Below are 56659 nucleotides of genomic sequence, written 5' to 3'. Positions count from 1 at the left end.
AACAAACTCTCTGTACACTCATTTAGAATATGAAAATTTTAAAACATCCGCTACTAATGAATTGTCTACTAATGTCCACTAAAAATATATTCGATCATTGAATTAATGAATTATGTGTTAGTAATGTTTAACTTTGTCGTAATACTAAAAATACTCTATATATTATATAAAATATTTTATTATTAATGATGTATTGTTAATTTGTTATGGTAATGTTTGGAATTATAATTATACCATGTTGCTATGTATATAATGTATTTATATATACATTTAATTTTTCATATAACAATTATTAATATTTATATATATTATCATTATTTAAAAATTAAAACACATTAATTGACTATAGAGCATGGTGTTTCGCGCAAAGTGCGAGCCCACGACTAGTGTATATATATATATATATATATATATATATATATATATATATATATATATATATATCAAATACTGTCAGTCAGCCGATTCATTCTGCCATTAGCCCATTTAATGTTTTGACCTAATCCAAAAGGCAGAAGCCCAATACAAAACAAAAAACACACAAAATAGAGTATCCCAGACGACGCGCGAACATATCTCCACGGTCCTCTGCGCCTCACGCCCTCCTCCGGCCTCCATCCTCGGCGGCTGGCGACACTCCGGTCAGGCGGTCACTCCACACGCCCTGCGCCCTGCCCTGTCTCTTCAGTCCTCACATCTTCAGCCTCGCCCCTCAGCCACTCAGCCAGTAAGGTGTCAGCCCTCTGCGGCTCTGCTTCACATAGTCGCTATAACTCCAACTCTCAAGGTAAAGTTGTTTTTTTTTTTTTTTTTTCATATTAAAATTTGAAGGAATTTCGTACATTATACGCTGCATTGCTAAGGCTCTCGGATTTCATACATTAAATTTTTACATATTTCATACAATGGACTCTGTTGTTACTTGAACACTTGTTAGTATTTGAAAATTAATTCTGGAGTTTGGCGCTTTGGCAGTGTGTTTGTATTGTGTGTTTACTGTTTAGACTTGGCATTGACAATTTGACATTTGGAAAATTAGTATCTTTGTATCTTTGGAGACTTTATTTTGGACTTGTGAGATTATTATATTTTATATTTAGACTTTTTCAAGTGTAATTTTCTATTTATTTTTTGATTTGGAATTATGTAGTATTGCACATTACTACATTAGAATTTTTAACTATTAATTGTGGAATAACTTGTTCCTTAAACCCTAAACCCACATTACCCTCTGTTCTCATAATATCGTCACTTCATCCAAATTCCCAATCCTGGATGCTTATGTAGATCTTGGATTTTATTTTTTTCCTTTTTGAAATTTGATGAATGTGTTATGCATATTGACACTTTGGCAGTGTTGGAATTTGGAAGTATGAATTATGAACTTGGCAGTGATGAATGATTAGTGTTTATTGTTTAAGTCTTATTCTCAAAATTCAAAAATATGTTTATATACATTTTACAGTGAAACTAAGGGCTAAGGCACGGTTTTTCCGTTACCGCAATAACCGACCGAAACCGCAATAATCGGTTTCAGTCGGTTATAGGCATATGGTCGGTCGGTTACGGTCGGTTATGAAGAGTTAAAAAGTATAATCGGTTATTCGGTTATCGGTCGGTTATTGACCGTAACCGACCGATGCTCACCCCTACACATTACTACATTAGAATTTTTAACTATTAATTTTGGAATAACTTGTTCCTTAAACCCTAAACCCACATTACCCTCTGTTCTCATAATATCGTCACTTCATCCAAATTCCCAATCCTGGACAGCTGAAATCTCAGAATCTCTACCACGATGGTGAAGTCTAAAGCTCAATCAAAGAAGCAGCAAAAGCGCGGCGTTGATTTCAAAGTATTTCTTTCAATTTGCTCGCTCAATTTAGAAGTTTGGGATTTCAAGCATATTGCTGATTGGTCAGTTGTTTATACGCAAATGCAACATTTTCTTTTGATTTTGGTTTTTCAGAAAATAAGAAGAAAAGTTGGTCGAAAATTGCCCCCGCCCAAGAACTCTACTAACACGGAAATCAAATCCAAAGGTAACATATATATATATATATATATATATATATATATATATATATATATATATGTATGTATATATATATTAAAGAGAAAGCTTATTATGTGTTTACAAGTAGTATTTGCTGCCAAAAATGTTAAATTATGTTGAGCTCGTTGGACTAGCATAATAAGTGGCAATGGCTACTGAAGTAGTTGATGAAACTGTTATTGTGTGTTCCAACTCCATGAACAGCGATTGTTCTTCCCGAGCAGAGTGTAGCTTTTGAGAAGGCAGGTTTAGCTGTGAGTAAGAAAGGGTTAACCCTGAAGGAGCTTCTTCAGCAAACAAGTCATCACAATGCTAGAGTCCGTAAAGGTACTCCCATATGACATTTTAACTTGTGAGGAGACTTCATCTTGAAAAACAATTGATCATAAGACTAAGCTAAATGCATCTTGGATGAGTGTTTTTCGACCTCGTTTATGAGTTCAGTAGAAGTTTACATAATTATGTGTTTTCATCTCAGATGCATTGGTTGGAATCAAGGATATATTTCTTAAATACCCAGTTGAACTGAAGCTGCACAAACTTGCTGTTATAGAGAAACTGCGTGAACGGATTAGTGATGATGATAAGTTGGTTCGTGAAACACTATATCAACTCTTCAAGTCAGTTATTTTTCCTGGATGTGTAGAGGTATTCTCGAATGTGCTTTTGTAGTTCCCTAGTTAATTCAGGAGTAGTATTCATTATGATAATCACTGAACATATAGTGTGGTTGCTATGATTTAAGTGAGTGCTGTGCGCAAGAATGTATTCAATTTATTTCATATAGTTTATCTCATTATATTTTGAATAAATCAACAGCAGCTATACATTTTCTTCTCTTGTTCCAGGATGGCAAGGGGCCATTTATATCCTTGATAATGGTGTACATATTCAGCGCAATGACAAATTTAGCAATTGAAGTGCGATTAATGGCTTTCAAATTTCTTGACCTTGTCATCCAGAATTATCCATCTACATTTTCCATGTACGCAGAAAAGGTTGATGAACCTTCTCTTTAAGTGAATGGATTTGCTCATACATTTTTAATTGCTACTGGCGAATTCGTTGATGCATTTCCTTGTCTACTGCATGTACGAGTATAGTTCAAATACATTAAGGTGCCTTACCTTCAATTTTAATTTAGACTTGCAAACTATAGTCAATAAAGTAATCTTGCCTGATTTAGTTGTTGAAACATAATACATACATCTTTGTTTGTTTATGCTTTATTGTTCATTTTTGGGGGCTCCTGTATCGGACTTACTGTTGCTTTTCGGTTGTTACCAATACATAATGTTATTACACAGTCTTTTAGGGTTGCTTCGTTTTCTTGGTTCTTACTGATGATTGTGTTCAACCTTATATTCTTCTCCATATGTTTATTGTTCTCATCTTTCTGACCTTTTTTTCTTTTCAACTGTAAATTTATAGATTCTCCAAAATTACGGAGATATTTTGCAGAAAAACAAATTTTTCCTGCAAGACAAGGGAAAGATAAAGACTGGTCTTTCTGGGTTGGTTCGTTGTTTATCACTGTTACCATTCAAAAATAGGAGTGCTGGTGACTTGTCAGATAAGAAGGTATGTGCTATGAAGTATGAACCCTTTCTAGTTTAATTATTACTCCGTATTTTTTAACGTTTGGTACTAAAGCATTAATTTAATGAGGATTGTTTATGTTTATTTAAATATTCAAAATGAATTAAAGAGACTTGTGCAAAATTGTTTAGGTTTTTTTTTTTTTATTTTTATTTTATAAATATAATTTTGTGATGAGGTGGATTGGTTTTGTTAGTTATTTGAGTGTTTCTGGTTTCCCTCTAGCTATTGTTATTGCCATTCTCTATGTTGTGAGTTAAGACTGGAGCAATATGCTATGTCTGTAGGGATTTGTGTCAATTTTAATATTTGATATGCATTAAGGATTAAACTGCAGTTGTTATTGATAGGCTGATAGGCCTTGAGCTATTGTCATTGCCAATCTCTGTTGCGACAGTATCAATATGTTCTATTTTAGTCTTTAAAATGCATTAAATAAGATTATTTTATTGGGTTTGCTATTCTTTATTCTGTGTGAAAATTTGGGGGAGTTATGCTAGTTCTATTGTTTTTATTGATCATATCCCTTGGGCTTGTTACTTCCATTCTGATACACACCCAAGGGAATGGGTGGTTTACTCACGCAAAAAAAAAGGAATCAACACAGGATTAGGAAATTAGGAAATCTGGACAGCAAATCAGGCAAATCAAAACAATCAACACACTGATCAAGGGACAAGCTTAAATCATGGAACCTAACAGAGATAAATCAGCTTCTCAATTCTCTCCCTTTACTATATTTATTTTCTGCATTGCAGTATAAATTGTAACCTCCTCAAGAGAGGAGGGCATCGAATAATCTTCCTAAGTTCTAGCATAGCTATAGCTGGACAAGAGCCTAATACTCTTGTTGGAGGTGTCTTAGAGACAACCTTATATCCCTTCCCCGTCCAATAAACCAATTTATCTCTCTGTTATCTTTTTTCCTGTTCTTTACTCTAACACATTCTCTATGCTGTTGTGACTGGAGCAAGATGCTCTGTTCAAAGGTTGTTATATGTTAAAGTTGGCCAAAGTTGTGCTCATTGGTAATTTATTTATTCTTCTGTCTTCCAAATGGTCAAATTAAACTTTTGCATGATATTCCTGTTCAAGTGACATTGCACGCTTTTGTTCCTGACATTTCAAGTGATTCCTCTGGTCAGTAAAAAATACCTTTGCTACTATTTTTATTTACAATCTCTGCAAATTAAAAATTATTGTACCATGACAATCTTACCAGTTTCTTGACTTTCTTCCCTATGTTTGGTTCCCCACTTCTCTCTTTCTCCCTCCCCCCTCTTCTCTTATATGCATTCCCTCATCTTCCTATTTTTGTGAATGAGGGAGGGAGACTGGTGCTCTGATCTGAAATTTTATGTTTGTTAATTGGATTGCCCCTTTATCTCATCCCGTTCCCTTGTTGTTTCATATCAAACAAATAGGGTTTTAAGTGTTCGTTGTGGATAAGAATTCTGAAGTACTTAACCTTTCTCATATTCTCTGTAGGGCTTTCTAGTTCTGGTGTTGTGGAGAAATTGAAGAATCTCTTACCTGCTCTCGTTAGTTGTTTCCAGGACTTCAGTCCCCTGGTTCATAACATGCCCCAAATGGACACACAGTCCTATGATTGTATGCTACTTATACTTCAAAACATCGATCTTCTAGTCAGATTCTTTATTCTTGAATCTCCTTACCATCACACACATGTTAACATATCTGATCAAAGAATTTCACTGCTGGCACTCAAAAAGCTTTGGGATGAGTTTCCTTTCAATCCAACTCATGACCTCTCAAAGAAGGTATGATTTCCTATTCAAAACGAGAATAGTTTCTGTTTGTATTTTATGCTAGAAAAAGGAGATAATACAACAAGAAAATTTTTTGTTAGAGAGTTAGAGATGTTGGCAACTAATTTGTTTGAGAAGCAGGTACTAGCAAGTTACTAATAAGTAATTAATTAAAAATTTTAAAAAGAAATAAAAAAATTGTTTAAAAAAAATATGGGGTCTATGACCAGTTGGAGACCACTACTCCATGAAAAAATATACCCGCACCTCAACCCATACATACATACATACATGCATGCATGCATGCATGCATACATGCATACATACATACATACATACATACATACATACATACATACAGCATACATACATACATACATACATACATGCATACATACATACATACATACATACAGCATACATACATACATACATACAGCATACATACATGCATGCATGCATGCATGCATGCATGCATACATACATACATACATGCATGCATGCATGCATGCATGCATGCATGCATACATGCATGCATGCATGCATGCATACATACATACATACATGCATGCATGCATGCATGTATGCATTCATGCATGCATACATACATACATACATACATACATAATCGGTTCGGTCGGTTATAGGCATATGGTCAGTCGGTTACGGTCGGTTATGAAGAGTTAAAAAGTATAATCGGTTATTCGGTTATCGGTCGGTTATTGACCGTAACCGATCGATGCTCACCCCTACACATTACTAAATTAGAATTTTTAACTATTAATTGTGGAATAACTTGTTCCTTAAACCCTAAACCCACATTACCCTCTGTTCTCATAATATCGTCACTTCATCCAAATTCCCAATCCTGGACAGCTGAAATCTCAGAATCTCTACCACGATGGTGAAGTCTAAAGCTCAACCAAAGAAGCAGCAAAAGCGCGGCGTTGATTTCAAAGTATTTCTTTCAATTTGCTCGCTCAATTTAGAAGTTTGGGATTTCAAGCATATTGCTGATTGGTCAGTTGTTTATACGCAAATGCAACATTTTCTTTTGATTTTGGTTTTTCAGAAAATAAGAAGAAAAGTTGGTCGAAAATTGCCCCCGCCAAAGAACTCTACTAACACGGAAATCAAATCCAAAGGTAACATATATATATATATATATATATATATATATATATATATATATATATATATATATATATATATATATTAAAGAGAAAGCTTATTATGTGTTTACAAGTAGTATTTGCTGCCAAAAATGTTAAATTATGTTGAGCTCGTTGGACTAGCATAATAAGTGGCAATGGCTACTGAAGTAGTTGATGAAACTGTTATTGTGTGTTCCAACTCCATGAACAGCGATTGTTCTTCCCGAGCAGAGTGTAGCTTTTGAGAAGGCAGGTTTAGCTGTGAGTAAGAAAGGGTTAACCCTGAAGGAGCTTCTTCAGCAAACAAGTCATCACAATGCTAGAGTCCGTAAAGGTACTCCCATATGACATTTTAACTTGTGAGGAGACTTCAACTTGAAAAACAATTGATCATAAGACTAAGCTAAATGCATCTTGGATGAGTGTTTTTCGACCTCGTTTATGAGTTCAGTAGAAGTTTACATAATTATGTGTTTTCATCTCAGATGCATTGGTTGGAATCAAGGATATATTTCTTAAATACCCAGTTGAACTGAAGCTGCACAAACTTGCTGTTATAGAGAAACTGCGTGAACGGATTAGTGATGATGATAAGTTGGTTCGTGAAACACTATATCAACTCTTCAAGTCAGTTATTTTTCCTGGATGTGTAGAGGTATTCTCGAATGTGCTTTTGTAGTTCCCTAGTTAATTCAGGAGTAGTATTCATTATGATAATCACTGAACATATAGTGTGGTTGCTATGATTTAAGTGAGTGTTGTGCGCAAGAATGTATTCAATTTATTTCATATAGTTTATCTCATTATATTTTGAATAAATCAACAGCAGCTATACATTTTCTTCTCTTGTTCCAGGATGGCAAGAGGCCATTTATATCCTTGATAATGGTGTACATATTCAGCGCAATGACAAATTTAGCAATTGAAGTGCGATTAATGGCTTTCAAATTTCTTGACCTTGTCATCCAGAATTATCCATCTACATTTTCCATGTACGCAGAAAAGGTTGATGAACCTTCTCTTTAAGTGAATGGATTTGCTCATACATTTTTAATTGCTACTGGCGAATTCGTTGATGCATTTCCTTGTCTACTGCATGTACGAGTATAGTTCAAATACATTAAGGTGCCTTACCTTCAATTTTAATTTAGACTTGCAAACTATAGTCAATAAAGTAATCTTGCCTGATTTAGTTGTTGAAACATAATACATACATCTTTGTTTGTTTATGCTTTATTGTTCATTTTTGGGGGCTCCTGTATCGGACTTACTGTTGCTTTTCGGTTGTTACCAATACATAATGTTATTACACTGTCTTTTCGCGCACGGGTTGAAGAAATGAAAGATGATATTTTGAAGAAAAAAAAAAATCTTTGGTGAAGTTGCAGCCTACACATGTGATTGAGTTTCAAAAGTGAGACCTTCCTCATGCTCATTTTTTACTAATTCTACGTGGGAGCCATACAATTACTTCACCAAATCAGTGTGATAAGATTGTCAGTGCTGAAATACCAGATAAAAGAGTTTATCCTTATTTGCATAGTTTAGTTGCAAGGCATATGATTCATGGTCCATGTGGGTCTTTAAAACCTACATTTTCTTGGATGGTCCAAAAAAGAGAAGGGAAGAACAAGTGCTGTAAAAGTAAATACCCTAAATCCTTTTCTAATGAAACAGTGTTAGGCAATGATTCCTACCCAATATATCGTAGGAGACCTACTTGTAAAACTGTTTTTGTTAGGGGACATGAGTTGGATAACCGGTGGGTTGTTCCTTATAGATATTTGTTGGAGAAGTTTGATTGCCATGTTAACCTTGAAATATGTGTTGTAATTAAGTGTGTTAAATATATTTATAAGTATATCTATAAAGGACATGATAGAGTTAGCATTTGGTTGTGTGGGAATAATGTTGTTGAGGAATATGATGAAATTAAAGAATTTTAGAATGCAAGATGGGTGTCACCACCTGAGGCAGCATGGCGGATTTTAAGCTTTAATCTTGCTGAAATGAAATCTTCTGTTATGCATTTGCAAGTTCATTTACCAAACTATCAGTATATCAAATTCAATAAATATGAGAAGTTGGTTAGCATTGTTGATGAAAAGAATGGAGAACAAGATTACCGGTCTTGCACAATGTTGACTCAATTTTTCTACATGAACAAAGTAGATGAACTTGCAAAACAAATTAACCTATTATATCTTGAGTTTCCAGAATTCTTTGTTTGGTCATTGAATGATAAATGTTGGCATCAAAGGAAACAAAGAGAGGTAATTAGAAGACTTGTATCAGTTATGCCATCAGAAGGTGAGCGTTATTATTTAAGAGTATTGCTAATGAATGTAAGGGCTCCGACTTCATTTTGCAGTTCGAAAATAATAAAAGGACAAAGGGTAGAGACCTTTAGAGAGGTTGCTGAAAAATTGGGGTTGTTATCCAGTGATTCTAGCATAGAGAGTTGTATTGAGGAAGCTATTTTGTCTCAAATGCCAACAAGTTTGAGACAGTTATTTGCAACTCTATTAGTCTTCTGTGATTTACCTGATCCAGTAAGGTTTTGGAATAAATGTAAGGAATTCTTTTGTCAAGATTTATTCACTCAGCTAAATATATTGAGTCTGAAGCTGAAATCAAGGTACTTCAACTTGTGAAGAACTTACTAGAAAAAAATGGCAGAAAAATTACTGATTTTAACTTAGTTGATCCTGATATTTATCTCTCTGATTCCCAAAGACAATATAAAGAAATTGAGGCAAAAAGAAACTTGGGAGTCAACGAGCATGACTTGCATTGTATTGACAAATTAAACAATATGCAACGATTAGGGGTGTTAGCGAACAGAGCTTTCGGCAAACTACTCGTGTTCGTGTTCGGTAAGCATTCGTTTGTTAAGGTAAACGAACATTAACAAACAAAATTTAGAGCTCGGTTAATAAACGAACAGAGCTTGAACATTTTTAAGCTTGTTTGTTAAGAGATCGTGAACAAGCTCGTTTGTGTTCGTTTAATAATGTTCGTGAACATGTTCACAAACATATATATTATATTATATTATATTAGTTTTGTAGTTGTGTTGTTTGTTTGATTATTGTTCGTGAACGTAAATTATTTATTGTTCACGAACGAATTGTGATCATGAACATGTGCATGTGTTTGTTTATTAAGTGTTCATGAACGTAAATGAATATGTTCGTGAACGCGCTTCTTACTGAACATGTTTGTGAATGTGTTTGTTAACGTTAACGAACACGTTTGCGAACATGTTCATGAACGTTACACAAACACATTCGCGAACATGTTCGTTAACGTTAATGAACACATTCGTGAACGTGTTCGAGAACGTTAACGAACACTAACAAACGCTTAACAAACGAACACGAACAGGATTTTCAAAAACCTTAACAAACGAACACGAACACTCCAAATTCCTTAACAAACGAACACGAACAACCTCCGTTCGTTTATGTTCGGTTCGTTAACAGACCTAACAACGATTGAATTTTGATAAAATTATGACTGCTGTACATTCAGATTTTGGTGGAGTTTTTTTTTTCTTGATGGCCCTGGTAGAACAGGAAAAACTTTTAAAGAAAAACTTTTCTTTATAGATGTTTATTGGCAAAGGTTCGGTCAAAAGGATGGATTGCACTTGCCACAGCGAGTTCAGGTATTGCAGCTCCAATTTTACCGGGTGGTAGAACGACTCATTCTCGGTTTAAGATTCCTATTGATGGGGATAATAGATATGTGTGTAATGTTAGCAAATAGAGTGCAGGGGCTGAATTGCTAAGGCATAGCAAGTTGATTTTGTGGGATGAAGTTTCCATGGCCTATCGTAGGTGTGTTGAGAGCCTTGAAGTAACACTCCGATATCTAATGAATTCAGATGACACTTTCGGACGAAAGGTTGTAGTTTTTGGAGGTGACTTTCGTCAAACATTGCCAGTTATTAGGGGTGGGGAGAGAGAAGACTTCATTGAAGCAAGTTTGGTAAAATCACCATCAATATGACAAAAAATTCAACATTTGAAATTAGATGAAAACATGCGTGCCAGATCAGACCCAGGATTTTCAGATTATTTGATGCGCATTGGAAATGGAACTGAGCAGACTCTAGTTGATAACAAGATTAAAATTCCAAATTCTTTCCTCCTCCAATGTCAACAACAAAAATCTTCACTTGATGTTTTGTTTAAAGCAGTCTATCCAGACTTAAACAACTTTTTCAATGATCCATATTCATTGATGACTAGAGCACCACTAATATAACATATAGCATTGTGTATCCTGAAATTTTACAGTGCATTCAGACCGGGATTGATAAAAAGTTCACACAAATGAGTTTCCCTATATATGAACTACATGATTTTTTTTGGCTCAAGTGTCAAATCGCACCATGAACCAATTGCAATATGTCATGCCGCACCCTGATCTTTCATAAGTGATGATTCGATGCATAAACTAAAAAATTTTGCCCGTCTAGCCTTTTTTACAGGTAACCTTCAAGTTATAGGTAATAACTTAGTGATATGGAGGTGATTTGGCAGTGACGTGTTTTGTTTTGTAGATGTGGCAGCCATTTTAGTACTTTAATTGAATAATCCAAAATATAAGTTTCCAGCCATTCATTCGACGAGTGAAGAGGAAGGCCGGAAGAAAGGTCCAGCCACGCCACTGTTGAGTTCTGCCACCGTCGAAAGTTGCCAGCCTGCTCTGCTTCCAGCTGTCGCCCTCGACGAGGAGAGGAACCATGAAGTCGAGCACCCCGCCATCGCCTACGATCTGCTCTGCTTGTCGCCACCGCTACCGGTCGCCGCTGCTACTTTCCACCCAGACTGCCGACCTGCTACTTCTTCTACGCCTGCTACGCTGGAGTGTTGGGGGAAAGGACATCAGAATCTTGAAGCTAGAACAATAAAATAATATTCTGAATTTTCTTCTTATTCTTCTTTCTTTAAAATTTAAAAAAAAAAATGCAGCAGTGGTGATCTGATATGATCCGGCAAGCAAATCAGTAAACTGGGAAAGAGGAGCCAATGCTGCCATGGCTGCGAACAACCGGGGTACAGATCAGGGTCGCCCCGCCAAGATACGGGCTCGGTCCATCTCAATCGCAAACAAACAAGTTACTTCCTTAATTTCCCAGTAATCACAGAAATTTTAAAGCATAATATCCAAGAAAAATACAAAGAATTCAGAACCAAGCATGAATTAAGATACGAAAGAACTACTTTTCATGCTCTTCTGGTCTCTTGCATTTTCCCCAATTTGGGAGAAGGATGAAAGGGATGTTGATTCCTTTTTGGCAAAAATTGAGAAATCATTGGCAAATCAAAGAGTGGCAACCACCCTTTCAAGAAATCTCATCTCTCTGTTAACCTCATTATTCCTTTCTATACTTAGCTTAGGTTTGAACTAAGGTTTGGGTGGTGGAAAGAATTGCCCAGCTCAGTGGTCGTACTGAACCCCCCAAGATAGCTTGTCTTTGGCACAGTTTGTTGGTCGCGATGTTGAAGCTGAAGCTCTGGTAAGCCGACGGCAAGGATGGATAGAAGACAGCTAATCAGTTTATTTGACCAAAGACTAACTAAAAAGAAAAATAAGTCCACATCAGCGGTTACCGGTGCCATGTCATCAAGACAACATGGAAACTTGTAAAAAAGGCTAGATGGATAAAAAATTTTAGTTCATGGATCGAATCATCACTTATGAAAGATCAGGGTGCGGCATGACATATCGCAATTGGTTCATGGTGCAATTTGACACTTGAGCCTTTTTTTTTTTTTTTTTGTTGTGTTAGTACGTACTCTCCAATATTTGTTTTATGTTTTTTTTTTCTTTAATATCTTATTTTAAATAATGGCTAACAATTAATAAATTCTTATGTATGTATTACCAGAATGGTGAGAAGATTGTTGATATCTGATGTATCCCCTGGAAAACAAGATTGTTCTTGTAAGGTATGTGTTGTAAACAAATTGGATGCCCAAGACTCCAAAACCACGCCGGGTAATAAGTACAGACCAATTATTCTTCAAGATGAAGCAGTGAGTAATTCTATTACATTTAATTTATTTATTTTGTTTATAGTATGACTATTATGTTGCAAACTACATGTATTGAGTCTATTGATTTATTTATTTTTTAAAAAAAATTGTTTTACGTTCTTTTAAGGGCTACAAAGTTCAGGCAATGACGTATGCAAATGAAATTGACATCTTTGATAATAAGTTAAGTTTGAATGCAACATATATTATCACAGATGCAATTGTATCAATTCCTAGAGGAAAGCTTGTGCTTCCGGATGAAAGATACAACTACCTCTGGACTTTAACTAGAAAATGTACTGTAGCTGTTGTTCCTGATGATGATGGACTCCAAAGTTATGCAAGAACTAGAAATAGATGAGATTTCATTTTATCATTTTCACAAGTACATTAATACAGAGCAAAAAATCAGTATGTTTTACACTTTTTTGTAACAAACTTTATTCTTCGTAATGCAATTGCAGAACTCTCATTTTATTTTAACTATTACTTTAATAAAATTTAGGTGTTATGGCTGTTGTTATACACAAGTTGCCAAGGAAGCATATTGATTCGAAAAAACAGAAAAATTGATGCTGCAAATATCGTGTTGGTTGATGAACAATGAGTTTTTGTAATATTTTACTACTTTTAATTACTAACAAATCATAATCGATGCTTTAATTGATACTATATATGAAATTCATACATATAATTAGTTTTGGTTAATGGTCATGGTCAAGGCGAAACCAGTGATTTTTACTCTTTGGGGAAAATATGCAAAAGGACAAGGAATAGAGTTAGAGAAACAACTTGCAGCAGTCAATTTTCCTGTAATTTTCGCAAAGAAGATTGAGGTGACAAACTACAATGGTGTGTATACAATACTCTATTTCATTTTGAAAGTTATTTTTACACTTAGTCATTTTTGAAAAATAATTTGAAGTACTCTTATTAGTTCTCTCCTTGACAACCCGATATGGTTCTGTAATTGACTTTGATATTGCAACACCTAAAGCAGAACAACTTGGTCAATGATACTATAATTTTTTTCTTTAAAATAAAGTATGCATCCTTATTCCACATAATATTGAGCTATCTATTCAATAAACAGGGCATTATCAAATTCTGTCACGTTGCATTCACTTATTTTGACCAATGCATTCAATGATGCATATCTAAAGCTTCCCGATTTGTTAAAGGAACAATTTATCACCATTTCAAATGTTAAGAGTTCAAGTATCGAGGTTAACTATTTTTCTTTATATTTATGCTTTTAAATATATATTCCAACATATATTATAACTAGCATTTTGTACATGCAATGTGCAAAAACCTATGCCCAATATTAAAATATTGTTAAGTAACAAAATTTTAAAAATTAATTAAAATTATTGTTTGCAATTCCTTAAAGTGATGATACTTTTGAATTATCATATATTTGGATAATATAGTGATCAAAACAAAAAAAAATAAAATATTTTTATATAATAATAATTTACAAATAATACTAAGCTAACACGCGCACACACAATATATATATATATATATATATATATATATATATATATATATATATATATATATATATATATATATATATATATATATATATATATAGCATTGTGTACGCGCGATGCGCGAAAATTCATGCCCAATATTAAAACATTGATAAATTCAGATAATTAAAAATTATAAATTGAATGATATATATACAAATAATATATGTATTTTGTACACACACATATATAATTTATCATTCATAGAAATTTAATTAAAATATAATTAAGTATTAAATTAATATATAATGATTTTAATAAAATGATAATTAAAAATAGGAAAAAGATATGATAGATTTAGGTGTATGGTAATAATGATGTGTTATTAAAGTTAGAATTAAAAACTAATGGTGTTATAATGGTGTTATAACGGTGTAAGGATAGTTTTGTCTAATTAAATTGGAATGTACAACATTTAAAGTAAAATGTACACATTTATTTGCATACAAAAAGAGGGACATAAATCAAGGATATAACTTTCATTGAGGCTTATTATGTTTTTAGATATATATATATATATATATATATATATATATATATATATATATATATATATATATATATATATATATATATATATATATATATAATTTAACATTCATATAAATATTTAATTAAAATATAATTTATAATTAAATTAATTATTATATGATAATTTTAATAAAATGATAATTAAAAATAGAAAAAAGATATGATAGATGTTGGTGTATGGTAAGATTGTTGGATATATTAAATACTAATGATGTTATAATGGTGTAAGGGTGATTTTGTCAAATACAAATGAAATGTACAACAATTAAAGCAAAATGTATATATTTATTAGCATATAAAAAATGGACAAAAATCAAGGATATAATTTGTATTAGAACATATTATGATTTTAGATATAACCACATTTTTATTTGGTTCTTAAATTTATCATTTCTCTTTTTAAGGGGAAGAGATATTGCATCTATGCAAGTATAAAAATTTCGACAAAGGTAAAGACTTCTATTACATTGCATGTGATGGTTGTTGGAAAGGAATTGCACATAATTTGAGTGATGAATTTGAGTGTTCACATTGTAGAAACTCAAAAGCAATTGCAAAATCAAGGTAAATTTTCTGTTTTTTAATTCATTACATCCCTAATTGCTATAATATATATATATATATATATATATATATATATATATATATATATATATGTATATATATATATATATATGTATATATATATATATATATGTATATATATACATATATATATATATATATATATATACATATATATATATATATACATATATATATATATATACATATATATATATATATATATATATATATATATATATATATATATATATATATAAACCTCTGGCGTATGATGAGCATTGAACTTACCGAAAATAATGACTTACTTGAGTCTGCACTCTTTGGAATATATATACTGCAGGTGTATGATGGGCATTGAACTTACCGAAACCAATGATTCACTTGAGTCTACACTCTTTTGAAACATTGTAGAGGAGTTACTTTCACTCTCTGTCACTAAATTGGTAGACACGGACAAGAAAGTTAGCCTTTTACTCATAATAATGATATTGAGTGTGTTAATAGATTGACTATATTTATATTTGATTATTGTGCTTTCTTTCTTCTTGTAGAATGAGACTGTTGATCTACAAAACATTAAAGAGAAGTTGAGCAAGAAAACATTCAAAGTAGAACTCCTATGCAGAAAACAAAATTTTAGGGAAAGTGAGCAAATTAAGTATTCTGTTATATCTCTACTGGAAGAAAAGTTAATCACCATGGCGAAAAGGCTCAAGAGAAAACTGATCTATGAAGACTCAATTTCAAATCAGCCTTCAAATGCTTTTGCTGATTTAGAAGATTCAAATTTAGAAGATGACATTACTAATGAAAAATCCAAATTGCTCAAGCTTGGATAATTCTCTCACTTAACATCTATCTATTTTGAACTTTAGCTGTATGGCAAACAATGGCCAAATATCTATCATATTTTTGCTCTTTTGACAACATCAAATATTCCAATTTTTTCTTTGAAAAAAATAGTTTGTCCTTAATTTGATGCTTTGTAATTCTGGTTCAAAGTCCTTTCACTAATAGACTTTGAATTGAAATTACACAAATATTTTGAAAAACTTGTCAAAATGTAATATTTTGAATGACTACAATATCTATCACACATGTTAATGTGAAAGTTTTATTGCTTTGATGCTATGATTATTACAAATAACTATTTTTTTTTCCTGAAATTTGATTACCAGTATGACATCAAATTATAATGATCAACATTATAATTTTAAAATATTTAATGATAGGTGAAATATTTTTTTTTTTTTGAATGCTACTAGCTCTATTACATTGTAGTATTTGTTCATATACTTTCTCAACCTACTGAAACACAAAGAGCAAAGAGCTAATAACACTTCACTGAGGCTCGAAATCACAACCTTCCAAATAGAAGTCCAACCCGGATACCATTGGACCACATAGTCCTGGTAATGATAGGTGAAATAACATGTTTATGTATTGTATATTCTTTGTGTTAAAATTCCTTTTTATGTTATTCTCATAAATATATCTCTTAAACAAACTCTCTGTACCCTCATTTAGAATATGAAAATTTTAAAACATCCGCTACTAATGAATTGTCTACTAATGTCCACTAAAAATATATTCGATCATTGAATTAATGAATTATGTGTTAGTAATGTTTAACTTTGTCGTAATACTAAAAATACTCTATATATTATATAAAATATTTTATTATTAATGATGTATTGTTAATTTGTTATGGTAATGTTTCGAATTATAATTATACCATGTTGCTATGTATATAATGTATTTATATATACATTTAATTTTTCATATAACAATTATTAATATTTATATATATTATCATTATTTAAAAATTAAAACACATTTTTTTTTTGAATGCTACTGGCTCTATTACATTCAAAAAAAACAAAAATAAAATAAAATAAAATTAAAACACATTAATTGACTATAGAGCATGGTGTTTCGCGCAAAGTGCGAGCCCACGACTAAGTGTATATATAGCTGCCCTCACTGCCCAAAATTAGACAGCCCCAAAACGACGTCGTTTTGGGGCTGTTATATATATAATTTTTTTTTTTTTTAACTTTCATTATGTCGCTTTGAGACGCCGCACGCGAGACGACGAGACTCCTTCTTCTCTGCTCTCGCCGAGTCGCCATTGCGCCTGCCTCGCCACCGCTCTCCACTCGCCATCGCTCACCACTCGCCACCACCAGTCCACCAGAGACCAGACGGCGCCTCTTCCTCGCCCGTCCCAATCGCCTCTGCCTCGCCAGACGCCAGTCGTCGCCACCGTCTTCTGCCTCGCCAGTTGCCAGGTTCAACTTCTCGTCTTCTCAGTTCTCACTCCTTGTTCAATTTGTTAGCATGTTTGCTTAATTTACTTAATTCTCGTCTGCACACTGCCCAGGTTCACTTGATTTTGCCCTAAATCGTAATTTTACCCTATTTTTCTTTGTTGAATTGGTGAATTGTTTATTGAATTACTGCTTGTCTGCTCTAAATCCTAAATTTGCCCTGCTGGTTTAATAATTTTGTTTATTGAATATTTGAATTGTTTGTTGAATGGTTGCTGAACTGTTGGTTTAATTTATGCTGTTGGACTGGACTGCTCTAAATCCTAATGCTGCTGGTTTTTTATTGAAAGATTTGTTCTTTATATAGAATGAAATTAAACCTTTGAAAAAATGAATGTTGGGTTGCTAGAAGAAATTCTATTTTTCATAGACCTTATACTTCTTGTATATGTGGATTTATTGTTTGCTGCATCTGCAAATTAAAACTACTGATTCTGCATTTTCTTTGGGTGCCATGAAAATTGAAATATGGTAGCCTATTGTTGGAGTTTTAATTTGTTACCAAGCTTTTTGGCAATGTGATTTCTGAAGAACTTGAAAGGCACTGAATTGAAGTTAATTGATTTCCACTTTCCAGTACATGAAGAGATTAGAGATGAATGGCATTTGTTTCTTTTTCCTCCAAATTCTTTTGACCACTAACAAGGAATATTGCTTTAAAGTTTTATAATGTTTTATTGTTTATCAAGTGCAAGCAGTACCATTTAGTTTCTTTATGTTAATATTCCGTAGTTCATCATAAATCTTGTATTGTACCCTATAATTTATAATGTATTTTGTATTTTAACAATCTTATTTATATTTGAATCTCGTATTTAAACATTTTTTAAGTTTATTTTCCCTTTGCTTCTTCGCCCCCACTCAAGATAAATCCTGGCTCCGTCCCTATATATATATATATATATATATATATATATATATCAAATACTGTCAGTCAGCCGATTCATTCTGCCATTAGCCCATTTAATGTTTTGACCCAATCCAAAAGGCAGAAGCCCAATACAAAACAAAAAACACACAAAATAGAGTATCCCAGACGACGCGCGAACATATCTCCACGGTCCTCTGCGCCTCACGCCCTCCTCCGGCCTCCATCCTCGGCGGCTGGCGACACTCCGGTCAGGCGGTCACTCCTCACGCCCTGCGCCCTGCCCTGTCTCTTCAGTCCTCACATCTTCAGCCTCGCCCCTCAGCCACTTAGGTTATGAGTAACGTGAAAATGTAATTGGGCCATTTAACTAAAAAAAAAAAAAAGAAAAATACAATTAGATAATCTAACATTGTAAAATCATGCTTTTTGTCCCGAGTAATTTGCAACAGCAAGTTACTAATAAGTAATTAATTAAAAATTTTAAAAAGAAATAAAAAATTGTTTAAAAAAAAATATGGGGTCTACGACCAGTTGGAGACCACTACTCCATGAAAAAATATACCCGCACCTTAACCCATACGTACATACGTACAGACACACACACACACACACACACACACACACACACACACACACATACATACAATCATCTAAGGTAAAGTTTTTTTTTTTTTTTTTTTTTTTTTTTCATATTAAAATTTGAAGGAATTTCGTACATTATACGCTGCATTGCTAAGGCTCTCGGATTTCATACATTAAATTTTTACATATTTCATACAATGGACTCTGTTGTTACTTGAATACTTGTTAGTATTTGAAAATTAATTCTGGAGTTTGGCGCTTTGGCAGTGTGTTTGTATTGTGTGTTTACTGTTTAGACTTGGCATTGACAATTTGACATTTGGAAAATTAGTATCTTTGTATCTTTGGAGACTTTATTTTGGACTTGTGAGATTATTATATTTTATATTTAGACTTTTTCAAGTGTAATTTTCTATTTATTTTTTGATTTGGAATTATGTAGTATTGCACATTACTACATTAGAATTTTTAACTATTAATTGTGGAATAACTTGTTCCTTAAACCCTAAACCCACATTACCCTCTGTTCTCATAATATCGTCACTTCATCCAAATTCCCAATCCTGGACAGCTGAAATCTCAGAATCTCTACCACGATGGTGAAGTCTAAAGCTCAATCAAAGAAGCAGCAAAAGCGCGGCGTTGATTTCAAAGTATTTCTTTCAATTTGCTCGCTCAATTTAGAAGTTTGGGATTTCAAGCATATTGCTGATTGGTCAGTTGTTTATACGCAAATGCAACATTTTCTTTTGATTTTGGTTTTTCAGAAAATAAGAAGAAAAGTTGGTCGAAAATTGCCCCCGCCCAAGAACTCTACTAACACGGAAATCAAATCCAAAGGTAACATATATATATATATATATATATATATATATATATATATATATATATATATATATATATATATATATATATATATATATATATATATATATATATATGTATGTATATATATATTAAAGAGAAAGCTTATTATGTGTTTACAAGTAGTATTTGCTGCCAAAAATGTTAAATTATGTTGAGCTCGTTGGACTAGCATAATAAGTGGCAATGGCTACTGAAGTAGTTGATGAAACTGTTATTGTGTGTTCCAACTCCATGAACAGCGATTGTTCTTCCCGAGCAGAGTGTAGCTTTTGAGAAGGCAGGTTTAGCTGTGAGTAAGAAAGGGTTAACCCTGAAGGAGCTTCTTCAGCAAACAAGTCATCACAATGCTAGAGTCCGTAAAGGTACTCCCATATGACATTTTAACTTGTGAGGAGACTTCAACTTGAAAAACAATTGATCATAAGACTAAGCTAAATGCATCTTGGATGAGTGTTTTTCGACCTCGTTTATGAGTTCAGTAGAAGTTTACATAATTATGTGTTTTCATCTCAGATGCATTGGTTGGAATCAAGGATATATTTCTTAAATACCCAGTTGAACTGAAGCTGCACAAACTTGCTGTTATAGAGAAACTGCGTGAACGGATTAGTGATGATGATAAGTTGGTTCGTGAAACACTATATCAACTCTTCAAGTCAGTTATTTTTCCTGGATGTGTAGAGGTATTCTCGAATGTGCTTTTGTAGTTCCCTAGTTAATTCAGGAGTAGTATTCATTATGATAATCACTGAACATATAGTGTGGTTGCTATGATTTAAGTGAGTGCTGTGCGCAAGAATGTATTCAATTTATTTCATATAGTTTATCTCATTATATTTTGAATAAATCAACAGCAGCTATACATTTTCTTCTCTTGTTCCAGGATGGCAAGGGGCCATTTATATCCTTGATAATGGTGTACATATTCAGCGCAATGACAAATTTAGCAATTGAAGTGCGATTAATGGCTTTCAAATTTCTTGACCTTGTCATCCAGAATTATCCATCTACATTTTCCATGTACGCAGAAAAGGTTGATGAACCTTCTCTTTAAGTGAATGGATTTGCTCATACATTTTTAATTGCTACTGGCGAATTCGTTGATGCATTTCCTTGTCTACTGCATGTACGAGTATAGTTCAAATACATTAAGGTGCCTTACCTTCAATTTTAATTTAGACTTGCAAACTATAGTCAATAAAGTAATCTTGCCTGATTTAGTTGTTGAAACATAATACATACATCTTTGTTTGTTTATGCTTTATTGTTCATTTTTGGGGGCTCCTGTATCGGACTTACTGTTGCTTTTCGGTTGTTACCAATACATAATGTTATTACACAGTCTTTTAGGGTTGCTTCGTTTTCTTGGTTCTTACTGATGATTGTGTTCAACCTTATATTCTTCTCCATATGTTTATTGTTCTCATCTTTCTGACCTTTTTTTCTTTTCAACTGTAAATTTATAGATTCTCCAAAATTACGGAGATATTTTGCAGAAAAACAAATTTTTCCTGCAAGACAAGGGAAAGATAAAGACTGGTCTTTCTGGGTTGGTTCGTTGTTTATCACTGTTACCATTCAAAAATAGGAGTGCTGGTGACTTGTCAGATAAGAAGGTATGTGCTATGAAGTATGAACCCTTTCTAGTTTAATTATTACTCCGTATTTTTTAACGTTTGGTACTAAAGCATTAATTTAATGAGGATTGTTTATGTTTATTTAAATATTCAAAATGAATTAAAGAGACTTGTGCAAAATTGTTTAGGTTTTTTTATTTTTATTTTTATTTTATAAATATAATTTTGTGATGAGGTGGATTGGTTTTGTTAGTTATTTGAGTGTTTCTGGTTTCCCTCTAGCTATTGTTATTGCCATTCTCTATGTTGTGAGTTAAGACTGGAGCAATATGCTATGTCTGTAGGGATTTGTGTCAATTTTAATATTTGATATGCATTAAGGATTAAACTGCAGTTGTTATTGATAGGCTGATAGGCCTTGAGCTATTGTCATTGCCAATCTCTGTTGCGACAGTATCAATATGTTCTATTTTAGTCTTTAAAATGCATTAAATAAGATTATTTTATTGGGTTTGCTATTCTTTATTCTGTGTGAAAATTTGGGGGAGTTATGCTAGTTCTATTGTTTTTATTGATCATATCCCTTGGGCTTGTTACTTCCATTCTGATACACACCCAAGGGAATGGGTGGTTTACTCACGCAAAAAAAAGGGAATCAACACAGGATTAGGAAATCAGGAAATCTGGACAGCAAATCAGGCAAATCAAAACAATCAACACACTGATCAAGGGACAAGCTTAAATCATGGAACCTAACAGAGATAAATCAGCTTCTCAATTCTCTCCCTTTACTATATTTATTTTCTGCATTGCGGTATAAATTGTAACCTCCTCAAGAGAGGAGGGCATCGAATAATCTTCCTAAGTTCTAGCATAGCTATAGCTGGACAAGAGCCTAATACTCTTGTTGGAGGTGTCTTAGAGACAACCTTATATCCCTTCCCCGTCCAATAAACCAATTTATCTCTCTGTTATCTTTTTTCCTGTTCTTTACTCTTAACACATTCTCTATGCTGTTGTGACTGGAGCAAGATGCTCTGTTCAAAGGTTGTTATATGTTAAAGTTGGCCAAAGTTGTGCTCATTGGTAATTTATTTATTCTTCTGTCTTCCAAATGGTCAAATTAAACTTTTGCAGGATATTCCTGTTCAAGTGACATTGCACGCTTTTGTTCCTGACATTTCAAGTGATTCCTCTGGTCAGTAAAAAATACCTTTGCTACTATTTTTATTTACAATCTCTGCAAATTAAAAATTATTGTACCATGACAATCTTACCAGTTTCTTGACTTTCTTCCCTATGTTTGGTTCCCCACTTCTCTCTTTCTCCCCTCCCCCCTCTTCTCTTATATGCATTCTCTCATCTTCCTATTTTTGTGAATGAGGGAGGGAGACTGGTGCTCTGATCTGAAATTTTATGTTTGTTAATTGGATTGCCCCTTTATCTCATCCCGTTCCCTTGTTGTTTCATATCAAACAAATAGGGTTTTAAGTGTTCGTTGTGGATAAGAATTTTGAAGTACTTAACCTTTCTCATATTCTCTGTAGGGCTTTCTAGTTCTGGTGTTGTGGAGAAATTGAAGAATCTCTTACCTGCTCTGGTTAGTTGTTTCCAGGACTTCAGTCCCTTGGTTCATAACATGCCCCAAATGGACACACAGTCCTATGATTGTATGCTACTTATACTTCAAAACATAGATCTTCTAGTCAGATTCTTTGTTCTTGAATCTCCTTACCATCACACACATGTTAACATATCTGATCAAAGAATTTCACTGCTGGCACTCAAAAAGCTTTGGGATGAGTTTCCTTTCAATCCAACTCATGACCTCTCAAAGAAGGTATGATTTCCTATTGAAAACGAGAACAGTTTCTGTTTGTATTTTATGCTAGAAAAAGGAGATAATACAACAAGAAAAAAAATTTGTTAGAGAAGCAGGTACTATGAAGTATATATTTAATATTTGAACCATTTACTGATGGACTTGAAATGCAAGAAGTTGCATCTGCAGTTTGTCCAAATCTTGTGGGATTTAAAATGCTTTTTTGGCCTTTCTCCACTAATCTTATTTCTGCCTTCACTTTCATTGTTAAAGTCCGAATTTCAAGTCTTTACATTTGATGTTGCTAGTTTGCTACTTGAACTCGGGTAGCATGAATTCCATAAACTATGAGAAGTTCTTGGTCACTTCCCTTAAACATGTGCTATAGCAAGCCTTTGCAAAAAACATGTTTTCCTTACTCGTACTTGTGCCAATTGCCAAAACATAAATTTTATTTTTCCATAAAAATTTCAAGCATGCAAGTGAAAGACTTCCTGCCTCAAACCAACCCTTGAATAGTTCTAGGAAATTAAGCAGGAAATTTATCATTAATATATTAGGTTAGGACAAAGATATGACATAGCTCCTAACTCCTATGAGATAATGCACTTGATAACTCGTTGTAATCCAACTATCAATATGCAAACTTTAGTTGTTTAAGTAGAAAAAAAAAAAAAAAAACAAAAGACTGGATGAATTGTCGTGGAATCTCTCTCACACTCGGTCACACACACACACACACCCATTAAAGGAAAAGAAATAAGAAATACAATCACAAATGATGATAACATTGAACGTGCAGTTGCTTTTGTCTCTCTCCTTGTTCACTTTTCTGGTGCCATTATTTCCTCTGATTTCTTCTACTTTTGGCATTGCAGGAAAATGATCGTTATTTCAAGTTGAATATTGTAATTACAGAAATATTTTTGAAGATAAGTCATTGGGACCACCCTCCCCCTGCATTGATGGAGAAATTCCTTGAGTTCATTGAAATTTCACTTTCTGAAAAGGTTCAGTTATGATTTTTTTTAAATGATTAAACTCATTCGTGTACTAATAGTCATCCTGGATGTTTTATATTCATTATTTATATTAAATAAATGGATAGAAAATATTTGCATCTTATCTCTTATGGTTTGAGAAATGGAAACATATGTTTGAACCATTGGTATCTCATATGCAGATTCATTTCAAGCTTGAATGCTATCTTTACGTGTTATGCTCTTTAATGATGCATTTCTACAATATCAGAAAGTTTTAAGTTTTCCCTCCTGTGTTTTTATTGGTATTCCTTATATTTTCTTTCACAATTCAATTAGATCTTGAAAACATCCTTGATAAGTTGATATGGAATGTTTGGGTAGTGCTTTATATTGCACATATCGTAACAGCCTGCTCATGTTATGCAGATTTGCCACCACATGGAGTCTAGTAAGGTGATTCATGAAAAGCAATTGCTTGCATTGGTGTCATTCACTCCAGAACTTATTATGCGAGTTTCTGGTTGTTGGAAGTCTCGCATTCTTGAGGTTTTTAGACCAAACTTGTTCTTTTATGCTTAGTTGTCTATCTGTTTCTAAAGAGTGATAAGATCCGAAGATCCTTGTGATAGAGGGATGTGGTAGTACAAATCCTTGGTATATATTGTAAAATGTTGCATTTTATTCATAAAGTTATACTCCGTAATTTGTACTGTCATTGCAGGCTTTTACTAAGGCTTTCAAGAGTTGCAGCCCGGAGTCTTTGATGAAATTAGCTTGCCTTTCTGCAATTGAAGAAATGATGTTCTCTGTAAGATTCCTTGTGGTCTCAGTTGTGTTCTTTGAGTGTTTCTGCAAAAATTGTCTGCTACTGTATACTTTTTATTATGTAAACTAAACAATACATAGGGATAGTGATTTGATGCTTTTCATTAAATTATCATATTCTGCAGAAACATGTTGGATAGCAGCAATATGCCCTTTTTTCTTTTTTCCTTTCCTTTTCTTGGAGGTGTGAAACTGTAAAATGACATCATTAATTCTAGAATCTCAAAACACATTTAATCAATCAGTTGCTAATAATGTTTTAAGTGTGAATCTAATCTCAACTTCCCTGTACAAATTTTAGGAACATGATTGGCTTTACCTGGATACAAGTGATCCAGAACTGCTACATTATCAGATTACTTGGATAAGGGAGCTTCCTTCTCTGCTAATTGTTTTAGGTGATAAACATCCACTATCTTCTAAGGTACATATTGGCCTTGCTCTCATTAACTCTGGAGGCTTGTCTAAATTAAAGAGGGACAAGCAGTCTACGTGTCACTATCTTTAGCTTCAATTGTCATCTTTTTTCTCCTTAATAGTATGGTTTGCTTTATCCAGACTGTGTTGCGTCTTCAACTTCGCATAGGACAAACGGCCGAGTTTGACTCCCCATTTGCAAAGGAATATGATGAGATGCAGTACATACTACGAGGTTTTTATAGCACAACTTGCAATGAAGGTTAGGACAGCTCCTCATTCTGATTCCAACCTGAGTATTCTTTGTTTCCCGATTCATTCATATCTATTGCTTCCAATTAACAGTATTTCGTTGACCTTAGGAGGTGTAAGCTATGGCCCTTTCATGATGCTTTCTAGAGATATTCAAGAACTTTCCCTCTGCTGCCTATATTACTTCTCTATCTTGGACTCAACAATACTTCAGTCATTGGTTTCATGTTGCCTGTGTAAGTAGTCCCCATCTGTATGCCACAATTTTCATTTATGGAACTTCTCGGTTCTCATTATTACACTACTACCATTGTTTATTAATGGCATGGTATAAAATGTTAGCCGTCCATAATGTTGGGAGTAAAATATCTTATTTAATCTTCACATGGTTTAATTAAGGGGAATCTGAAAAAAGGCAACCAATTTACATAGAAGAAAGTTGTTTCTTTAAAAACTTGTTTATTTATTTATAATTCATTTTCAACATGTAGTTAACAAGTATGGAAGATAAGACCAACCATGAGCTAGAACTACAAATAGTTAGTTAATATTGTATAACATTCTGCTTTTCTTCTCACATCATTGCAGCTCATGAACTTGAACCATTTTTAGTTCTTCGTATTTTACAAGTTCTGCACACAGCCTATAAAGCAGGACACATCCAGATTGCAGATTACATTAGTTTTCTGATCACTTTGGTTTCACGTCTCCATGCTTATCCTGGTAATTTCTTAATTGTGTTATCCAAGTTTGGATATTAAATTTATCTTTAACACCAAATCAGCAATTTTGCTAATGGTTAAACCAATCAATTGGATCCTTTGCAGATAATCATGAGGGGAAATCAATCCGTGCATCCTTTCGGTCGCTTACTAGTGCAGTTTGTTCTTGTTTGTCACAGATTGGTGATAACTGTTTTATTTTCCAGATGGTGGAGAGAGTAATTACTGATCAGATTGTGAGTTGAGATTAACCGTGGTCTGCTTAAATTCTATACTAAATTTATATTATTCCCCAACTTACCTTTTAATTTTTCGTGCACTTTGGGGAACTTTTTCTTCTCATTCCATTAGAATATAAGTGTTTTGTAAGTGTGTTTATTCAGATTCATGATATTTTCTATAACATTTTACTAGAGATAACATCTTGTTATTTGTTTCAGTTTCTTAGCCCACCAGTAGATAACATGAATGCTCTTCTAAGGATACTTACTGCAATAGACACTGCACCAACAAAACTTTCAGAACCGAGCATCGACAAACTCAGCCATGTCCTTCCAAAATATTTACTAGATGTTGCATCTGTAAGTATTAAATATTATTTACTTCCTTCAATTCTCTTTTCACCTGTCTTGGCCACACATGATGCTAAATAATTGCATTTGATGTTCTTTGTATTGCATTCCTTGCAGTCTAGTATTTTTCCTATCTAGATAAATCCTTTCCATTAACTGTGATCTGCTAAATTAGTTATGCTTTTAAATTAGCTAGCTGATGATACCCAATTTAGTCCTCAACTGTAAGGGATTTTTCTCGATTTCATCTTAAACGTCTTTTTGTGCTTAATAAGGTCCTCGACTTTGATGGTTTTACCCCAATTGAGTCATTGGCTGTTAGAATCAAGGACTAAATCGAGAAAAATCACTATAGGCGATGACCAAATTGGGTAAAACCACTATATAGTCGAAGACTAACTTGGGTAAAACTACTAAAGTCGAGGACTAAATTGGGCATTAATAGACGTGAAATTACCAAACTATTTTAACATAGGATTCAATTGGGTAAAACAATCAAAGTTGATGACCTAATTAAGCACAAAAAGATGTTTAGGACTAAATCGAGAAAAACTATAGTTGAGGGCTAAATTAAGTATTAGCTCCTAATAATAGTAATTTATGCCAAGCATCTTTTGCTCAGTTGGCACTTCTGTGGCTCTCCTTGAGGGAAGGTCGGTCACAGAATAGAATCCCCGTGGTGGGGTATTGTCTTTGAACTGCAATGGATAGAAAAAGTATAGAACAGATACTCTACCTTGTAATAGAGTCAATAGTACTAAAAAAAAATAGTAATTTGAATTCAAAGTAATCAATAATACATATACTGAAATTGTAAAGTCTAACTGCTAGAGTAAAATCTTACTATTGATGTAGGATCTTCCAGGAGAAGTTAATGAGCAGAATTCCAGCTTGAGTTTAAAGAGAAGTCAGTATTATCTTCTTCCTTGCTTCTTCCTATTTCAAAGGAGCAACAATCTATTAAGTAAAGTGTTGAAAGAGATGGGGTCAGTATTGGCTGAAAACCGTTCGCCCCCATTGTCTTACCATCACGAATTTCCACAAATCAACCATAAGAGCACTCTCGTGGCAAGCGTGTCCGTTCTCCTGCTTTTGCACAGCGATATTAAAATGAGGCGAGTTCTCTCGTCATGCAAGCCGGAAATCAACAGTATTCTAGAATACATGGTCGCTCTTCTGGTATGCCTAGCCGCCTTGCACAAAAGCTTGTTGATCTTACTCTGTTTTGTGATATGCCATTTTATTAGTAGTCTAAATCAGTTAGATGCCAACAGATTTATTTCTTGTTTTGTTTGCAGGCTTCAGAGGGCAATAACATGACTATAGACGAAAGGCATGAGGTACAAAGAGCTTGCGATAGGCTTACAACTGCGACTACTACTCTTCTAGCTTAGTATTTGGCTTAATTACACTAAATGGATATTTCATTTCTTATGTGTAGTATATTATTCTTTTTTTGTTTTCAGTTTTATTTAAAATAGTCTATAATTTAATTAAATAGAAAAATATGATTTTGGTTTTTTTTTTTTTAATTTAAAAAAAAATTAAAATTAGGGTAACGGTTATGAAATGTTAATTTGAATTTTTGTTTGAGAGGAAATATTTTTGAGATGTGAAAATGCTTACCTTTGAGAATTGGGAGTTCCATGTGCATCAGTGTATAACCTCCACTGAAGTGTGGTTGCGGACTTGCGGCAAAGGTGTCTTCATCCTTTTTGGAAAATATATTCTCATATCATCATGGGTTGAAAGATGTGTTTTATCATAGATAAGTGTTGGCGTTAGGTTATGAGTAACTTGAAAACGTAATTAAGCTACTTAACTAAAAAAAAAATACAATTAGATAATCTAACATTGTAAAATCATGCCTTTTGTTCCAAGTGATTTGCAGCGTTAGGTTATTAATAAGTAATTAATTAAAAATTTTAAAAAGAAATAAAATTAATAAGTAATTAATTAAAAATTTTAAAAAGAAATAAAATTTTAAAACAAAAAAAAAAATATGGGGTCTATGACCAGTTGGAGACCACTAGATCCATAGAGACTGTCATGTCTCCATGGATCTGGAAGCGAAAGAGGGGACAACAGTGGCGAGGTTAGGCTTCTCGGCGGACGCGGACGGCGTTATGATCAAGAATAATGGCAGCGACAGAACTCTAAGAAACACGACGACGAAGTTTTGGGTGTTTTGTAAATCGTCGATTGGTGTTGCGATGGCGAGGTGAATGGTGACAGTGTCAGCAGTAGGATGTCCGGTCATGGCGGTGGTGCTACTTCGATCTCCGGCTCGGCTCGGGGGTGGTAGTGCTGATGGTGAAGCACAGTTTCGTCGAAACATGACGACGAAGCTTTGGGTGTTCTGCAAATCGTCGATTGGTGTTGCGACGGCGAGGTGAATGGCGACGGTGTCGGCAGTAGGATGTCCGGTCATGGCGGTGGTGCTACTTCGATCTTCGGCTCGGCTCGGGGGTGGTAGTGCTGATGGCGGTGTTTTGGGTGGGAGAGAAGGCGAAGAGTTCGATGGTGGCGAAACAGTGGTGCTTCCGGCCGGTGACCTCTCTCTCTCTCATTGTTGGCGTTGCGTCCATGGCTGTCTTCAGTCTCCAGATTCATGGTGATGATCGGATACCTTTTTTTAATTTTTAACTAATCACCTGTTGGTAACTTGCCACTGCAGGTCACTTGGGACAAATTGCTTATTTGAGTGATTGACAATGTTGAATAGTCTAATTACACTTTTTTTTAGTTGAGTGGTCTAATTGCATTTTCACGTTACGCTCGGTGGCTAATTTGACCTTTATTCATTTTTTATTTTTTATTTTTTTTTGGTGTACCTAGGATTTCCACCAAACACAATGACTAATCCCTTCCCTGAATTGTAGGCACCTTTTTTTTTGTGGGACAGTTGGCTTGGAGATTTAAGGTTGCTCCATACCCAAAGCCAAGGATCAAACTCTTAACATTTGGTTAAAGATGAATGAATCCCATTCCACTCAATCACACCCTCCATAGGCTATGAGTCTCCTTCTACTCCTTTGATGTAGGGTTTTGCAATTAATTAGAATAATTTTGGTTAATTGATTTAATTCAGTTAATTTAATCTGTAATAGCTACATCGATTTCGTTAGCAATTTTAAGTTGAAGTTTTAGAAAAGAATCAGTTATCAGTTAATTTTGTTAAAAAATTTTAAATTCGCCTAATTCTTTAATAATAGGGAAAATTGTATTTTTTGGTCATAAAATTATATATGTGATATAAACTTAGTCCTTGAATTATACACGTAATCATCAACTTTTAAGATATACATGGAGTGACAATTTTAGTCATTCGAGAATTATTTTTACCACCATTTTTTAATTTAATAAAGTGATTGATTTGATCCTTCAAGAATTAAAATCATCACTCCATGCATAATTTAAATATTAAAGATAGTCAACATATAACTCAGGAACTAAGTCTATACCTCGAATATAATTGGAGGACCAAGAATACAATTTTCTCTAAATAATAAGCCAAAATATAAAATATATTATTATGCATAATAAAATTATGATTAATGCATACAGTCATCAAATTATAATTTGATTCAATTATTTCCATAAATTATATTTCGAATCAAAGAGTATGGTCACCAAAATAAAAATTGGATGAATTTGGTTTCAAATTTATTATTAACAACGTGATGCACAAAAACCTATGTTCAATACTAAAATTTTAGTTATATTAAAATATTTTTAATAATGGTATATATATATATATATATATATATATATATATATGATTATTTTCAAATACAAACTCTTCTTAAAATACAAATTGTGTGCATCTAAATATGGTAATGTGTGCACGAACTTTGATGAATGGTTGTGCTTTTTCCTTCTACGCACTGTGTACATGTAAGTATGTTAACGTGTGCACGAGTTAATCCCAGAAATTGTTGGCAGTGCGCCCTGTGTGCATGAACTCAAGTTTGTATTTTAAGGGAGTTTGTATTTTAATGCAACCCTATATCTAAAAACATAATAAGTCTCAATTAAAGTTATATCCCTCATTTATGTCCATGTTATTCATGCTAATCATTTTGTACATTGTGCTTTTACAGTTGTACTATACAATTTTTTTGACAAAAATACCCTTACCGTTATAACTTCCGTTATCTTTTTCATTACTTTTACCATGCACATGCATCCACCATATCTTTTATTTTTATTCTTTAATGATAAAAATATTTGTAAGACATTATATATTCATTATATATTGAAATTAATATAATAAATAATTTTTATTTCATTTAGATTTTAATTAGTAAAAATTTGTTAGTTATTTTTAAAAATATAAATATTGGGCATATGTTTTTGCGCGTCACGCATAGAAAAGACTAGTATATATATATATATATATATATATATATATATATATATATATATATATATATATATATATATTCATTGCCATATAATTCATATTGATATTATAATAAAATTATAGTTGATAATTTATGTAATAATTATGGTATTGTTAATATTATCAAAGTAAGAATTTTAGATATGATAAATTATTAAATAGATTTATGGTAATATTTAAACTTATTTCTTATAATGTATACATATATTATTACCATTTAAAAATATAAGAAAATATATTGTGTATGTATATGTATGGTAATAATAATGAGAAAAGACAACAAACGTTATAACAATATTAATATTTTTGTCCAAAAATTGTATAGTATAATTCTTATAGCATAATTTATAAAAAATAATAAAAAAAATAGATATAAATCATTATTCATTAATATATGTGTATAACTTGGATTGAGACTTATTATTACGGAGTACTAGTATTTCGCCGGTGCGATGCACGAAATGGATATGTTGTAATATACTAAGAATATTTGGATCGGTATATAATTATTTAAATTAGAACATCAAATATTATATAGTGTAATTGAAAATATGGTTTGGATTATTTATGTGTTTTGATGTTATATATCAAATTTGAGCAAATTAAATAATTGCTCAAATTAATAGCTAATGTGTAGATGTATGCTTGCGGTGCTGTAACTTTGGAGATTTTATTTATTATTTTTTAGTATTTTTTTTATAAATTAGGCAAATGTGCTCGTTCTCTAGCAAATCAGTTATAGAAATGAATTGCTATCTTAATTCATTTGTATGGAAGATATATTTTTTTGTCTAGATATATAGCAATTTTGTCATTTTAAAAAATATAATATCAACGATTGTATTTACACATTATTGAAACCTCGTTGTAGACGACATTGGTAGTAGCAACACAATCTTTCCCATCATCGATTGTCTAGAACTAACATATCCAGTCCATCAGGATGAGTGACTTGGGTAAAAATATATAATGGTAGAATATTAGTCAATTAGCGATCCTTTTATATTTTAAATCAATTAGTAATATCAGATTAATTTTTAGCCAATTATTCTTTTTTATTTTTAGTCAATTAGAATATCATATGCACTGATATTTTAACTTAATTTTCATTCCATTTTTAATTGATTATGTATAATATAATTATTGAAATATTTTCGTTTCATTTTTAATTTACTTTTACTATTGTTTAAAATATGCATTTACTATTTATGATGTAGAATATTATTATTGAAATATTTTCGTCCAATTTTAGTTTTTGTTCCATTTTTAATTAAAATGCAATGATCTAACCATTTATTTGTTCATATTAGTCAATTATTGATCATTTTTTTTTATTTACAATCAACTATTAATATTCATTTCCTTTTATATTTTCAATCAATCAATTGGTAATATCATATTCATTTTCAACCAATTATTCTTTTTTTTTAAAAAAATTTCAGTCAATTAGTCAATTAGCCAATTAGAATATCATATACAGTGATATTTTTATCCAATTTTTGTTCCATTTTAAATTGACGATGTAGAATATTATTATTGAAATATTTCCGTTTCATTTTTAATTTTCAGCCAATTATTAATATTTATTTCTTTTTCCAACTTACCTAATTTTCATTCCATTTTTAATTGATGATGTAGAATATTATTGTGAAATATTTATGATCCTTTTTTATTTTTTATTTCCATTACCTTTTTTAATTTACCTTTACTATTTACTATTGTTTAGACGAGAAATCAAGTAAACAAGATTTTATTTTTAATTATATTATAGATTATAGATTTCACCATGAGGTCGTAGCATGTATATATATATTTTGGAAATTTGGCGAAATGTTAAAATTTCAGGATTTTGTTTTTATATATAGTATAGAAGTATAGATTACAATAGGAACTGTGTTACACCATTTTATAATATTAGAATAAAATTTTAACACAAAATTATTGTACGAATGGGAAAGTAGAAATCAATATATTTTATTAGGAAGAGAGATTTTTTAGGAATTGGGCGGGAAGTTAAAAGTTCAGGATTATATATATATATATATATATATATATATATATATATATATATATATATATATATATATATATATATATATATATATAGTATAGATTAAAATAGGAATTGTGTTAAACTATTTTATAATATTAGAATAGAATTTTAACCCAGAATTATTGTACGAATGGGAAAGTAGAAATCAATATATTTTATTTAGGAATTAGACGAGAAGTTAAAAGTTCAAGATTTTGTTTTTATATATAGTATAGATGACAATAGGAATTGTATTACACTATTTTATAATATTAGAACAGAATTTTAACCCAGAATTATTGTACGAATGAAAAAGTAGAAATCAATATATTTTATTAGGAAGAGAGATTTTTTAGGAATTGGGCGGGAATATAAAATTTCAGGATTTTGTTTTTATATATAGTATAGAGTATATATTACAATAGGATTTGTATTACACTATTTAATAATATTATAATAGAATTTTAACTCAGAATTATTGTATGAATGTGAAAGTAGAAATCAATATATTTTATTAGGAAGTGAGATTTTTTAGGAATTGGACGGGAAGATAAAATTTCAAGATTTTGTTTTTATATATAGTATAGATTTATTGGTAAACGAATTAGTGAAACTTTTTTTTTTTGAAAGTATATGCTGCATTTATTAATCAATCAAAGCCGAAATAAACACAGGAGGATCATCTTCCCATGTCATAAAGTCTGCCTGTGAATAGGCTGCAGAAGCTAACGAATGTGCTAAAAAATTAGACGTACGACGAATAGAAACAAAAGAACACGAAGTAAAAGAACTAAGTAATTGACGACACGCTGAAACAGCTAAACCATCATATGAGCGAAACTCCGTCGCTGAAGTAGTAAGGGCGTGACATAGATTTGAGCAATCCGTCCGTAGTGCAACCTCCGAAATACCCAAATCAATAAGCCAAGATAGGGCCTCCTTGCATGCGAGTGCTTCTGCCATGAAAGGACCTTGGCATGTTGGCAACGGGCCGTTTTTAGCTACAATGAATCCACCGTCCGCACGTTGCAAAATGATGCCAAACACACCCATCCCGGATGCTACGACATAACCTGCATCAAAAGAGTAGCGCAGGCCATGAGCATCAATTTCCGTATCGCGTGCAGATGCCGCCTGCCGCAGCCGTCCCCGCGCTTGTCCAGATGTTGTCTCCACACCATGCAGCCACGCCGCGCGCCAAGCATCGACCGTAGCCACTCTCATCGTGTGAACCCGACGTGGAGGCACCAATCTACACTCCCACACAACCATGTTACGTTGGCCCCATATGTGATACATGGTGGCCACCATAGAGGCGAGGTGGGTATCATCAATAATCTGGAACAAAGCCTCAAGCCACACACCAAAATCATCTCCCACCATACACTGCACCATCAATCCAGAAATATTCCATACATGTTTAGAATAATCACATAACACAAGAGTATGTAAAATATTTTCTGAGCAAAGACCACACAAAGGGCACACAATTGGGACTTCTACCCTCCTATTTATTAAGTTATCCATAGTGGGAAGCACACCACTCACAACTCTCCACAAGAAAGTTTTCCACTTTGGGGGTATCTTTAGGTTCCAAATCCTATTCCATGACGAGAAGTCATTGAGACGCATAGGAATGACTCCCATCAATTCACGGTAAGCGCCTTTCACAGTGTATTCCCCCTTAGGGTCCCCAAACCAATACCACAAATCTTCATATGCCGGGCTTATAGGGATTTTTATAATCCGGGTAATATCATATGGCAGAAATAGCTCATTAAGAAGAGGCATATCCCATGTTAAGGTCACCGGGTCTATCAACCCAGAAACTTTCACTTCACCCAAATGCTCAGGCTTATTAGATAAAATCATAGGAGTAGAATCACCCATGAACCATGGATCTCCCCACACGAGAGTACAATTTCCATTCCCTATCCTGCGTCTAATATTACGGCGAATTAGACCATGAGAGGCCATAACACTTCTCCAACAAAAACTTGGGTTGTTTCCAACTGTGGCATTCAGAAAATCAATCTTTGGATAATACCTGGCTTTATAAACTCTGGCAACCAGAGACTGAGGATTGGTAAGAAATCTCCACCCCTGCTTACCTAGCATAGCCAAGTTAAATGCCCTCAAATCCTTGAATCCCAACCCGCCAAACTTCTTTGGCTTACTCAACTTATCCCATGTCATCCAATGTATTCCTCCACCATCCCTTCCATTCCACCACCAAAATCTGTTCATAACACGTTCCAGGTCTGTATATAAGGTGTCAGGCAATAAAAAAAAAGCTCATAGTAAAAGTAGGCATGGCCTGCGCCACGGATTTTAATAGAATTTCCTTTCCTGCCTGAGACAAAAGTTTTTTATTCCAGGAGCCAATTCTATACCTAACCTTATCACCAATATATGCAAAAACAGCTCGTTTATTCCTCCCCACAAAGGCCGGCAAGCCCAAATACTTACCAAAATTGGCTGCCTGCTGCACGCCGAAGACCGCTGTCACAACATTTCTATCCGCAAGCTGAGTATTCTTGCTAAAGCAAATATTAGACTTATGATAGTTGATAGTCTGGCCAGAAAGTTCCTCATACGATGTTAAACACCTTCTGATAACCCCTGCCTCCTGGACATTAGACTTAAAGAAAAGGAGGCTATCATCTGAAAGAATAAATGCGAGAGCGCAGGCGCCCCCCTTGCAACTCTTAACCCATGAAAATCCCCCCTGTCCTGAGCCTGCTGCAATAACAGCGATAACCCCTCTGCACAGATAATAAACAAATATGGGGACAAAGGGTCACCCTGGCGAAGGCCCCTGGATGGGATTAACTGCCCCCATGATGCCCCATTAATCATAACATTATACGACACAGTGGTAACACATTCCATAATTAAATTCACCCACCCCATCTCAAACCCCAGTACCACTAACATCTTTCTCAGAAACGACCACTCCATTCTGTCATAGGCCTTTGCCATATCCAATTTCAGGGCTCCCCAACCCTACCCTACCCAACTGCTTCCTATTCAAAAAATGCCCAACCTCCTCCGCAATTAATATGTTATCAGTGATAAGCCTCCCCGGAATAAAAGCACTTTGAGAACCAGATATTATATCACCCAACATAGGTTTCATACGATTAGCAATAACCTTAGCAATTATTTTATATACCACATTACTCAGGGCAACCGGGCGCAAATCAGCTACGAGTTCTGGAGTCTGCTTTTTAGGGATCAACACAATATTTGACTCATTTAACCCAGGCGGTAAAGATCCCGAATTTAAGCAATCAAGAACGAAATCAGTCACATCCATCCCCACAACATCCCAAAACTGTTGATAAAAATTCGGATTCATCCCATCGGGCCCCGGGGCTTTATCATGGAACATGGCAAACAAAGCAGCCTTAACCTCCCCCGGGTCATAGGGTCGGTTTAACTACTCATTATGGGACTGAGTTACATGCGGAGTTACTGAAGCAAAGAAATCAGCCCCATCTACCACAACCGGATTAGCAGTAAAAATATCATTATAATAATTCATCACAACTGGCTTCAATCCATCCCCATCTACCCACCTCCCCAACTCATCTTTAAGACGCAAAATAGTATTCTTACGTTTACGGGCAGAAGCATACCTGTGATAGAAACGTGTATTCGCATCCGCCCCTCGGAGCCAATGCTGCTTTGTTCGCTGCCTCCAGAAAACATCCTCCTGCTTCTCAAGTATAGCCAGCTCAGCCTCCAGTTGGCGAAATTCGGCCAATGCTTGTGGAGTCCTCTATCCCCTACAATTCAACTGCTGCTTCTTTAGGGTTGCAATACGTTCCCCAAATTTATGGAAATGATCACCCCCCCCCCCCCCCCCCTCTTTGTAGTTTCATAGCACACCTCTGCAAACGGGCCTGTAACCTCCACCCCATTACCCCAAGCTTCCTCCACCACCTCCCTGCAACAACCATCCACCAACCAGGCCATTTCAAAACGAAAACCCCGATTGCCTGCCCTGTCCCCTACGTCAGGTCGTATATCTAGAAAAAGTGCCGAATGGTCAGACCTTCTAGTTAATATATTATAGACCCTTGCCCCCTCCACCAGTACCCGCCAACCATCACTCGCCACCACCCTATCCAACTTTTCCTCCACCCATGTATCCGTCCCCTTGCCCTTCTCCCAAGTAAACTGATACCCGATCATAGGGATCTGGCCCAATCCACAATCCTCCAGCGCCTCACCAAACCCTCACAAGAGAGGTTCCGGATGCCGGTGACGCCCCCGTTTCTCATACTGAATAGCAAGTCGTTAAAGTCACCCAAAACCACCAATGGCAGCAGTGAACGATTTCTTATACTCCTGAGTAGATTCCATGAGTCAACACTTTGACTCTGTTGTGGAAAACCATAAAAACCCGTCATTCTCCAAGGCTCATATCCAGGCAGCATGACACGTACATCAAACAAGCCTTGTTTAGCATGTCACCCTTCAAAGCTCCCGGACCCGACGGATATCACGCCGGGTTCTACCAACAGGTTTGGAATACCATAGGCAGCTCAATTACTAATTTTGCCCTCGATTTTTTCAGGTATGGAACTCTCCCAGAGGGATGTAATGACACAATAATAACTCTTATTCCCAAGGTGGAGTTCCCAGTGTCTGCAAAACAGTTCAAACCAATCGGCCTTTGCAATGTCCTTTACAAAGTCCTCACCAAAACAATGGCTACTAGACTCAAGCGGATCCTCCAAGAGTTGATAAGACCTCACCAAACGAGCTTCGTTCCCGGGAGGCAAATAGTGGATAACATCTTGGTTTACCAAGAGGTTTTGAATTCAATGAGGAACAAACAAGGCGAGAAAGGTTGGATGTTGCTGAAGATAGATTTGGAGAAAGCCTACGATAGGCTTTCGTGGGGATTCATACAAGACACCTTTAAGGACATTGGCCTTAATAACAAATGGATGAGGAACATTGGCTGCTGTATCCAGACTGCCAGGCTAGCTGTGAGTTGGGATGGAGTCCACTCTGAATGGTTCACGCCTAGTCGAGCAATCAGGCATGGTGATCCAATCTCACCATTGCTTTTCGTTCTTTGCATCGAACGGCTAAGTCATCTAATATAATATTATGTTAGCTTGGAGAAATGGAAAGGGATCAAAATAGGAAGGAATGGGCCGTCTATATCGCACTTGTTCTTTGCCAATGATATGGTACTTTTTGGCGAAGCTACAGTTGAGTAGATGCTGGTAATCAAGGAATGTTTGGATCGCTTTTGTGTTAGTTCGGAGCAGAAGGTTAATGTCTACAAGTCATCTATCTTCTTCTCTAAAAACACCAAGCCGGAGTTGCAGTAGCAGATTACAAGTATAGCTGGAATGCATAGAACAGAAGACCTAGGTAAGTAAGTATCTAGGGGTACCGTCTATTCACGGGAAACTCAAAAATGAGTCATTTGCAAACCTGATTAGCCGTGTTCAGAGCAGACTTGCGGGTTGGAAGACACGTTCTCTTTCATTAGCAAGAAGATAAGTGTTAGTCCAATCGGTTCTTTCCGCAATTCCTTCTTACCCTATGCAGACCATGTCGATCCCAAAAGGTATCATTTCTAAACTATAACAGTTATCAAGAAGTTTCCTTTGGGGAGCTACTAAACGCGAGAGGAAGTGCAACCTGGTCAGCTGGGCGACAGTCACCACCCCTAAAAGAGCAGGGGGCTTGGGTATTCGCAGGTTAGAATATATGAACCAAGCATTCTTGTCAAAACTTGGGTGGAGGTTCTTTAACGAGGAAAACTCGCTTTGGGTTCGTATAATGAAGGCTAAATATGCACCAAGGGCCAATGATATATCATCTTGGAAACCAAAATCAAGAATGTCTTTGGCTTGTAAAGGAATAATGAATACCACGACGATTTTATCCAAAGGTACAAGAAAGGTGATTAAGAATGGAAGGTCAACATTGTTTTGGTTAGATTGGTGGATAGGCTACCATCCCCTGAAGGAGGAGACCATCACCTTAATCCCTCTTGATGATCTATTTCTTCATGTGGTTGATTATTGGGATGTGACATATGGGTGGAAATGGCATAAGTTGGAAAGTCTGCTGTCTGGCACCGCAATTAATCAACTAAGAGTATTTGTCGTTCACTGGAATCCAGACGAGCCGGATGGATTTGCATGGGGCAGAGGTGCACATAATGGCTTCTCAGTAAAAGATGCTTATGAGATGGCAGCTGGGTTTGACAACACTCCAACAGCAAGTTTGTGGACTAACATTTGGAAACTCAAAATTCCAAATCGAATATGCTCGTTCCTATGGTTAGTCAGGCATGGCAAAATCATGTCCAACCAAAATAGGGTCAAACGTGGGTTCACAGAGGATGGCCATTGCTGGTGGTGTGAGGACAGAATTGAAGATACAACTCATGTGCTTAGAGATTGTCCTAAGGCCAAAGAAATCTGGCTGGAGCTCCTTTACACTAACCACTCTGGTATGTAAAGGAAACAATTCAGCACTTGGTTCAATGAGGGTGTAATGGGAGGGAATATAGGTGGTAGCAATCAGGGAACTGGTTTCGCCATCACGCTATGGTGGTTGTGGAAGTGGAGAAATGATGCAGTTTTTAACCACAAAGAGATGCCAAAGGAAAAAAAAAAATTCACTGGATTATGGATCAGGTGGAGTCAGTTGCCAAAGCCTTTTCAAAAGCCAAAGTGGCAGGTAGTGTAGGTATTGATACAACTTGGAGAAAGATTAGCTGGAGTAAGCCAAAGATGAATTCGGATGGTGCATATACTCTTGCTGGAAATCGAGGAAGTTGTGGAGGTGTATTGAGAGATGAGGATGGTGCGTGGCTGGGATGCTTCTCATGCGGTCTCGGGGCATCCTTGGTGGAGGAGGCAGAGGCACGTGGCCTGCTCATAGGTATACAGTTGGCCAAACGTCTAGGATACAGAAGAGTGATTTTTGAATTAGATTCAAAGTTGGTGGTAAACGCAGCCATGAAGGGTAGGATGTTCAATAATATGGTAGACGAAATCATCCTAACATGCAGGGCCGAGTTAATTTTTTTTGATGAGTGGCGCATGAGTCTTATTTTGCGAGAGCAGAACAAGGTAGCATACCATTTGGCTAAAATAGCTCTTGGTAACCACACAGATGTCCTAGATTTTAGGGACCCTCCGGTGTAAGGTCCTTGATTGATAATGATATAGCCTGTATCCCGGTTTGGCGGCAAGTCATCAGCCAACCTGAGTTGTAATGGGTTTCCCTCTTCCATTTGATCTAAAAAAAAAAATTTAATAATGCACGGGACAAATTTTTAATTTAAAAATTTAAAAATTCATTAATAAAACATAAGGTTCTCATAGTTTTTTCTCAGAAACTATTTAATAAAGCATTTTTTTTAAAGAAATTGATGGGCCAAACCGCCTACGACAGTTTGCGGTGGATAGATCTCGAAAAAATATGCGATTTCAAAAGTTATGCCTTGCCGAACTTTTACACTTCACAACTTTAACTCAGAATTATTGTACGATGGGAAAGTAGAAATCAATATATTTTATTGGGAAGAAAAATTTTTAAGAATTGAGCGAGAAGTTAAAATTTCAGGATTTTGTTTTTATATATAGTATAGATTATTATTATTATTATTATTATTTTTAGAAATAAGAGACCTTGATCTGCGAAGTTAGACGAAGTAGCTCCGCTAATCATATTTTGGGGCATATTACCAACAAAGAGTAATTCCTTTTGAAAATTTGTAATGGGTGGCGGGAAAATTGGATTCCCGGCAAAGAACAAGTTTTTTTTTTCCCGAACTGGATTTTGATTAAATCCCAAATCTCTAATTCACTAATTGCATGATTCCCAAAATCGAACAGCGCGTGAGGAGTGAAGACTGAAGAAGAAGACGAACGCGCACCGCCTGCCTCCAAATCACCTCGCCGCCTCGCCTGCTGCCCTGCTCCGTCATCCGTTTCTCCTCGACGGACCACAAAGTCACAGATCACAGATCCGGTCTCCTTTCCTGTCGACGAAGGTACTCACAGTTTCGATCTCCTCTCATTGATTTCTAGCTTGAACATTGATTTATGGGTTGAACATTGATTTCTGAGATGCTTTCTAGTCTTGATTCCCTTGAAGCTCGAATATTGAATTTGAAGTTCATGATGTGAAGCTATGCGGTTAATGAAAACATCCAGAGCTAGACATCGCATTTCAATGAATACTGCACTAAATCTGAGCTTAACAAAAATGAGTGCTTTATGTTAAAAATGAAGAGACAAATAGGTTGTTGAGTTTTTTGTTTTGTTTTGTTTTTTAATATGATAAGTAAATATTTTACTGTAGTGAAGATTGAAAAGAAACATCTTGAGATTGAATGATAAGGGAGCTATGTGGCATATCCATACAGTGACGGAGCTAGCCTGGGGGCAAAAATTATACAGCCCCAAAACGACGCCGTTTTGGGGCTGTATTATATATATAATTTTTTTTTTTTAATTTTCATTATATCACATTTTGACCAGAACTCTGTCTCTTGCGTCTCTCTTACTCTCAGCCTGACCGCCTCTCTGCCTCTCGCCTCTCGCTACCACCGGAGTACCGGCTACTGTCCCTCTCGGTCTCTCGTCTCCTCTCAGGACTCAGGAGTCCTCGATCATCTGTGGCTCTATCGCTCTATCCCTGTCTGTGCCGAACGGTCGCACCTCGCCACTCGCCATTCCTCTGTGCCATAATTTCGCCAGTCAGCAGCCCAGCAGGAGTCCTCACTGTCTCACAATCCCAGCCTCTCAGGTTCGTATTTTTGCAATTTTGTCCTAATTTCTCTAATTTTATTTTTGCCCTAATTTCCCTAAGTCTTAGACTCTGTTATTATTGGTGTTGCCGTTGAATTTTATATGAATGTGAGCAGTGACTATTATTTTTTTAATCAATTTAAATATTTAATGTATGTGGTTTTTGGATGATTTATGTCGTATGTGCTTAAGTGTTTTTATATCATTATATGATTCATGAATGTGAGTATGTGACTATGTGAGTACTGAGCCAGTGAGCGGCTAAAAATATTGTTTTTAAATCATGAATGTCGTATGTGCTTAAGTGGTTTTGGATGATTTATGTCTAATAGACAGAATGAGCAGTGAGTATGTCTAAATGAGAGTGTAGAGGAGTTTTCAAAACCAATGTTTGATTATTGGATGAAAATGTGCCTTGTGGAGGTAAGAGAGGTTGTAACTTTGTTGTGAAAGTCAAGGACTCCATTTAACAATGAGACAATGATTTTATGCTCCCAAAAGGCCTGTTCAAGGCTTCTATTTGTGCTTGATCTGAAAATAACAGAAGTTAATATGATATATTTGGATGGATGAGTTTTAGTGCCTTTTCTTTTGTAACTTTGTTGTGAAAGTTTTGTTTTGCTTTAAGTATATACATACTAAGTACTGCCAATTGGCAATTGCTTGGTGTTACAATCGGCAGCATGGAGGAGATGTAAATGCTGCAGATCATACAGGGCAAACAACATTAGCGCAGTTCGGAGTGCAGTTCGGGGTGCAGTTCCGGTTGCAAGCTTTTACTCCAAGAGGGTGCTCGGGTAAATGTGGTTGATATATATGGTTATCAGGTATACTATACTTTTGCATGTATTTTATTTTTAGCACATGACACTTATCACATGAACCTTGTATTTGAATATTTTTTAATTTATTTTACCTTTGTTTCTTCGCCCCCCCTCAAAGAAAATCCTGGCTCCGTCCCTGTATCCATATATTAATAATATGATGATTAACAATACATTTTGGGTGCTACAAAAATTTAATTAAGCCCCCAAAATGCTCAAAAAAATTTAAGGCTGAAACCAAAAAAAAACCTAACTGAATACTGAAATGCTCATCCATATTTGATTCAGCCTTTAGCTTGATGCTTCTTCTGCCTCTGCAGAGATTGGAACTTGTAAGCCATTGCACAATAGCTTCATGTGGTCCTCAAGAAGAATATAGAGTAAAATTTGAAGAATGCAATCGAAGATTAACGCCTTTTCCAGACCCTGCACTTCCAAGACCGCTGACGCTTCTTCCATCTCCGGTGATTTGTTCCACCGGGAAGGCACAAAAAAGAAATACCCAGATATTACCGTTACGTATGAGCGTAGAAATTCCCAACTGTATAGGTATGATCTCTATCACTTTAAGTTTTCCTTATTAGCTTTAAAGTCTCATGGTTATTTTTTTTATTTTATTTTATTTTGAAGTTATGACCTCAAGGAAAATTTGGATTTTATTGTTTTCCGGTTTTTGTTTGTAGGGTTATTTCGATGTAGATGTGAATAATGGATATAGTTTCTGTTTTCTTTCAGTTTATTTGGCCATTTCTTTCCTGCTTGTTCTAATAAGTTACTTAGTGAGGCTGACTGCGCTGGTTGTTGCTTTTCATTTTTAAAAGAGATTGGTTGATTTGTCCCTGGTTGTTTGGAGATTTTCTTCATTTTTTTTTTCCAATTTGAAGCATGCTGCAGCTGTTTGAGTTCTTTTTGATTCCAGTATAATTTTTCTTCTCATATCTAGCAATTTCCCCAATGATTGTATTAGTAATTTCTTTTTCTATACTGTTTTTTTCCTTCTTAATTTGATGTAACTCCTTATTTGACTATTTGTGTTTCATGTGCTTGAAATTTTGTTGCCTAATAAAGTAGTGTTCACTCTTTGTCAATTGTTCTGCTACCAAAATACAGTGATAGCAAGGATGGATCAAATGGTGAAGCACCCAAGAAAATTGATTCTAGGAGCTCAATTGTGAAATTTGGTTTGCCCACATCTGGAAAAGTTCTGAATAAGAAGAGAAATTATGCCCAATTGCATTTGGAATTTGGTCAGTCTGATTTTTTCTTGCACACTTGCAATGTATGCAACTTCCAGTATGCTACTGGTCAAGAAGGGGATGAGAAGGTTCACCAGGCATTTCACAAGAATTACACTGTTGGAATCCCATTTAAGGTTTTACATGTTGAACTCACAAGCCTTGGTCTCACTTGTTTTTATTCAACATGCTTTTTTTTCTCTGTAAATCTTATGCATAGACTTACTATTAATACTTGGTTTACTATTTCCTCCCTTCTCTTTTTGGTTGTTTGATTTACTCTCCAGTGCTGGAAGAATGAAAGAATTATTCCAATTCCTTCATTTGAAGCAGGACGCATTATCTTGGTCTTAAATGATGACCCTCCTCCTTGGAGAAACAAGGTGAACTATATTTTTATTTCTCACATATCCTGCCATATTTTTGTTTCCACAAGAAACACTAGTTTCAGTAGCTAATGTTCTAAGCAATTAACTGAGGTTCTAGTATATTGGCAGGTTCAGGAAGTCGTAAAGATGATGGAGGTGGAACTTGGTGAAGGGTGGATATATAATCAGCAATGCAAGGTTCCAACAACTACTAATATTATGTTGCTTAGCATTTAAACTCCAGATCATAGGATCAATTTCTTGTATGCATAGTTGTTTTCCACATCGTACTTCTTTGCAACTTGTATCTCCTTGTTTCACATGCAAGCAAGCTTATATTTTTCTCTTCTGGTAGTTATTGATATATGAATAAAGATCTTCAACGTTGTGTATACTCATATCTTGTTGATAACTTGATACCCCTCCACAGTTTACATTCTTTTCCATTCTTCTATGACTTGTACAGATATTTCCCAGTGCAACTTTCAAGTATTTCCACTTATTACAGGTGTATTTGTTTATCTCTTCTCGAAGAATTGGTGGATGCCTGGTAGCAGAACCTATAAAGGAGGCGTATAGAATTGTCTCTAGTTCGCAAGGCAACAAGTCTAGTGTTGCGGCTGAAAGGGAAGTAAGTCAGAGATCTACGGTTCTGCAGTTTGGAGGAGTCAGTTTTCAACGGGAAAAAGTAAGAAGAGATCCCCCAAAAGAAAGACTCGATGGTTTAGATGATGGCCTAAATGGAGTGATCTTGTGTGAGAAGGAAGCTGTACCTGCTTTGTGTGGCATTAGAGCCATTTGGGTCACTCCTTCCAATAGAAGAAAACACATTGCTAGTTATTTGCTTGATGCTGCAAGGTAATAGCCATATTTTCAACAACTTCAGTTTCTAGATTGACTTGAGAATTTTGTTTTCCCAAATCTCCCATTGAGAAAATTTAACTTACTAAAGAGATGGGTACATTGCACATATTCTGGATTTGGTAGTTCCCCTCAAATCCAAATTTTTTTTAAGAACTTGTTTGACATCATTAAAAAAAATGAAAATTTGTCAACCCCATGATAGAGAACTATAGATTATGGCAAGCAGGATATAAATACTCAGGTATTTAACTTGTGGATTACAGATATTCCTATTGCCTTTGCATTCAAAAGTGAGCGAACTGAATTAATAACTGCTTGCCAAGGCTTCAACAAGGAATCTTGATCAAATACCTCGGTTTCTATAATGAGTGAAACCATTTGCACATATTTGTTCCACCAAGAAAAATCTGCATTTCAGTTTTTTGCATTGCTTGTAACTCATTCTTCTGGGGATTCTTTTTGCTATTGCATGCTTGAAACAGTGAATTCTTTCCTATTAACTCTCCAAGACTCTTATCTACTTTTTACTGAATTTCTTCGACTTTTATTGCTTTAATTAATGCAGGAAAAGTTTTTGCAATGGTCAAGTTCTCTTGCGTTCGGAGCTCGCATTTTCTCAGCCAACTTCAGTTGGAAAGGTATTCATATCCAGCTATACTAGCAGTTCATCCTTCTTCATATACACCTCCAGTGGCTCTAAGTAGTCTCCATCTTCTTTCAGCAACTTCTTTAGGTACTGCTTAATCCATCTTTCATGTGGTTCTTATATTTGAATTGGATAAATTATACTTTGATGAGTAGCCAGCTGTAGGCTTCACTTCACAGGACACGATATTTGTCTTGTTTGACAATTAACGATTAGTGAATAACGGATTATATTAATAGTTTTGACTAGTGAATTCTCTTAGTAATTTAATTGTAAGAAGATCTTATACTGTTCCTCCATAACATATTAACACAACTACACTACTCAAGTAAAAGTTGTGGTCAATGTATAGATATAGCAAATTATTAATTATATATTCTTGGAGTATTGAATCATTTTCACATTCTTATATGTTCACAAAGTTAATGAAGCTCACATGCATTATTATTAGTTATTACTATTATTATTATTTTTTTTATAATAATAGATGTGTAAATATTTTTACTGTATCGTGTAATTTCTTTCATTACGATGTGCAACTGTTTTTTCATAATTATATTTAAAAGATACTTTGAAAAAAATTCTAAGTGCAAATAATAAAGTAAGTACAATATACAAGTTAAAATCAACCCTTATTGACGTTTATATATTGTAACAGTAGTAGATGATACATTATTTATAATTTTATCAGTTTCACTACAAATTATTAAAATAAATATGACATTATCTATAAGATCTTATATAATCCTTTCACTCTAAATTGAAAAATTTGCACACTTGGAGAACAGATCTGTGGTTGATCTTATTACTTGTTGATTTGTTTAAAAATGGTTTAATGAGATAAAATCTCACTCTATACTTTTTGAAAAATGGCGTAGCCAATATATTAAGTCAAGAATTGAACGATAAAGTCAGGAGGGATCAAATCCCAATACATAGAGTGATCTTGATTATAAGTTAATCTAGCTAATGCATGCGCATGTAAATTTAGCGTTCTAGTAATAAAACTGAGCGAACAATAATTAAAACTACTGATAACTGCCTTAATTGATCTACGATGATTCCAACGTAAGATAAATTCGGCGTAGATACTGAGCATACAACATTCTTCAATACAAGACAATACGTCAGAACATCTACCTCACCCTCGTTTCGGTTTTTAAGCCAAGACAGGACTTCTTTGCAGGCCAACGCTTTCGCCATGAGAGGCGAAAAACACCTCGGGAGCATCCCGTTGGCCGTAGCTCTGAACCTGCCATCGTGATCGATCAAAATAGCTCCAAACATTGCCTGGCCGGATGCCGGATCGTACCTGGCGTCGAAATGGCACTTTGGCCGACCGTTCGCAACCTGTATCGTGGCTGTGGTCGTTGCCCGAGAAACACGAGAGTGGACTGCCGTGTAGGCTTCCTCCGCCAAGATTGCTCGACGCCAAACCACCACCGGCCTCCTCAATGCCCCTCCCACACGGCTTCGTTCCTTGCAGCCCACAAGTAGTAGAGAACTGCTACAAAACGGCGAACCTGATCGCCTGTGAGCATATCCATAGCAGCCATAAGCCAAGACTCAAATGAATGAGTTAAAATATTCATAACAGGCAACCCCGAAACATTCCACACAGCTTTAGAATAGTCACATAATACTAATGAATGCATAACATTCTCATGTGTGAGGCTACACATTGTGCATGTTGGGTTCACATCCACTCTCTTTATAATCAAATTGGATGTGGTAGGGAGTATATCACACACAGCTCTCCACAAAAAAAATTTCCACTTGGGGGTACTCTCATTTTCCATAATGCTACTCATTTATCAAATTCCCCAGTAGTATGTTGAAATTCTTCCATTAGACGTCTGTAGGCATTTTTAACAGTGTATAGGCCCTTTGGGTCATTTAACCAATACCATGTATCCTCATAACCCGGACTGATTGGTATCTTCAGAATACGATTCACATCATCCGGTTCAAACAGGTCAGTCAAAATATGAGGATCCCACGTTTTAGTCTGCTGGTCCACCAACCCTGCTACCACAGCATCTCGTAAAGCCTCAGGCATTATTGTCTGGACAAGTGGACTAGGATTATCCTGCAACCACGGGTGTCCCCAGATTAAAGTAGTCTCACCATTCCCAATTCTTCTTCGAACTCCACCACAAACCAGATCATGGGCAGCTATAATACTTCGCCAGCAAAAACTGGGGTTATTTCCTATCGTTGCATCAACAAAGGAGGTTTTAGGGAAATACCGTTGATTACTGTAATTTGGGGCAAACAAATAATACCCGGAGTATTCGTGTTGTCGAACCACAGAGAGGTGGTGAACTAATCACTAGCTACTAGGTTACTCATATGAAACTAATCCGAACAAAACTTGAAGGTTGATTGATTGCATAAAATAATAAGCAGAATAAAATAAGTAACAAGGTTTTGTAGACAATAGAGCAAAATAGGATTCTTGGGATCACAATGTTTAATCACCTAGTGCCAATTAACGTTTGTAATATTTGGTTTGGAATTAAGATTTGTATGGGAACGCAAAGTGGAATCGAATTACTCCCGTAATCTCTATTCCTAGTGAATTTCCACTCCCATGGATTAAACACCCAATAAGATCAAAGATCAGCATTCAATTATTCCTAATTACTTCCATCTCCCGATGAGCAATAATCTAGAATAAATTTCCCCTAATAAGTTCCCCTTTCCCAAGGACCAACCATTAGGTGCAATCGTGTGTGCCCTAATTTATGCCCCAATTCCCATTGGTGACACAAATATGACTATGAAGCTAGTAATTTAGGCCTTTAATTACCAACAACAACAGGTTAAAAACAAGATTGCAACACAAATCATAAAACCAAACATAAATATATTAAGAAATTAACGAACTAGGCACATAGGTTCATAAACAAATTCACCCAAAAATCCCTAAGGAATTTAGCCAAGCATGGCTAAATTATACATAGCAAATATAAATAAAGAATCACAAATCATCAAAAGAGTACAAGAATTGACCAAGCGATTCTCCCGAATCTCCGTGGCTTCCACCTTGCTTCCAAAGATAACTTGAGCCTCTTGATTTCTCTCTTTCTTGTCTACAAAGAACTCTGAAAATCTCTCGGTGTCTTCTTAGGGTTGAGGAAGGAGGGATTTTATAGTGGGTACAAAGTTGAGATGAAATAGGAATCTTGTACCAAATTGGACTCAAATTCTAATTCCTATATTTAAATAAAGAAATTGCCGTCTTTAATGATATTTAGAATTTGGAAGATTCCTTGAATTGCTAACTTTTAATATGGAGATATGAGCCTTGAAATCCGTGCAATTGATATTAGGAAAAGAAATCTCGCGCTTGTATTGAATTTTGCCCAGCTGCGCCACTTTAGGCGTCTGTTTTTATCCCAGAAATAGACGCCTATTCTCTCGACGCGTCGAGAATTTTCTCCACGCGTCGAGACTTTCTGTGCGCGAATTAGTTAGCTACTGGAAAATTTCGTCGAGTCCACTGGGCCCCGAACTCATCCAAAATTGCTCCAAACTCATCCTTGAACTCCCCTTGGTCATATCTTTGACCTAAAATGATTTAAAAAACACTAACAAACACCGTAAAACATTCAAAACAAGTGTGAACTATAATTAAATGATAATAGCAAGGAAAACATGTATTAAATAAGCAAAATTAAAGAACTTAATTACTGAGATGATTCAAAATAACCATAAAACAAGCACAGATGTGATAACATCACCCCCTCACACTTAAGCTTTTGCTTGTCCTCAAGCAAAACTAAGGAATAAAATCACAAGTCAAAACATACAAATTACTCATGCTCTCTCTTGCACAACCTTTCAAACCACCAACCCACTTGCTACAAAACAACAAGCTTCAAGAATCAAATTAGTTTGGCACATAAGAGACCCATTTCCAAGCCAATAACTGAGCACCAAAAATTTAAAGTGTGTGAGGATCAAGTGTGTACAAATACTCAGTTGAGATTATGCAAGACACGGTTCATGAATGAGATCCCATAGGCTTGCCCTTCATACTCCCCTAGATCAAATCTAAGAATGCATGCTAAGATCAAATATGACTTTATTAAGCTTGTAATGGGGCTACGGGTGATGGCTAACAAAGAAGTGGTATGGAAAAATTAATCAAAAAGAGAGAATGTCACAATTTATCTAAACTTTTCAAAATTTGGAAGAGATGAGGCAATCATAATTCCAATGAGCAAATTTCTTTTAAGAACTTAGCAACTCTTTGGTAAAGTGGGGATCCAAACTCAAAAACTTTCATTCTTTTTTTTTTTTTTTTTTTTTTTTTTTTCTTTGGACTTCTTTTGGATATAGCAAGATAATTTTAATCCAAACTTTCATGACCTCCACTCTTGAACATTTGTAACACTAGCTGCTTCTTTTTTTTTTTTTTTTTTCATAGCACAACTCCATAAAAACTCTTCTTATAGAAAAGATAAAGATAAAAGTTTCATTCTCTCAAGGGTGGATGGGAAATATTTGGCCAAGGGTTAATGGTTATAATAATGGGGTAAATCAAAGAAAAACAATCACAAAGAGGGGATAAGTGCTTAGCACTTATTTGAACAAACAAAAGGCACAATGGGGACACGAAAGATAAAAATATATATAGGGACAGGTTTAAAGGCTATGGCTAAACAATAATGGCCTAAATCACTTCAAAACATGCAAAACTTAGACATCACTTAGGGAGTAATGAGGCAAGTTCTAGCAAAACACCCATGACCGGAATCTCACATAAGCCTTCACTAGCAATGCAAAACACAAGATCAAGAATTAATCCCATTATTAAGTGGTTAACAAAGCTATTGGCAAGGGAATAGATCAAATATGTGTTACACCTCAAATCATCCATCACAAATTGAGATGCAGCAAGCACCACTAAAACAAACCACAAACCAACAAGAGAGAGTAATTGTAACAGCATGCTAAGACAAGTAACTTATTCACCAAAAATAGCATATGAGTCATCCAAGCAAAAGCAAAAATTTTAGAAATATCCCTAAATTAATGATTCCTCCCCCCCACACTTAAAACTTTGCATCGTCCCGGGTGCAAGAGAAAAGAGAAAAACTAAAAAGCAAAAATAATCACGAACTAGAAAGCAATAAAACTAAATAAAAACGAATCTAGAAAGCAATAAAATTAAACTAGAAAGCAATAAATATGAAAGAAATAAAAGATAACATGGGGTGCCTCCCATGAAGCGCTAAGTTTAACGTCGCTAGCTCGACCTAACCTGGTTATGGAGTGCTCATCCTGGTTGATCCGCGAGTTTGATCTCATCACCCCATAGACTCTTCAAATGCAAATACTCATCATGTGTCACCTTGAGAGTAGGGTCGATGTGCAAAATTGACTTGCACTCAATGATTTTTGGCTCATCAAGAACATTAAATTCCACCTTTTCCTCCCCAAAGTCAAAAATCATGGACCCTTTCCTTGCATCAATCATTGCTCCAATAGTGGCTAGGAAGGGTCTCCCCAAAATGAGTGGAACGTCTAGGTTCCTTCGGATATCTATCACAATAAAATCACAAGGCACAAAATACTTGTCCACACGAACTGGGACATCTTCAAAGATTGCAATAGGCTTTACGATGGATCTATCCGCCATTTCTAAGGTGAATTGGATTGGTTTTGGTTCTCCCAACCCTAACCCTTGACAAAGAGTAAGAGGCATAACACTCACACTGGCTCCTAAATCACAAAGGGATCCCTTTAAAGGTCGGCCTCCAATCACACAAGGAATTGTGAACTTCCCCGGATCTCTATGCTTAGGTATATTCCTCCCAATTCCCGGGGTCAACGCTTGATACTCTTGTGCCACAGCTACCATCTCTCGTTCCCCATACTTCTTTTTCTTAGCTAGAATCTCTTTCAAAAATTTTCCATAAGATGGAACTTGTGAAAGCAAATCAAATAAGGGAACTGAAACTTTCAAACTCTCAACAATCTCCAAAAACTTTTTCCACCTACTTTCTTTTGTTGTTTCAAGTTTTTGAGGAAAAGGCAATGGGGGTACATACCTTCTCACGGGTTTCTCTACTTCCTTTTGAACTTGTGGATTATTTTGCACAACAATTGGCTCATCTTCTATACCATCAAGTATCTCTTCAATCTTCTCCTCAACTGTCTTTTTAGGAATTGATGCTTTGATTGGAAGAGGTGGCTCTTCAAGTACTTTGCCACTCCTTGTAACAATTGCATTTACATGCTCCCTTGGATTTTCAGGCATAGCTGGCAACTTCCCTGTGACTTTAGTACTTGATATAAAAGGTTGATTTGCTAATTGCTTTTCAACCATATTTTGGCGAGCATCCATCTTATCCATCCTTTCTGTAATCTCTAACTGACCTTTAATAAGTTTTTCCAACAATACTTCCGTATTCGATTGTGGTGGGGCCTCTGAAACGGGAAATTTAGATTGAACTTGAGAACCTTGAAAACCCAGAGGACCTCTATTAGCAAAGTGTTGAGGGTTGGCAGCTCCCATTGGGTTGCTCCATGAAAAACCGGGATGGTTCCTTGAATTATTAGGATAGTAGGTCCCTTGAGGTTGGAAAGACTGTTGATGAGGCCTATTATATCCCAACATATTAACTTGCTCCATAGAGGTTTGGGAATTTAACTCGTCGAGACAATCCCCTGACTTATGTCCACCACCACAAAGTTCACACATCAAAACTCGACCTAGAGTAGGAGGGTTAGAAACATGACTCACATTGTGATTTTGGATGGTGATTTGGGCAAGTTTTTGAACTATGGAGACCACATTATCCAACTTTGTTGACAAATCGGCTAACTGCCCCGCATCATGAATTCCTCCTACAAGCTTTTGTGGAGACCTCTCCGTGTACCAGGTAGATCCACTCATAGCAATTTTCTCCAATAGTTCCTCGGCTTGTGTTGGCTCTAGAATCATGAACGAACCACCCGAAGAAGCATCCACCAAAATCCTAGAATTATCAAGCAATCCTTCATAGAAAGACATCATCAAATCCCAACTTTGAAATCCATGGTGTGGACATTGCCTCTTCAATTCCTTAAATCTCTCCCAAGACTCAGTGAGGGACTCAGTTGCCAGTTGCTTAAAGTTTTGAATTGCCCTTCTCATCCTTTGAGTTTTGGAGATAGGATAGAACTTCTTCAAAAATTCTCCATGTAATTTGTCCCAAGTGTCAAAATGGTTATCTGGATGTGAGGATAACCAATCTTCAGCCCTGTCCTTCAGTGTAAAAGGAAAAAGCCTAAGTCTGACAGCATCCTGAGTGACTCCATTTATCTTGAAAGTACCACAAAGTCGTAGGAACTTGATGGTGTGAGCATTGGGATCTTCCGTGGGCATCCCTCCAAATCGATCCGCCGCAGCCATGCTGAGTATGGCCGGATTGATCGCAAAATTATTGGCCTCCACATTTGGAATATTGATGCTACCATGCTCCTCAACATCTGGAGCAAGGTAGTCAGACATTGATCTCCTTTCAACTTGGTTTTCTTGTACCTGTGCCATCCTAGTTTGTTTTCTAAGAAACTTGGCTCTTTTCTCAATCTCAAGATTCAAAGGTAATAATCCCTCTTTCCCACGAGATCGTGTATGCATAAAAAGCCAAGCTCTTAGATTCAAAGCAAAATCACACTCAAGAACAAGAAACTCGTTATGGGTTAGCAAATAAAATAAAATAAATAAATAAATAAATAAATAAATAAATAAATAAATAAATAAATAAATAAAAATGGACTAGACTCCTAAAGTAAAACTTTCACTAATGTCAGTACGTAACGCCACCTCCCCGGCAACGGCGTCAATTCTCTCGACGCGTAATTTGATTACTGTAATTTGGGGCAAACAAATAATACCCGGAGTATTCGTGTTGTCGAACCACAGAGAGGTGGTGAACTAATCACTAGCTACTAGGTTACTCATATGAAACTAATCCGAACAAAACTTGAAGGTTGATTGATTGCATAAAATAATAAGCAGAATAAAATAAGTAACAAGGTTTTGTAGACAATAGAGCAAAATAGGATTCTTGGGATCACAATGTTTAATCACCTAGTGCCAATTAACGTTTGTAATATTTGGTTTGGAATTAAGATTTGTATGGGAACGCAAAGTGGAATCGAATTACTCCCGTAATCTCTATTCCTAGTGAATTTCCACTCCCATGGATTAAACACCCAATAAGATCAAAGATCAGCATTCAATTATTCCTAATTACTTCCATCTCCCGATGAGCAATAATCTAGAATAAATTTCCCCTAATAAGTTCCCCTTTCCCAAGGACCAACCATTAGGTGCAATCGTGTGTGCCCTAATTTATGCCCCAATTCCCATTGGTGACACAAATATGACTATGAAGCTAGTAATTTAGGCCTTTAATTACCAACAACAACAGGTTAAAAACAAGATTGCAACACAAATCATAAAACCAAACATAAATATATTAAGAAATTAACGAACTAGGCACATAGGTTCATAAACAAATTCACCCAAAAATCCCTAAGGAATTTAGCCAAGCATGGCTAAATTATACATAGCAAATATAAATAAAGAATCACAAATCATCAAAAGAGTACAAGAATTGACCAAGCGATTCTCCCGAATCTCCGTGGCTTCCACCTTGCTTCCAAAGATAACTTGAGCCTCTTGATTTCTCTCTTTCTTGTCTACAAAGAACTCTGAAAATCTCTCGGTGTCTTCTTAGGGTTGAGGAAGGAGGGATTTTATAGTGGGTACAAAGTTGAGATGAAATAGGAATCTTGTACCAAATTGGACTCAAATTCTAATTCCTATATTTAAATAAAGAAATTGCCGTCTTTAATGATATTTAGAATTTGGAAGATTCCTTGAATTGCTAACTTTTAATATGGAGATATGAGCCTTGAAATCCATGCAATTGATATTAGGAAAAGAAATCTCGCGCTTGTATTGAATTTTGCCCAGCTGCGCCACTTTAGGCGTCTGTTTTTATCCCAGAAATAGACGCCTATTCTCTCGACGCGTCGAGAATTTTCTCCACGCGTCGAGACTTTCTGTGCGCGAATTAGTTAGCTACTGGAAAATTTCGTCGAGTCCACTGGGCCCCGAACTCATCCAAAATTGCTCCAAACTCATCCTTGAACTCCCCTTGGTCATATCTTTGACCTAAAATGATTTAAAAAACACTAACAAACACCGTAAAACATTCAAAACAAGTGTGAACTATAATTAAATGATAATAGCAAGGAAAACATGTATTAAATAAGCAAAATTAAAGAACTTAATTACTGAGATGATTCAAAATAACCATAAAACAAGCACAGATGTGATAACATCAACCGTGCTTTATATACCCTTGCTGCGAGAGATCCTGGGTCAGTAAGAAAACGCCACGCCTGTTTACCTAGCATAGAAAGATTGAATGCCCGTAGATCCTTAAAACCCAGACCACCAAACTTTTGAGGGACACATAACTTGTCCCATGCTTTCCAATGAATTTCTCTGTCTGGGCCTCTCCGCCACCCGTACCTGTTCATTGTTCTTTATATAGATAAACAGACCGACTCAGGAAGCAAAAAAACACCCATTGAAAAGGTTGGCAGGGCCACACTCTTCAAGAGCACCTCTTTACCAGCTTGCGATAGCAATTTCTTATTCCACGAAGTCACTCTCTGCCTGATTTTGTCCTCCACATATGAGAAGACAACCCTTTTATTCCTCCCTATAAAAGAAGGTAGCCCCAGATATTTTCCAAAATTCCTCGCCTGCTCCACCCCCAAACATGCTGCCACTTCCTCCCTCACCCCCACCCCAGCATTTCTACTAAAACAGATATTTGACTTATGATAGTTCACCAATTGACCAGACAACTCCTCATACCTTGCTAGAAATTGTTTCACCACACTCGCCTCCTAAATATTTGCTTTAAAGAACAGTAAACTATCATCCGCAAAGAACAGATGTGAGATAGGAGGTGCCTCCTAGCCACCCTGCATCCATGAATAGACCCTGCTACCTGCGCTTTCTGCAAAAGTATAGACAATCTCTCAACACAAATAATAAACAAGAACGGAGAAAGTGGATCCCCCTGTCTGAGACCCCTCGTTGGTTGAACATGGCCACTACTCACGCCATTCACCATAACATTATACGAAACCGTGGTGACACATGTCATTATTAGCTTAATCCATCGTTCATCAAAACCCATAATCTCCATCATCTTTCTCAGGAATGACCATTCCATTCTATCATATGCCTTTGCCATATCCAATTTTAAGGTCCCCCATCCTGTTAATCCACACTGTTTATGATTCAGAAAGTGGCCCACCTCAGCTACAACTAAGATGTTATCTGTTATAAGCCTACCCGAAATAAACGCACT

The 56659-nt window shown here is 35.3% G+C and overlaps 5 protein-coding genes across 7 annotated transcripts; 4 read left to right on the top strand and 1 right to left on the bottom strand.

Moving 5' to 3' along the window:
- The first annotated feature begins 650 nt into the window (after positions 1–650).
- Positions 651–23685, top strand: LOC109172971 (testis-expressed sequence 10 protein-like). Its single transcript, XM_019322216.1, has 10 exons — positions 651–787; positions 1777–1858; positions 1973–2045; positions 2264–2386; positions 2538–2707; positions 2908–3057; positions 3491–3640; positions 4738–4798; positions 5147–5568; positions 23433–23685. The coding sequence occupies exons 2-9, from the start codon at positions 1802–1804 to the stop codon at positions 5443–5445; spliced, it is 1083 nt and encodes a 360-aa protein (XP_019177761.1). The 5' UTR covers positions 651–787; positions 1777–1801; the 3' UTR covers positions 5446–5568; positions 23433–23685.
- LOC109172973 (testis-expressed sequence 10 protein-like) lies at positions 6293–7741 on the top strand. The gene is made up of 5 exons (XM_019322220.1): positions 6293–6385; positions 6500–6572; positions 6793–6915; positions 7067–7236; positions 7437–7741. Exons 1-5 carry the CDS (start codon positions 6329–6331, stop codon positions 7605–7607), a joined length of 594 nt encoding a protein of 197 aa, XP_019177765.1. The 5' UTR covers positions 6293–6328; the 3' UTR covers positions 7608–7741.
- Positions 17323–28552, top strand: LOC109172969 (testis-expressed sequence 10 protein homolog). The gene is made up of 20 exons (XM_019322215.1): positions 17323–17558; positions 19622–19703; positions 19818–19890; positions 20157–20279; positions 20431–20600; positions 20801–20950; positions 21384–21533; positions 22632–22692; positions 23042–23334; positions 24195–24326; positions 24726–24845; positions 25021–25107; positions 25426–25548; positions 25683–25803; positions 25904–26029; positions 26382–26516; positions 26621–26751; positions 26956–27096; positions 27943–28266; positions 28386–28552. Exons 2-20 carry the CDS (start codon positions 19647–19649, stop codon positions 28479–28481), a joined length of 2613 nt encoding a protein of 870 aa, XP_019177760.1. The 5' UTR covers positions 17323–17558; positions 19622–19646; the 3' UTR covers positions 28482–28552.
- Positions 28553–34169: 5617 nt separating this feature from the next.
- On the bottom strand, positions 34170–36485 carry LOC109172948. Its single transcript, XM_019322198.1, has 4 exons — positions 36433–36485; positions 35918–36289; positions 35073–35763; positions 34170–34910 (listed from the first exon to the last, which is right to left on the bottom strand). The coding sequence occupies exons 1-4, from the start codon at positions 36483–36485 to the stop codon at positions 34170–34172; spliced, it is 1857 nt and encodes a 618-aa protein (XP_019177743.1).
- Positions 36486–41292: 4807 nt separating this feature from the next.
- LOC109172972 (protein CHROMOSOME TRANSMISSION FIDELITY 7-like) lies at positions 41293–46657 on the top strand. Of its 3 annotated transcripts, XR_002052822.1 has the most exons (9): positions 42048–42323; positions 43008–43152; positions 43470–43698; positions 44260–44521; positions 44672–44767; positions 44882–44950; positions 45261–45610; positions 46182–46458; positions 46502–46657. XR_002052822.1 is itself a non-coding variant. In XM_019322217.1 (8 exons), exons 3-8 carry the CDS (start codon positions 43544–43546, stop codon positions 46318–46320), a joined length of 1071 nt encoding a protein of 356 aa, XP_019177762.1. In that variant the 5' UTR covers positions 42048–42323; positions 43008–43152; positions 43470–43543; the 3' UTR covers positions 46321–46657. The 3 variants fall into 3 exon arrangements, 2 of the variants coding, with proteins under 2 accessions (XP_019177763.1, XP_019177762.1); XM_019322217.1 differs by having other exon boundaries at positions 46182–46657; XM_019322218.1 differs by lacking the exons at positions 42048–42323; positions 43008–43152 and adding an exon at positions 41293–41565 and having other exon boundaries at positions 46182–46657.
- The last annotated feature ends 10002 nt before the right edge of the window (positions 46658–56659 follow it).

Source organism: Ipomoea nil, unplaced genomic scaffold (assembly GCF_001879475.1).
Source record: "Ipomoea nil cultivar Tokyo-kokei standard unplaced genomic scaffold, Asagao_1.1 scaffold0457, whole genome shotgun sequence".
Classification (NCBI taxonomy): domain Eukaryota; kingdom Viridiplantae; phylum Streptophyta; class Magnoliopsida; order Solanales; family Convolvulaceae; genus Ipomoea; species Ipomoea nil.
The sequence above is the reverse complement of the archived record's forward strand: the minus strand, read 5'-3'. Positions and strand labels throughout refer to the sequence as shown.

What these genes read in the sequence shown, in the direction of transcription:
- LOC109172971 (XM_019322216.1), top strand. Translation starts at nt 1,802, where the DNA reads ATGGTGAAGTCTAAAGCTCAATCAAAGAAGCAGCAAAAGCGCGGCGTT. An exon ending in AGCGCGGCGTTGATTTCAAA is followed by an intron (nt 1,859 to 1,972) that starts GTATTTCTTTCA and finishes TTGGTTTTTCAG; the next exon opens with AAAATAAGAAGAAAAGTTGG. An exon ending in CACGGAAATCAAATCCAAAG is followed by an intron (nt 2,046 to 2,263) that starts GTAACATATATA and finishes CTCCATGAACAG; the next exon opens with CGATTGTTCTTCCCGAGCAG.
- LOC109172973 (XM_019322220.1), top strand. Translation starts at nt 6,329, where the DNA reads ATGGTGAAGTCTAAAGCTCAACCAAAGAAGCAGCAAAAGCGCGGCGTT. An exon ending in CACGGAAATCAAATCCAAAG is followed by an intron (nt 6,573 to 6,792) that starts GTAACATATATA and finishes CTCCATGAACAG; the next exon opens with CGATTGTTCTTCCCGAGCAG. An exon ending in CAATGCTAGAGTCCGTAAAG is followed by an intron (nt 6,916 to 7,066) that starts GTACTCCCATAT and finishes TTTTCATCTCAG; the next exon opens with ATGCATTGGTTGGAATCAAG.
- LOC109172969 (XM_019322215.1), top strand. Translation starts at nt 19,647, where the DNA reads ATGGTGAAGTCTAAAGCTCAATCAAAGAAGCAGCAAAAGCGCGGCGTT. An exon ending in TTTCCATGTACGCAGAAAAG is followed by an intron (nt 20,951 to 21,383) that starts GTTGATGAACCT and finishes GTAAATTTATAG; the next exon opens with ATTCTCCAAAATTACGGAGA. An exon ending in TTGAAGAAATGATGTTCTCT is followed by an intron (nt 25,108 to 25,425) that starts GTAAGATTCCTT and finishes TACAAATTTTAG; the next exon opens with GAACATGATTGGCTTTACCT.
- LOC109172948 (XM_019322198.1), bottom strand. Translation starts at nt 36,485, where the DNA reads ATGGAGTGGTCGTTTCTGAGAAAGATGTTAGTGGTACTGGGGTTTGAG. An exon ending in TATATTGGTGATAAGGTTAG is followed by an intron (nt 35,764 to 35,917) that starts GTATAGAATTGG and finishes TGTTATGAACAG; the next exon opens with ATTTTGGTGGTGGAATGGAA. An exon ending in AAACTTTCTTGTGGAGAGTT is followed by an intron (nt 34,911 to 35,072) that starts GTGAGTGGTGTG and finishes TTGATGGTGCAG; the next exon opens with TGTATGGTGGGAGATGATTT.
- LOC109172972 (XM_019322218.1), top strand. Translation starts at nt 43,544, where the DNA reads ATGCAATCGAAGATTAACGCCTTTTCCAGACCCTGCACTTCCAAGACC. An exon ending in AGAAATTCCCAACTGTATAG is followed by an intron (nt 43,699 to 44,259) that starts GTATGATCTCTA and finishes ACCAAAATACAG; the next exon opens with TGATAGCAAGGATGGATCAA. An exon ending in CTGTTGGAATCCCATTTAAG is followed by an intron (nt 44,522 to 44,671) that starts GTTTTACATGTT and finishes TTTACTCTCCAG; the next exon opens with TGCTGGAAGAATGAAAGAAT.